Source organism: Cygnus atratus, chromosome 25 (assembly GCF_013377495.2).
Source record: "Cygnus atratus isolate AKBS03 ecotype Queensland, Australia chromosome 25, CAtr_DNAZoo_HiC_assembly, whole genome shotgun sequence".
NCBI lineage: Eukaryota > Metazoa > Chordata > Aves > Anseriformes > Anatidae > Cygnus > Cygnus atratus.
In genome coordinates this window covers 3,866,982-3,934,610 of record NC_066386.1, presented here as the reverse complement: position 1 = coordinate 3,934,610, position 67,629 = coordinate 3,866,982, and the positions used below count along the sequence as shown (strand labels likewise).

The 67,629-nt window shown below is 52.7% G+C and overlaps 5 protein-coding genes across 6 annotated transcripts; 4 read left to right on the top strand and 1 right to left on the bottom strand.

Moving 5' to 3' along the window:
- Positions 1 to 14,649: 14,649 nt before the first annotated feature.
- On the bottom strand, positions 14,650 to 14,985 carry RPRML (reprimo like). The gene has a single exon (XM_035568035.1). The coding sequence runs from the start codon at positions 14,983 to 14,985 to the stop codon at positions 14,650 to 14,652; it is 336 nt and encodes a 111-aa protein (XP_035423928.1).
- Positions 14,986 to 17,971: 2,986 nt separating this feature from the next.
- Positions 17,972 to 37,556, top strand: ITGB3 (integrin subunit beta 3). Of its 2 annotated transcripts, XM_035567992.2 has the most exons (15): positions 17,972 to 18,787; positions 22,291 to 22,376; positions 26,138 to 26,330; positions 28,294 to 28,546; positions 28,975 to 29,137; positions 29,722 to 29,883; positions 30,030 to 30,125; positions 30,338 to 30,427; positions 30,921 to 31,055; positions 31,516 to 31,945; positions 34,073 to 34,295; positions 34,462 to 34,562; positions 34,687 to 34,806; positions 35,434 to 35,600; positions 36,331 to 37,556. In XM_035567992.2, the coding sequence occupies exons 1-15, from the start codon at positions 18,730 to 18,732 to the stop codon at positions 36,397 to 36,399; spliced, it is 2,346 nt and encodes a 781-aa protein (XP_035423885.1). In that variant the 5' UTR covers positions 17,972 to 18,729; the 3' UTR covers positions 36,400 to 37,556. The 2 variants fall into 2 exon arrangements, with proteins under 2 accessions (XP_035423885.1, XP_050571445.1); XM_050715488.1 differs by lacking the exon at positions 22,291 to 22,376 and having other exon boundaries at positions 18,640 to 18,787.
- A 1,176-nt stretch (positions 37,557 to 38,732) lies between these two features.
- Positions 38,733 to 43,180, top strand: LOC118258929 (uncharacterized). Its single transcript, XM_050715438.1, has 10 exons — positions 38,733 to 38,899; positions 39,046 to 39,145; positions 39,430 to 39,629; positions 39,723 to 39,808; positions 39,987 to 40,088; positions 40,824 to 40,883; positions 41,760 to 41,861; positions 42,414 to 42,512; positions 43,057 to 43,083; positions 43,143 to 43,180. The coding sequence occupies exons 1-10, from the start codon at positions 38,844 to 38,846 to the stop codon at positions 43,178 to 43,180; spliced, it is 870 nt and encodes a 289-aa protein (XP_050571395.1). The 5' UTR covers positions 38,733 to 38,843.
- On the top strand, positions 43,140 to 50,337 carry EFCAB3 (EF-hand calcium binding domain 3). The gene is made up of 12 exons (XM_050715437.1): positions 43,140 to 43,379; positions 43,991 to 44,062; positions 44,732 to 44,824; positions 45,712 to 45,808; positions 45,917 to 45,990; positions 46,479 to 46,622; positions 47,138 to 47,209; positions 47,823 to 47,949; positions 48,268 to 48,461; positions 48,979 to 49,163; positions 49,254 to 49,382; positions 50,050 to 50,337. The coding sequence occupies exons 1-12, from the start codon at positions 43,223 to 43,225 to the stop codon at positions 50,335 to 50,337; spliced, it is 1,632 nt and encodes a 543-aa protein (XP_050571394.1). The 5' UTR covers positions 43,140 to 43,222.
- A 290-nt stretch (positions 50,338 to 50,627) lies between these two features.
- METTL2A (methyltransferase 2A, methylcytidine) lies at positions 50,628 to 65,553 on the top strand. Its single transcript, XM_035568015.1, has 9 exons — positions 50,628 to 50,762; positions 53,135 to 53,226; positions 57,137 to 57,498; positions 58,847 to 58,896; positions 59,383 to 59,443; positions 60,619 to 60,758; positions 62,558 to 62,664; positions 62,877 to 62,942; positions 64,311 to 65,553. The coding sequence occupies exons 1-9, from the start codon at positions 50,665 to 50,667 to the stop codon at positions 64,460 to 64,462; spliced, it is 1,128 nt and encodes a 375-aa protein (XP_035423908.1). The 5' UTR covers positions 50,628 to 50,664; the 3' UTR covers positions 64,463 to 65,553.
- Positions 65,554 to 67,629: the final 2,076 nt, after the last annotated feature.

The window sequence follows — 67,629 nt, the reverse complement described above, 5'->3', positions numbered from 1 at the left end:
CGAGGAAGCAAGCTGCTGGCTGAGCTCTGCGTGGGAAGGGCTGCGAGCTGTGAAGTGTGACGCCTTGGGTGGGTGAGCTCTAGGCAGCCTTTCCTAGAATAGACCAGGTAGAGGTGATGGGGAATGAATGCCACGGGGATGTGCTGGCTGTACCCGCCTGGCTGAGCTGCCAGGGGTTCGGGATGCATCATGCACACAAGTGCCTGGGCCTGGTTTCTTCCCCCACGTGCATGCTCTCTCCATCACTCCTTTTGTTTGCAGATGTTTGTGTTCATACATAAAGCTACCAAAGGTGCTTCAGCGAGTGAAGGAGCTGCTGGAGCCACACTGAACCTGGCTGCTGGCACGTTTCGTGTTGCACTGATTTCCCAGTTCTTAACCAGAATGTTTCCCTGCATGTGGAAGGGCAACAGCTCTGTGTCCTCCGGGGTGTGGTTGGACCAGGTGACTTCCAGAGGTCCCTTCCAACCTCATCCATTCTGGGATATCTCCGGGTCTGGGACTCACAAGCTGTAGTGCTTTTTCACACAATCTCATGTTGCAGACTCAGAAAATCCGAAAGGATTGTTCTGAGAAAATCCTTTACAAGCTGACGTGCCCAAATGTGTAGCAGCTAGCAACAGTTTGAATCGCAGCGTTCCTTCGTGCCCTTTGTTTCCCAGACCGCGTGGGCCGGTGTTTAATGCACAGTCTGGTTTTATCACTGGTTTATCTTAAAGCAGGAAATTTTGCTTTAAAAAAAAAAAAAAGAAGAAGATTGGGGGGAGGAGGACTCATGACTGTTGGCAGCAAATTTTAATTTGGGTTTGGCAGATGAGGGAGTTATTCATGGAAGCCTTGTCCCAAAATAACACTCTGCCAAGACAGGCATACGTGGCGGTTGTCTGTCCGTCCCAGCTGTGGGGCAGAGCAGCAGCAGGGGATGAGGACTCAGCAAGGGTTGCACCATGAGGAGCGAGGCTTGGCAGCTGCCCGTGGGCAGCGCTGCCTCCTGAAGTGTGTGAGCCACGGGACAAAAAGCAATGGGCTGGCTCTGCTTGTCCAGAGAGCAGCTGATGGGCTCTTTGGGGACGCAGCTTCAGGATCAGCACCCAGGGCTTCGTTTCTCTCCATGCTCCACCAAGAGCAACTGTCCCACAGCTGGAAATGGGTCTGTAAAAGGGAAGTCAATGAGGGACTGGGGAGGACCTCAATCCCAGTGGGATTAGGGAGGACCCTTGCAGAGCTTGGAGCTGTCCAGGTCCTTGCTGTTTCCCATTCTTTGCCTCTACCAGGTCTACTCCAAGCAGCATTTCCACAGCAGGGTCCCTGATGCACACCTGGGTGGTACTGGTGCAGCTGGGGGTGGGCATGGAGGGACCTTGCCTGGCGCAGGGGGGGAGCAGGAAGGGTGCTGATGCTGCAAATAGCAAGTTGTTTCCACGTCAGTGTTCCTGGGCCTGGGTGTGTGGGTGCAGACCGCTCCAGCTCTTCTCTGCCTCTCCCTTCCTTCTGCTTCTTCACTGCAGACTTTGCCTGGCAGTGTACCTGCCCCGCTTCCTCACCCCGTGTCTGCCCACCACCATCTCTGGCTTTATTCTCCTGAAACATCTTGAGCTGGGGCTTGAATTCCCCCTCCCAGGCTCCTGAATTTAGGGGGGCTCTTCCTCTGTCCCAGGCAGGAGAGCCATGGCTGAGCTGTTTTGGGTCCGTGTACCCATCCGCCCCTCCTTGTCTGTCTCCCTGCTGCCAAGGCAGAGGAGTGTGAGATCTCCCAGTGGAAAAACAGAGGGAGGAGGGGGAGAACTGCCAAGTGCAACAAGGCAGGAGCAGGAGGCAGATGGGTGCTGTGCCAAGCGGGGATGTCAGTCACTCCTCCTGCACCAGGCAGGCTGTGAAAGGAGCTGGCGTCCTGGCAGCCTCCTGCCGTGAGAGCAGAGACAGTGGCATGGAGCTGCCCACGTGGGACAGGGCAATACGTCCCAGTGTCGGGCCACTCCAAGGTATAGTGACCACCAGATATGTCACCAGCCTCTCTGTGCTCCCTTCTGTTGCTCAGGTGTGCTCACCTGGGGCTGCATCTCTCACCAGCCCTTTTTCTCCTTGGACACTGCCACGTTTGCACCCCAGGAAGGGAGATCGGTGGCCCCTTGCCTGGAGATGCAAAGTGAAAGGCAGGAGAGGCAGAGGCAGATCAAGGAACTTCAGAAAGTGGCTTTTTTTCAAAGCCTTGGTTAGCCTGGCATCCTCTATATGCAGTTATTGACAGGCCCATACGAAGAAAAGCCAGAAGAAAACACCAGCTGGCAGGAGGAGACCCTGGCCCCGTTTCCTGGCTCTTCAGGGCAAAAGCAAACAGACTGGGCCAGCAGGCAGGTGGTGGGGACCTGCTCGGCAGCTCTGCGAAAGCAAACACCCCACCTCGAGCACCCGGCCTCTTCCAAAGCCCGTCTTTGGCACGGATCCCTGCAGGAGAAAGCCTTGATGGAGGTCACAAAGCCGCCCCCTTGGCGCTGGTGCCAGCCGCGCGCTGGCAGCACCCCCCCGATTCCAAACACCGCCTCCAGCGCAGGAGACAGCAGAGGAGGAAACACGGAGGTGAGACAAAAAACAACGTTTGCTTTCCCGGCCATCTGTTGCGGTGTTGCAGTCGCCTTCCCAAACAGATCCCAGCTCAGCGCTGGCTGGGAAAAAACAGGGAGTTATTTTGGTTCTTCAGCATCCAGCACCCAGCGGAGGGGATGATGCGTCCCACGGAGCCAGCAGGAAGAGGATGCTCAGCATCGGGACCGCTGGCTCCACCGCTGGGACAGGACATCACACCCTGTGCACTATGGTGGGCTACAGGAGCTGCAGGGGCTTTCACCAGCACCTTGGCTGCTCTGTGTTAGGTGTCTCCAGCAAAACTGGCCAGTGCAGGACTTGATTTAGGGCTCCACACAAGGGGCTGTGCGTGCTTAGAGCCTGCTCTCAGCGTCTTGTTTGGCTTCTGGTTGCTTGCAAGCAAAGCATCGAAGTCCTCATAGCCAGTTTCAACCCCAGCACAGGTGACATTTGGGCTCCCTGCATTTGGCTTGGGTGTAGCAGCCATGCCAGAGCTGTCTGTCCTTCAGGAGATGCTTCCCTCACTTCCCCCGCTACCTTCACATTTCCCTGGTCACGAAGCAGAGTCCCCAGAGCAGACCCAGCGAAGGCTGGTGGAGATTTGACATATTTCATAAGGAGCAATAATAGCACAAAACTGGAGGCTGTTCTGCTGGAGGGCTTTGGCTCCTTCCATCTTCATTTCTCAGGCAATTTATTACCCAGATGAAATTATTTCTTGATTAAAAAGACAGGTGATTCTCTGGCATTCAGCTTGAGATTTCAGGAGGAAATAACTTGCAGGAGATTTCCCCCCCCCCCCTCTAACCCCCCCCCCAAAAAAAAAAAGTTTCGAGTTGGTTGCCCTGTGAATTATATTTAAGTGGAAGCATTTCCTTGGAGTAGCCTGGATTCACAGGGAGATCATCCCAACCGGGCAAAGGGAGCACATATGAAGGAAAAGGGAAAAAAGAACAGAATGGGTGAGGGACGAGAAGAGGAGGTTGGGCGTTTTGCCACAGACAAAGTGACAAGTGCCTGTTCTGTAATAAGCAGCTCTTTTGATGTCATGTTGCAGTAAATGGAGACTAAAAGAACAAAAAAAAAAAAAACAAAAAAACCTGAGAAATGGAAATAACATGTGGCAGCCGGACTATGGCAAAGCAAGCCAAGTTTTATCATGGGATTTTAATGTTTTGTATCTTTCTGCTTATTTCCCAAGCTTCAAAATTGCCCATCAGAGGGAAACCAGTGCCACACACCCCATCATCTCTGCAGTGGGATCCAAACTCAGAGCAGGAATAAAACTTCCCAGCTCCACTGCAGTGAATTGATCTGCACTGAGGACCTGACATTGAGTAAGGGAGCGAGACGACCCGTGTAGGTTGCTTTGGGTGATTCAGTTCTTACTGTTGCAGATGGAAGACTCAGTGGCGTGCTATAGACATGTTTCTTCATAGCAGCTGGAAGACAGAAAGAAAGGGAGAAAATACCAGAAAATGAAGGTCTTCTGCACAAGGACTGCTTGGTGGGTTGACCAAGGAGATTAGGATGTGTGTAGCCACCTCACACCAGGAGGAGAGGTGTGAGTAATGCAAGGCAAGAAGAGTTTGAATGGAGCTCCATAAAGCAGAGAAATGGAGCAGAAAGAGCCCCTGTGATGGGGTTCACTAGGAACAAATGCAAGATGTTGTAAACTTGCAAAGATCATCAAAGATCATTGCACAGACGGGATGGGTGCCAATGAGCTAGGCAGCTATGCAGAAATGCTCCTGGGGTTGTAGTGGATCCAAAGGTGAGGGAGCACCCGTATGAACAGCTAGTAGGAGAAAAAAGAGCATCCCAAGAGGCCGCATCAACAGGAAAGCTCGCTGGCAGAAAGACATGTAATGATGGTCTTTGTTTGTTTAGGCATTGAGCTGAGCTCGGTTTTGGGGGAACCATGTTTCGGGGAGGGTGGATGAAGAAGGGGAAGCATGCAGACAGTCTAAATGTGGAAAAGGCAGCCAGAAGGAGAAAGCAGCCATCCCTCTCCATGCTCACGTTGTGCCCAGGAGGAGAAGTTGTGACCTGTAAATTGCAGCGCGGGAGGTTTCATTCAGTAAGTGGTGTCCCTGTGTCTTGGGGTCCTTCTGCTGTGGAATGGTGCTCGAGTGGTGGAATGCTGATGGGGCTGGCCATGCTACCACCCACACAGCACACTGCACCGTGGCAGACCCAGGAACATGGGTAGCAGTTGTCTGGCTCAGTTAAAGGCTGGAAAGAGCAATGGGATAAGCTGCCAATGCCTAGTGCTATGCAATTTTGGAGAAGGTTAAGCCAGCAAAGAGCTGAGCAGGAAGACAATAACAGAGAACCCTTCAACCCAGAAAACAAGTAAGGAAATCTCATTGCTGGGGCTAAAGCTACAGGAGTCAGGCTGATGGAGCAGCTTCTGTAGGGAAATGGGAGATGTCGGGATCCTGGGAGCTTCACATCCACGTTGCTTGCTGCCAGATGCACAAATGGGACCAGCCCAGGAGGCACCAGTGTACATGAAAACATCCCGGACCTTAACCCAGGGCAGCCTTGCTGCCAGCCAGGCAGGAGGCCAGCCTGCCAGCACTCATCTAAAGTTTCTTTTTGGAGTAGGAAAACACCCAAAAAAGAAACATCTTTCACAATTCAGCAGACTTTTCTTCCTCTTCTCCACAGCAGGACACAACTCCTGTACATTGTGCCAGCAGTGCTGGTTTGGTGAACCAAGAATGATCTGACCAACACATAAATCTATTTTTATGGTTAGTTTATGATTATTTTTCCAGATTACCTGATCTGTTTGTGACTCCTCTATGTGTGAAGTGGGAAAGCATGAAGAGGCAGACAGGGTCTGAGGAGCTGGGGATGCTCCACACTGCAGCAGCCATAAGCTTTGCAACATGAAAGCACAGCGATGCTTCACCATAACAAAGGGGAAAGTGCTGGTGCTGAGCCTCAGCATTGCTGTTCTTCGATTTCTTCAACCCACCACCCCCTGCAGATGAGGAGGGAGCTATAAAAAGGGGCTTTGGCCCGGTGCATCCGAGCGGCCAGCTGCGTTCCTTTGTGCCTTGTTGCCAGGTGTTGTTCCCTCCTGTCTGTTAAAGGGTCACCTGGTACATGCCCCGCAGGGAATAATGGAGCTATTAGTCATCTGAAAGCCCTCTAATAAGACACCTGCAGGCAGCAGGTCTGAGCCATATAAAGTAACTGTGCATGGGGCAAATTCCTAAGCAGCCTGGGTTCCTCCCAACTTCTCCCTCCTGTCAGCCTTTGCTGGTCTTCCAGAAAACAAGGAGAAGGAGCTGAGTTGGTCATGGAGAGCTGGAGACCTCACCTCTAACACAAAGGGCTTCGTACTCAGCACCTCAAGCACAAGGGTTGGGAGTGGGCAGAGACTCTTGCACCACCAGTGTGGTCGGTGCAGAGGAATATTTTAGGACTGCTTTGCAACCCAGGGGAAAAATGAGATGTCAGGCCTTGACTTGACAGCACATAAAGCTGAAGACGGTTCTAACCCTAAAGCAAAAGAAATATACCCAGTGCTACAGCTCGGGCAGATGGAAGCATGAAAAAAAGCCGTGAACTATAGGAATGGTGCAAATGTGATTAGTCCCTCCTTTCCACAGCCCCTGCCCACCCCAGTGATTATTACATTTCTGTACAACGAGATGACAAACAGTCAGCACTGAGTGAAATGTGTGCGTAATTTCTCATCCCCCCATGCCTTTTTTCCCAAGGCGCTTTGTAAACTCCATAATGAAATGCAGCCACCTGGCACACAGCACGCTGCTCACAGAGGGAGAGAAGGGAAACTTGAGCCAAGGCTGCAGAATAAGTCCAGCATATTTCTAGGCATGATCTGTCAAGTGCTGTGATGAAGCAACGCTGCCTTTGTTCCTACCTGTCCAGCCTCTCTGAACCATCCCTGGCCACTGGGAAGATGTTGGCTGCACCAAATACCAAGTCTTTGCTCCATGCCACATTGATAGGGAGAAGGACCTGTTAGAAAAAAATGTGTCACAAGGGATTTGTTAGAAAAAAAAAATGTGTGTACCTGGACAGAGCAACCTGTTTGCTGAGGTTCCTTGGCTGGAATGATTGCTTCCCTTTGCCTGGTCACATTCATTGTGAAGGTGCTCAGCTCCCAAACCTATGGTTTCCTACCAGAAAGCTTTGGCAAGGCAGTTCTAGCAGTGTCACTGCCAGCTCCAACTGGTGCCCTAGAGGTTTCCATCAGCCCAGGGAGCTCTGGTCATGGAACAGATCTTGTGAAAACCCAGCTGAGGCAGACTGAGCAGCAGAGGCAGGGGAACCAGCACAGTTGACTCAGCACTGACAACACACAGGCCAGCCAAATGCCTGCATTGCCATGAGGGAGGCAAGTAGAGACTCAGCCTCTTGTCCTTGCCAGCTGTAACTCCCTGGGATGTTGTAGATGGATAAGGGTAGGTCCCTTCACATTAGGATTTTTGGCGTGCTCCTGCCTGGGTGTGTTGGGCGTGGTGGCCCACCAGCTCCTTGATTTGTGAAGTGGGAGGTAAAGAACCACGAGCTTTGCTGTGTACACAGGTAAATAAATGATCTTCACTGCAGCCTGGGGAGTTCAAAGGTTTTAACATCTCTGGGGATGAGGAACGAGGCCCTGGGGAGTTTCAGGCAGCCAGTGGGTAGCTGTAGCCACGTTCGGCTGCCAGGCTGCTGCTGGTGTGGGGACAGGAGTACGTGGCAGCTGGCAGAGCACACGCCAAGCTGGCTGGCTGTACTGGGAATTCATTGCAACCAATTAGTCCGATTTTCAATTATCTGAAAGAACGAACTTAGCTAATTAAAGCCTAATTACATTTTGCCTGCTTCTTCAGCTGTCTTGTCCCATTAAACCTGCATTTTGGGACTCAGGGAGGCAAGAGGGGACTGTTCACAGCTGCACAGAAACCTGTAAGATGTGAACACTTGTGGGGCCCGCCAGCAAGGATGGCTCAGGATTTAACCCCACGTGCATGGAAAGCTTGAGCCATGCCAGGGCTGAAAGCCAGCACGCAGCACCAGCCAGGCAGCTGTCATGGAAAGGAAAGGGAGCTCTGAGCTGGCTTTCATGCACACCCTGTTTTCCTGGAAGGTGCAGTGCACAACAAGCACCTGCATCCCTCCTCACACCCACACTCTGTACCAGGCTCAGACAACACCAACAGGTGATGAAACTGCCTCTGTGATGAAGAGGCAGGGCTGTGTAGCTCTGCAGCCCCAGCCCCTTTGCTAGAAAGGCCACTCCAGCTGCCTGCTGCTGTAGGGTAGATGTTTCTGCTGCCTTCTGTTGGTTATTGTCTTGATCATCTCCTCTTCCAGTGCCACATCCGCAGTGAGGATGAGAAGTTAACTCACCTCCTCGCAGTGCTGAACCATTGTGGGGGAACTGGAGCATCGCAGGAAAGATGACTCTTGTCTCCTTTCCCTTGGAGTCATCCAGACCAAAGCCAAAAGTGGTGGTGTTCAAAGGCACGTATCTGCAAGGCACAGCTGGTGCTCCATAAAACACAAACAGCCAGTGAGCCCACATGGAAAGGATGGATGTAACGAGGGATTCTGCTGCTGTCCTCTACTTTCACAGCTCCTTGCTAGGAGAGCAAATCCACCTGCAGTTATGGTGCCTTCAAAAAGCTTATCCGTGGGGACAGGAGGCCCCCATTCATCTGAGCAGCAATGTTTGGAAGGGTCTTGTTAGCTCAAAAAGAGGAAATTTGCTTGGTTTAATAGCTGCTCCCTGTCTGCACCCCAACAGAGAGCACTTTGCCGTGGCCAGGGCTCGTGTTCCTGAGCACTGTGGGTTGATGGAGAGTGCCAAAACCATTGCCTTCACCTTAAGGGGATCTTGGACCTGCAGCCAAATTGCTATGCAGACCCACCTCTCAGCTTCTCGCACTACTGTGCCATCTTTGTCATTAAAAAGACATTTTTGCTTTGTTGTTGATTAACCCGCCTTAATGATGTGAAAACGTCTTCCACGCTAATGAACTTCTGGGAAGGATGAGCACCGCAAAGGTGTCTCTGAAGCTAGACTTCTGCTATACTCACAGCCTGAAATACATGTAGATGAGCAGCATTTTTCAGATCAGAGACAGCCACTCAAATAGTTGCTCATGTCTTTGAGCATTGCCAGTGCCCCCGCTGCTTTCCAGCACTTTGACGGTGATATCTTCAGGGAAGCGCCAAACCATACTGATCGTTGGCAACACTCTGATTTTCTCTGAGCTAAATTTTCTATAACCACGTCCTCATGGAACAAACAAGTCCAAGAAATTGCCTGTCTGTAAAATCGGAGGAGTGCAAACTTGACCACGGTGCTAGGGATTCGCTTGGCTAAGCCATCTTAATGGGGGAACTGGTGGGAACTCAAAGATTTGTCCAACACCACCAAAGAGGCAGTTGTCAAGGATACTGAGGATGTTTTGTGCTTCACTGGGCTCGCTGTTTGTCCAAAGATGTATTCTCCAGGACTAAACCCTGGGGTTTACAATCCCTCATTCATACTTGAGGAAGCCAAGTTGGATTCAGAAAGCCCAAAAAAACTGCTTTAAAGATATCTACACTGGCACGCGGTCCCTGCAAACCCATCAAACCTAATGAGATGCTCGCCCTGCACAGACAGCACTGTCCGAAGCAACATCCTGGAGTGCACTGTGGTCTTTTTGCCACTGCCTACGGACTGTTCGGGTCAGAGCTGTTGTCACAGGTCTGAGCCATACCAAGAACCATTCACACAAGTCAGCAGTATCATCCATCAGCCAAGCCCCAGTGGCCAGGAATGATCTTGTTGTTCCTCTTTACCAGTACAGACAGATTGTAAGGCCCGTGTTTTGCACCGAGGGCTCTAAATGCTCTTGCAATCCCATGATAGCTCCAATTCAGCAGAGAGCAAGAGGAAGAAACCCCTTTCAATGCCTTCGCAGCTGCAATGCTCTTAAATTTTGTCATCATTTGGCCTCAGTTCTCCCTTGGGTATCAGGCTCTCATGACACTGACTTGTCTCTCTCTGTCAGAGCTAATGGACTACAGAGGCTTTCTCTGGAGGCTGATGGCTCTCACACAGCCGGTGCGAGAGAACCATGCTGAGCAGCAGCGGGGATTTATGGAGCAATGTTCCTGAGTAATTGTACGCTGTATTTCAGGCCACCTCTCTGCTAAGCGAACCCTAAATGCTCTGCCTCAGCCTCCTGAATAGGAAACAGGTTCACAGAGCTGCTGATTTATCCAGCACTAAATTAAAATTCAATATGAGCAGCGGCTGGACAAACCTGCCACACTTGGTGGAACGTCTGCTTAGAGGGGAGATGGGAGCAGTTTGTGTTTGCCCATTGCTGGGAGGCAGAATGGGGACATGGGGGATTTCCACTCTAGCTTGATGGGTGCCCCATCAGGGAGCACCGGAGCCAGAGCTCAGGGAACCTGTGCTTTCTTCTTAGGTGTGCCTTTTGGCTTTGGGAACATGGTCTGTTACCTCTTTTCCAGCCCCCAAACTGCCTGTTTTGTCGTGCATGCTAGCTTTGGGACCTTCGATGCTTGGGGTGCAGGTGCCCACAGGCAGGTGGGATCCCAGCATCCTTCCCTGGGCTTGGCTGGGACAAGGGTTTCTGCGTGGCCACTGCCTTGTGCAAATACACTCAAGAGAGATGGGTATGAAGTTCCCATGTCCCCCGTAGGGACACCCCGAAGCCACGCCAGGGGTCTGGCAGGGAGACCAGGCGGTGCTGGAGCATCCCAGGGCCACCCAGGGGAGCGGTCCAGCCCCAGCACCCCCAGCAGTACTGGGGTCAGGACCTGTGGGGATGCTCCCAGCCATTCCCCAGGCTTTTCTGGGTGATGTGCGTCTGCAACAACCTGCCTCCCTCCACCTGCCTACAGAACAAGCCCAGAACTGCCAGACGAGAGACAGGAAACTGCAACTTATCTAATTTGATTTTATTTTACTTCTTTTTTTTATTATTTTTTGGGGACTCTCTGAAATGTGTTCAAGCTGGATTGAGGTTACAACCTGGGTAATGCCTCCCTGCCTAAAAAAAAAGGCTGTTTCCATAACAACCTGACTCTGCACTTCATTACCATGGCAATTCTCAGGAATTATTAAATACTGTGTATGTTTGGTGCACGCGCTCCAGTACATCTGGTGCCAGGCTCAGGTTGGGATCCTCCCTCCCCCTTAATCTGTTTGTCTGTCTCATCTTGTTTAACTCTTTCTCTGCCCTCAGGCAAGGCTGCCGGGGCAGGGAGGAGGAGCTGGGCAAGCTTTGGGACCTGCTTTGGGTTTCTCCCTGCCGCAGGCAGGACGGCATGGCCAGGGTTGCTGGGTTTCCCAGGTGGGTCAAGGCAGCTCTTCATTTCTCTGGTTGTAAAACCAGGCAGAGGCTGGCTGTTTGCAAGCTCAGCGGGGGGAAATGCTCTCACATCTGCCTGCCTCTGCTGCTTCCCTGCTGCTTGTCTAGAAATCAAAAATTCCAGCTGGAGCAGAGCAGGGACCAGCCCACAGATGGGGACAGCTCCTGGAGGAGGACCACGAAGGTCCAGGGCAGGTTGCTCATGGTGGGGTCAAGAAGCAGTTCCCCGTTAGCAGGATTGTTTGATGGCCCATGTGCTGCCTAAAATCATGACTAATTTCAGAGAAAAGATGCAGACTAGGCAGACCTGTGGCTCAGGCCAGTGTGGCCAGTCCCACCGGTCAGCGTGGTTGTGGATTGTGTTGGTTCCTTGCCTTCCACCGCTAGGAGATGAGCTTAAATGAGACTCGAGGTCTGGTCCTCGCTCTGCCACTGATGTGCGGCTCCCCCCGAGCACATCCCTCCTCTCTGCTGTATTTTACAGCCAGCACAGTCTCTCAGCCATACTTGTACAGCTTCTGGCACCCCAGTGACGTTCTGGGAGCTAATGAACTGCAAGCAGCAATTTAAAAAATATGTATAAAAAATCAAAATAACCTTAAACTGTTCTCCTTCAAAAAAAAAAAAAAGGAAAAAACTGCTGAAAATTTTCTTGGGAACCAGTACCCACTTGCAAGCTTGAGCTAAATGAGTGGGCGGGAGATGAGATGAGAAAGCACGGATATCTGTGGGGGAAGGGCAGCAGAAGGAGCCATTATGGGATGCTTTCCTTACACCAGCCTTGGAGCAAGCAGCTCATCCTCTGGCTGCAGGGCCTGTGCCCCTTGGCAGGGCAGCTGGGTCCCCAGGGCCAGGGGTGGCAGCCTGAGGTCTGGGGAGCAAGGTTGTGCCCTCAGCATCCTCTCTCCCATCCTTCCTTCTGGTCTCACCTTGCTGTCACCATGCTGACCTCAGTCCTCCCGAGGTCTCTTTTTCCCCAAATATTCCTTCTTTCAGTGGGGCGATCATCTTTTCATTGGGAATCTAATGGGATGGAGACTTGTACGCAGGTGCTTTAAGCTCACTGCGAGCAAGACAGAAGCCCAGTCACCCCGTGGGGACACACACCATGTGGTGTGGCAAACGTGCATGGTGCCCACCCTGCAGACCCTCCTCTGCTGGCCCTCACTGCCTGGCAATGCAGACGTAGCCCTTATGGCCAAGGAAGGGACATAGCAGGACTGGAGGACGAATAAGCCAATGTAAAGTTGGGCTCTTGTCCCACAAGGCCATGTGTAAGGTCTTCCCTCCCCTAAGTGACTCCTGAACAAGCTCCTTGGGTCTCAGTGGGTGTTCAGCTCAGCTTTCTGGGGCACTGCGTTGCTCCCTCTACCTCTTGTGTACATGACCCTACGGCAGCCGACTTTTCGCCTTTCCTTCGGAAGACTCCAGAGCAGAAAAGGGATGAAGGCCTCCACATCCCCCTCCTGGAGGTGGCCTCTAAGGACCCTCAGGACGAGCTGGTGGCTATGTCACATCACAGAGCCACCCTTCCCCACAGGGCAGCAAGAGCCCCGTCCTGCATGGAGGTTGCTGCTTTGCGTAGGCTCCTGGCCTGACATGACCCCCTCAGGGTCAGATTCAGAGGCTGGGGGAGCTTCCAGCGGGGCTAACCAGCTCTGGTGGCTGATCCATAGAAGAAAGGGGCTTCTTCAGAGCATTTGCCAGGCTCCTGCCAAGCCCTCTTTTCCTCCCCTGCCCACAGAGGAAGACAACGGTGACCACCCTATGAGTCCCCCCTGGCCCCAACTCCAGCTCTCACAGCCCCGGCCAGCCCGAGGTCAGAGTTAAGGGGATTTTGATGCTTTCTTTGGATTTTCCTGTGCCTTGCTTGCATTGCTAACGCTGGAAGGTTTCTTCCATCACCTCTGGGGCTGAAGCTGGTGGACGGGTTGGGAAACGGGACCGAATGGCAGCGTCAGGCAGAAGGTGGCTGGGAGTTTGGTGACCACATCTGGGCTGTCCTGACAGCACGGCCACCTGGAGACGCAGGGATGCATTTAGGTTTTACACACGAGTACATGCTGAAGAGTTGCAGAGGAGGGTGTTTGCACCACTGGGACAATCCAAAGCTTTGGCTCCCAAATCGTGGTCCTGCTGCTGCTTTGTCTTTGTGCTCCTAAGGTTAACGGGAGCAGTCAGTGACAGGACTACACGAATCTCACTCTGCGTCAGGGCTAGTCCACCAATATCCTGTGGGATCCCTGAAGATGGTGCTCAGCAAGCACTGATTAATCACAAGCCATGCTCTAATCCCACTCCTGCATCTGGGAATGGCAGAGAGCTGCTCAGGATTTGCATCTCCATACATCAGAGCAGCAGCTCCTCCGGGATCCAGGATCGCTTTCGCACCACAGCAGCGGACCCAGCAGGAATATTGTTGGGGCAACAAAACTCAAATCATTTCCATCTCACACCCACAGACAGAACTGCAATTCCATCACAGAACAAAGGTCAGGAGTCCTCCTCCTCTCACATAATTTAGTTTTGACAGCTCATCAGGATCAGAGGAGATGGAGATTTCAACTCAGGGTCTGAAATCTTGCTTTGCAAGACGTGTTTGGTGCATCTCTGTGAACCTCTGTGTTTTGGTACTGTGCAAGTATTTAACGCCAGCCCAAAATACGTAGTTCCTGACAAATGTATTTGTTAGTGGAAGCAGATACTTCCCTGTGAAAACAATATACGGTAGTTTCTGCTTTAAATAACTGTCTTTATTTAGAGTTCAACTGGAAGGTGAGATGACTATATTTAAACTCTGGAACTGGGATTGAAATACCTGAGCTCTGCACACACGGGAAAAGAAAATGAAGACAACACCAAATTCTTTTGAAACAGGTTCCTTTTTTTCTTTTTCCTGAATGTTCACCAGTTTTCAAAAAAAAAAGAAAAAAAACTACAAAAACCTCAAGGACTGTAACAATATAGCACTTGAAAAAAAAAAAAAAAAGGTTGTTATGTACAAAAACAAGCATGCTTTTGTTTTGGGTTTGGGGTGGGTTTTTTGTATTTATCTGGGTTTCTTTTCTTCTTTCAGTGTTGTGAAAAAAGACAGTACCAGTTTATTTAACAGGACAGTTCAAAAAAATAAGGAAAAACATGCTCTCCTCGTTACAAAACTGCCAGACGGTGCATGCTCGATGTCCGAAACACAAACAGACCGACGCATTTTGTAGCATGCAGACTTTGTTGTATGACCCACCCAGCCCTTCCCTGCCCCTGCCCCATGGCCAATGTGGTCCGTGCTACATATTTCACTTCCCCATTACTTCGCTTTCTTTTTGTAGTGAGTAGTTTGCTTTTTACACTTTTTTTTTTTTTTAGCCCTAAATCCCAAGTAGCGGTATCCAAGGTAACAGCAGAAAAAGAGTCCAAATCTGCACATTATCACTGTTTCTGCAAGTTTCATGCAAAACTTAAGCCATTTCTGCATGCAACGCGAGGCTGGTCAATTATTGTGCTTGATACAGCGCCGGGGAGATCGCCCCCTTCACCACAACAGTTCCTTCACCGGGAAGAAGAGATTTGCTTCCCCATGGACACAAACACATTAAAAGCCATCATCCCCCTTCCCGCTCCCCCCAGCTGCCCCAAACACACGGGAATCTGCGTCTCAGCACCAGGTCCAGTCAGTTCACTTGCCTACAGGTGCCTGGTGGCTTCAGTAAAGCCCCATGATCGCAGCTCCCACGTCCTTGGAAGGTCTCCGGTCCTTCACCAGAAAGTTAATCATGCTCTCTGACTTGATGAGCAAGTTGCAGCCCAAAAAGAAGATGCCAAACACCACAGTCAAGGAGAGGACGCAGAGGACGGCGATCTGCACCACCCGCGTGATGTACAGGCTCCTCTCATCCGGCGCGAGGACCAAGGAGCCGCCGTCAGTCGCCAGCACTGAGCCAGTCCCATTGCAGCAGGCCAGGAGCATCCCCAAGCCCTGGGTCCTGTTGGGGTAAGCTCCTTGCTCGAGGAGAGTCTGGTTGAAGAAGGATCCATTCATGGTCTGTGCGCGGTCCCAAATCTCCGAGGGAGGCAGGAGGGAAGCGTGCCGTCCCCCTGCCCACCCTCACATCCCGGCGGGCTCCGTGCCCCCTCCTGTCTTCCTCCTCCCGACGCCTGAGGTGGACGGGAAGCCAATTTGTGCAGCTCACCACCAGCTCCCTCCTGGCACGAGCAGCTCAGCACAAGTCCCCGAGCAAGCAGAGCGAGGGGCAGAGGAAAGGCAAAGGGCACGCGGGGGAGAGGAAGGCAGCCGAAGGTGGCCACATGCCCCCCGCCCTCGCTGCCACCCCAAGGGGCAGGCACCAGGGACCTCCCAGCAGGAGCAGGGGGCCGACGCCTGCCGGCTGGGAGCTCCACGGATGCAAGTTCCCAGCTAAAAGTCTTCCCGGTGCTCAAAGACAAACCAGCAACTCCACCCCCTTGCAGCCTCCCCCCAGGACCGCCTTCCCCCCCCCTCCACGCTCACCCAGGCTGCCCACCCCTTCCCCACGTGGGTGCAGCCCCTCGCCCCGCTCTGGGTGCCCGCACCCACCCCAGTGCCACCCCTGGGTGGGGGATGACCCCTAGGGTCCTGCCCCTAACGCATCCTCGCCCCCAGCCCCTCCACCTGCTCCCCACCCCACCAGGTGCCGGCCCCAGGTGGGTGGCAGGTCCCTTGTCTCCCCCCCCTCGCACCCTCCCCGCAGCCTCGGATCCCTGCTGCTCTCTCCGCTCCCCGCTCGCTGCTCTGTGCCACCCACTCCTTCCTTAGGAGCAGCGCTGGCCCAATCCTGCCCGGTCCACCCCCAGCTCTGCTCAGCACTGCCTGTCCTATGGCAGGGCTGCATCCGTCCCTCTCTCAGCATCCTCTGGCTGGGGGCTTGTCCCTAGGGCATGTTTTTCTCCCTCTCCTCTTGCTCCTTCATCCTCTTCAAAGGGGAGCACAGGGGTTCTGCACCCCGATCCCTGTCCCCAGCTCAGGATCCTACACCCACGGGCCAGCCAGCACTGTGCATGGGTCCAGATGCATCTGGGTGGTGCAGAACAAGAGCTTGCCGTGATGTGGGGACCTTGTTCTGATTTATCTGTGTACGTCTTGGCTCGCTTTCCCTGTGCAGCCCCCAGAGGGGATTTTAATAAACCCAAATGAGAATTGACAAATTGCAGCTAAAGGCAGGAGCGGGAGGCCAGCTGGCTGCGGGTGAAGGGTGGCTCGGTGGGAAGCGTGTCAACTGATTTTTCTTTTACGCAGCCGGGAGCTGAGTGCCTCTTTTGCTTTTGTGACATTTAAGGGCCCAAAAGCAGCTAGGTTTGGGTTTTACTTGTTGCTTTTTCCTCCTTGTTTCACACATAGTATTGCTGTCCCAGCCGGGCAGCCTGCAGCACTGGGGGGAGCAGAAAGCCCATCGGGACAGCGACCCATCGGGACAGCGACCCATCGCGCTTAACCCCAGGCCCAGGAAAAATCCCCAGTGGAGACCAGAGCATCCCGGTGGCAGCTCTTCTCCCCGCTGCCTCCAGACCAGAGGAGTTTCTACTCCCTCTGCTGGCTCCAGCTCCAGCTCCAGCCTCTCCTCTGTGCCAGACCCGGCTGCTGCAGCCGTGGCACCGGGGTCACAGCCACCAGCTGTGGTGCCAGAGAAGCCGGGGATATGGGGTCACTCGGCTCTTGGACACTCCCTTGGCTGCTCCTTGCCTTAATCCAACGATGGGCTTCATGACACAGAGCCTCCACGATTTATTCCCCCAGGGCCAGATTTTGTGCAGCTCTCCAGGGGTGAGAGCCCAAACTCCGCTCGGTGCACCCTGCCCTATATGCGCCCCACGTCACCATCACAGTGATGCTTGCAGGACAAGCAGCACCTTCCTGCGGCCAGCCAGGAAAGTGGGTCCATCCTCATCCTCGGGCAGGGTGAGAGCCCAGGAGGGCACAGGAAGTCAAACGTTTCATTTTGTGGCTTTTCCCTTCTTTTTCAAAGTTGTTTTTTTTTGGCATCATGCTGGCAGCAAGGGCTGGAGTATCCACCCCTGCTGTGAGCTCTGGGGTTGCTGACACGTGGGGCTGTGTCCCTTCGGAGCTGGCAGCACTTGCAGGTTCAAGCAACCAGCTGCTTGGCTGGATGAGGCCCCAGTGAGGAGGACTTGTGGGACCAACAATTCACTCAGTCAAATCTTTGAGACAAACCCATCCATGAAGCTTCAAACCTGTTCATGGGGTGGTCCAGTGCAATGCACGGGGACAGGCTGGCCAGAAAGCCACACACAAGGGGGAAAAGACACACCAGTGGCATTCAGGGACAGGAGGACATATGCAGGGAAAGCAGGAATTTGGGTGCCCCAAAGCTGGCTTATGGGGTCAGCAGGCTGAGATGGCTGCGGGAGCTGGAGCAGGGCAAGATCGAGAGCCCTCAGAAAGCAGCTTTGAGGTGTTATTTATTTATTTTTCCAGCCAAGAAGCAGTACTTTTTCAACACTGCGTGAGGGTCGATGGGCTTCTCTTTACCAAATCCACATTGAAAAGTCAGGGGGGAGAAGCCGGGAGGAAAATGACCCCCCCCGAGCAGAGCCCAGGCAGCCGCAGGAGGGCAGCAGCGCCCTCAGGGAAGGTGGCAGCGAGTGGAAGAAGCAAAAACGCATCGAAACTTCTTTCACAGCCGAGAAAAATCCCCGGCTCCCGAAGCAGAGCCCTCAGCCCCATCTCACCTCGTCTCTGAGGGTCCGGGCAGATACAGTGATCCCCATTTCTCCCCGCACAGCACCCTGTACTCCGCACAAGCTCCTTTTCTGCTGCCCTGAGTTTCTGCCCCCGGGATTACCCCGACCCCGGCTTTTGCCATCGCTGGCCCCAGCCCCCGTCTCCCGGCGGGGGGAGCAGCCCTTCCCTCCCTTTGGCACCCCAGCCTGTATTTGCGTGCCTCAGTTTCCCCATTCCCTGAGTCTGACCCTGGGGAACGAGAGGTTTTTAAAACCTCTTTGGGAGGCATTTCTTTGGGTATTTCAGCAGGGAAGATTCCTGCGCAAATCTGACTCCTTGCTTGGTGCAGCAGCAATTTATGAGGGTGTGGGTGAGAAAAACAGCACGAGAGAGAAGAAAATCGGGTCCAAATCATCCAACCCCAATCTGAATTTCCCTCCCTTTGTGATGTCTGGGTTTGTACCCAAGCTCCTGCTGGTCCTGCTGGGTCCAAGTCTTTGCTCCTTGTGGGTCTCCCCCCTGTTCCAGCAGGGATGTCCCCACCTGCAATGCCCTGGGGAGGGTCCCTGAGAGCCCCCACTTTCATTTCACTATGCATTTGCTCTATTTCCCCTTAAATCCTTGAGCTCTGAGGCAGCTCAGCCTCGGCAGGTTTAAAAGCCAGGCTGCCTTTCATGCAAGAGTTAATAAAACGAGGGTGTGAGCACGATTTTGCAAGGAATTAAACCCCGGCAAAAGAGCCTATGGGAAAGAGCCTGTTCGTGTGGGTCTCCGGTGCCCTGTACTTTCTTCCCGGGTTCATCGGGTCCTTGTGTGAGCTGCGAAAGGGAAAAAGGGTGAGGAGCTCCGGGCAGGATGGGGGGGGCCACTCCCTGACTCAAATTTGAGTGACGAGCCAGCGCAGTTTCCTCCGGCCGGCCCCGCTCCGCATGTGTGTCACACACCCAGGCTCATGATTCATCTTCTGGACGGCTCATAACGCGGAGGTTTTGCCCCAGAGCCACTCTCCATCACTCACGGCGGGGCTGGTCCCGACACCCCCCGGCACCCCGGGGCTCGGAGGAGAAGATGGGGAAGCTCCACGTCGCCCTTGGCATCCTCGTGCTCTGCGCTGCTGGCAGCTGGGGTAGGTTTTTACAGCCCCTAAAGCCGTGTTTGTCCTAATATTGCACTTAGCGCTTAGGTTGCCTGCTATTTCCCCAAACCCCTGAGCTTTCTGCATTCACACTGTCCTGGAAATACTGCTGGAAGGGGAAGCTGGCAGAGCACTGCCTCGGTTCCCAAACACAAAGCGTCGCTCGAGCTGGCTGTGCCGGGGCTGGGTCGGGGCCAAGAGGGTTTCTCCGAGATGCCACGGGGTCAAGGCGCTGCAGCTCCGTGCCTTATTCTCACCCCGGTAACTTTATCTCCACCACCTACCCACCGTTGGGCTGCGGTACTGGTTTGTAATGGGAGCACTGGGGTGGGACTTGGACTCTGTCCTCTGTAAACAGGCAGTAAGGGGAGTTTATGGGGCAGGCATCGCCATACCCATCTCATTTTAAGGGCATGGGGTGTGTTTAAGTCAGCGTTAGTACCTTGTGTCATTTTTTTCTCCTATTATTTTGGTGCTTTTCTTTAAAAGCCCCAATTTCTGGCGTCAGGTGAGTTCAGGCCAAAAGTGGCTCACTTTTTAAAAAACTTTTCAGTGCCTTGTGGAAGAGCAGCGCAGCGAAGGGACTCTTCTCCCCAGGTGTGGTTTCCGGGGCTCAAAGCTAGCAGAAAATGAACCCTGCAGCCACAAAACGGTGCAGTGTTTTTCAGCTGCTGATTTATAAATCGGTCCCATTGTTTTGGAGGCCTGACCCGAGGGGGTTTGGGGCAACATTGTTCTGGCTAAAGAATGCCAGATTTCTGTGCATTCCCACGAACAGCCTGAGCAGGAACGCAGAGTAACCCCTGAAAGAGTTTTGGGTTTGTAAGGTTGCTCTTTGGGGCTGCGTAGATGATTTCTCTGGTAATCAGCTCAGGGCATCCCCTCCCCAGGAAGATGCTGGTAGATAGGGATGGGTTCAGAGAAAAGACGCAGCCCCAGGATGGCGTGGGCAGGACATCAGACAAAAATAAGCCCAAATCCATATTGCTTAGACAAGCAGAAAGCTCAGAGAAGATGCAAAAATGGTTTGTATCTTTATCAAGTTTGTTAAAGTCTCCCTATAAAGTTTTCTGCCTGCGTGTATTAGCAGAAAAAAAAAAAAGGCAAGACCCACCAAGGCATGTGGCTGGCTCACGCACTGCATGGAGGTGACTTGGAGTGCGGGCTGAGCACTGAGTAATTTTCCCCAGACCAGGGAAGGATGATGCTCAGCCACAGCCGTCTGGGGCATTTTGGGTTCAGCACGCGATGTGCATCACCTCCAGCGCCTGGCTGCAGCGCTGCCACCCCAAACGGGGCTCCCTGTGCCACCCAGGTTAGCTCCTGGTATTTCACGTGCTGGGATTTCTTCTTATTTCAAAGCCTCAGTCATTAGGATCAGATTGTTGAATGAGACCAGCTGGTTTTGTAGTAAAAAATAATAAATGCAGCTTTTGTACTTTGGTTTATTAGTTTTTATGGCTGGAAAAAAAATACACAGATAAAATACATGGAGTTTATTAGTTTAGTCTGTGCTGGAATCCTGTTAACCAGCTCGCAGCCAGGCAGCATCCTGCGCACCAAGGGCCAGAACCAGAGCATCTGAGCTTCAGCATCCTCTGCTCTCCTTGTCCTGTGGTTTTGTGCCCACGTCACCACAGCGTCCCCCTCCCCACCTGCCCCCAGCAAAGCCCCCGGCACCTCACCCTGCATCCAGCCGTGCAAACGGTGCCGGAGATGCCAAAAAAGAGGCATTCGCAGGGTGAGGGGGTGAGGCTGGCCACCACCAGCTGCGTGTTTGCATGGCGATAACAGCCCTGCCTTAATCACAGCTGGCGCCCGGGGGATTTCAGCTCCTTCCCATGGGATGGAGAGCCCTGCTCCATCCAGCCGTGAGTTAAACACAGCCAAGAACAGCTCTGTATGGTGCTACGGGATGGGGAAAGGTCCCACATCCCCGGACACGCATCTTGGTCATGTGGCAGTGGGGCAGGATGGCCCCATTCATGGTCCTAAGTGCCAAGATCAGCCAGAAAATTGGCTCATCAGGGCTCCCCTGGGGCCTGCAGTTCTGGAAGCTGTTCCCGTCTTTGGGCACATGGCCCTGAGAGTTTAATCCCAAGCGCCTGGAGCTGCCAGGCTGGTGCCTGCCAAGCCATCGGCACGGGGCTGAGCCTCCTGCACCAGAGATCAACCTGTCGCTCTTTTAGGGCCATGCTAAATTTAAAGTCTCCCATCCTTTTATGCTGCAGCCAGGTATTTTGGTGTAGGGAGAGAGCTCTGGGAGTGGACGCAACCCCAAAGCTGAACAAGCACGAAATGCTGCATGCCCACGTGCCTGAGCCTTGTGGCATTTGCTGTGTCCCAGCATCGGTCCCATGCCCGGATGCGCCGGTGCCACCACCCCATACAGGTGCCCACCTCCACGAGCCCCAGCACGCTGCGTGCCAGCAGGCACAGCCACACCGAGCTGCAGCTGTGGCTCTGCCCAAGGACCCGATGCCATCGTTTCGCTGTTTCCTCTTTCTGTTCTGTGTTGCATTTCCTCCTGCTGCTGCAGCAAACACCTCTTTTTTTCCGCCTGCGGCTGCAAAAGGGAACCCCGGGCAGGGAAGGTGGGGACAGAGGAGCCCCCAATTGCTCCGTGCTGGCACCCCCAGTTCCCAGGGCTGTGGCTGGGGGACACAGAGCACCCCCAGAGACCGGTTGCCTGCAGATGTTGAAGCTCTGACAAGGTGCTACAGGAGGGAGGAACAGCCCAGGGCAATGCCACCACAGCCATGTCCCAGCCGCTCACCACAGCAGCCGTTGGGACCGCAGAGCTGCACACTTCCTACCTCTGCCCTTCCTGCCCCAGCAGACATTTCTGCTGCCCCAAAGCCCCTGAGGGTTTTTTTGGGGGCCCTTTGATAGGACACGCTGGCTGGTCTCTAACCAAGGCGCACACCTCCCGAAATCCTCACTGCCACTTCCACTGGTGGAGCTCCAGTTTCCCTCCAGGGCATCATCACAGTTGGCTGCCAGCATGTTCTGGGACATGTGCCACTTCCCTCCCCTCCTTTCCCCATGTTTTAACCCAAGCTGAGACCAGCGGCTGATTCAACATCTGCAAAAAAAGGCACCGACCGCTCGGCCTAGGGGTGGGAAGAGGCACTGAGTTGGGGGGGCTCACCCCTTCCCCTCCCAGCTGCCCCAAAATGCCCACAGAGAGGCACGAGGGGCGATGTCCCCCGGGGCTGCAGGGACAGGGGACACTTTAAGGAGCTGGCATCAGGCTGGCAGGTGGGAAATGTCAGCAGTGGCAGCAGGATGGAGCCCAGCTGGTGCCGGCCTGGGGGAGGCGGCTATAAAAGAGGCATGGAGGCAGCAGCTGGGTTTGGGGGCTGCAGAAAGGGTTAGGGCAGAGTCTAGGCAGGACGGAGGTGAGGCTCTGCCTGCTGGTGAGCTGGCTGAGCACCCGGGGGGGCTGTTTGGTGGCCCCGCAGGTGGTGACAGCTTTCTGTTCCCTGTTCCAGGGGGTAACATCTGCACCACTCGAGGGGTGAACTCCTGCAAGCAGTGCCTGGCCGTGAGCCCCCTCTGCGCCTGGTGCTCCGCGAAGGTGAGTGCTGGGGGCCCAGCAGGGCTGGAGAACGGGAGGGGGCTTCGGGCTGTGGGATGGGTGCTGTGTCTCTGTCTGGTCCCACTGTGTCGGAACACATTCCTCGGTGGCATCTGACAGTGACCGCAGCGCTGGCAGTGACCACAGCCATGTGCATCACGGTCCTTGGTCTGGATTCCTGCCTCGCTTTCAAAACCTGCCCCTTATCTGGGTGCCTCAGTGGGAAACATGTCGAGTGGGCTTGGAAATGCTGAAGTTTTCCCTGCAAGTTCCCTTTGTCTCTCAAAAGCTATACGTTTGGAAACCTGGTTTCCTTTTGGTTTGCTTCTCAAAAACCTATTGTGAAGCTCAAATTCTAAAAAGAATCTAATCCCTGGAAGGGCTGGGAAGGGAAGGGGGGGGTCTGGAGATAGGAAGCAAATGCTGATTAGAAGCTAGGGTTTGGGGTTTTATCATTGGAAAAGGGTGAGTGGGTGTGGGAAGGCAAGGTGACTGGGTTTGGTTACAGAGCTAAAGAGGATGTCAGCGCTGAGCTGTGGCTCTGAAATTCCCCTATCTGGGTGGGTGAGATGCTGGAAGGTCTGCCACGATACCCTCCAAAAATGCTGTCCTTAGGGTTGGCCCATCGGGGATGTAAGGGGGAAAGTTCCCAACACTGATGGGATCTGGTGAGCTGCAGCCCCAGGGCAGGGAGAGATGGGGAGAGGTGATTAAAAACTCCAGGGCTTGGGTAAGCCATTGCCTTAACAATGTGCTTCTGTGGCTTGCAAGGAGTTCCCCTTCCCTAGAAAATACTAAGAAAAGGCTTTTCTTGCCTTCTGCTACTGTGAAATTCTCCTCCACAAGTGGTAGCAGTGCCCACAGGGATGGAGAAAAGACCTAGCAAAACTGATCCAGGCTGGGAGCACTGTCGGATGGTGCTCTATGCCGGGCACCCGCTGTGTACCCCGACCACCTGCAGGTCCCATCAGCTCCCAGGGGATCTCGCAGCATCATCCCATGCAGGATGCATAAAGATCTTGTGTGGATGAGCCCTGACTTATCTCCTGCAAGAAGCAGCCGAACTTTGCAGCGCGATAAGGACTTGACCATCCGTCCGCTCCTTCCCAGCCCGGGCTGGTGTCTTGACGCAGCAGGGGCTGCGAGCTTGGGTGTTTTTTTTTCCCCAGATCAGCAAAAGTTTCCAAAAAAGGAAATATTTCTAGCACTGCTCAGGGCTGTGCTCATGGACAGACGTGACAAGCAGCAAGGGAGCCGTCCCACTGCCAGCAGCCAGCCGCCGGAGAGCTGCGCTGCGCAAACTACTCAGCAACTCTGCCTCCAACATCTGGACCACATTGTCTTAATTTAGCAAATGAGGGTTTTTTTTTCTGTGGGTTTGTTTAATATCCCCGGGGCGGGGGAGGTCTCTGATCTTACCCTCCTCCTTCGTTAAAGGGACAGGGCTGCCCTTATCTGTGCTCCTTTCCCACCCATGCTGGCTCCCAGAGGAGTCTGGGGTTATCAGTTGCTGCTGCTCCTTCCCGGCTTTGAGCAAGAAAGAAATTTTATTGCTCTTTCTTGTGACCACTGACTCCACTGAGCACTGAAGCAGAGGAGAGTTGAGTTACCTTTATTTTTCAGAAACCCTGACCACCGTTACCAGCTAATAGATGTGCCTGTCCACTTTTTTTTCCTTTTTGGGAAAAGCCAGCTGAGATGTAGCTCTAAAATCACCCTGAAGAGCATCATGGCAGAGTTTTTCAGGGTCTCACCCACCCCAGATGTCACCTGCTCCACTTCCCAGAGAGGAAAAAAGAGGCAAGGCTGGACCAGGGCTTAGTTTAGAGAAGCTCTGGAGGGTTTTAGCTTAATGTGCAGAGGCATCTGTGCCTTGGGTCCTCCCATGAGCTCTCCTGCAGAGAAGCTGTTGCTGTGTGTGGTTGCCTGTGAGATGAAAATGGAGATGCCCTGGGGATCCCGCAGCCTCCCAGCCACAGCAGTGTTGGAGATGTGGGATGGAGCTGGCTCTGACAGCACCCTGCCCAATCCTTACCCCTGTCCCAAGGATCTTGAGCAGATACCTCCTATAGCAGGCTCACAGAACTGCAGAAAATGAGAGAACTTGAGAGGTTGGAAGGCACCTCTGGAAGCCAGATGGGCCAGCCCCTGCGCAGGCAGGACCACCTGGTGTGGGCTGCCAGGAGGGGAGATGGGGCTGGGGAGCATCCTTCAGGGCTGCAGGAGGGGTCGTGGCAGAGGAGGTGTGACCACGTGCCCCCACCAGCAAGCCTGGGCTGCTTCTGAGTCGGTTTTACAAGTCCTGAGTCAATCATGTTGAGGCTTTCAAGGAAGGAGGAAGGATGTGGCCCAGAGGTGAAATAGCTTCTCCGTGGGAGTCTCTCAGTAGAAATGATGCTGCTGATTGTGCAAGGAGCTGCGTGCCCTTTGGGAGCCCACCAGCACCTCAGGGTATTGCCCAAGAGCCCAGTGTCATGGTTGAAAGCCTTTCTGCCCAGCCCTGCCACTCACCCTCATTCTTCCAGTGCTTTCACTGCCAAGGACAGGAACGGGTGTGTAATTACTGATGGGCTTGGGAATGATCCAGGCACCTCGCCCAGCTATGGGGGGCTGCAGGGGGAGGTTCAGTGGCCTCAAGGGCTTGGTGATCTGTGGTGGGGAGCCCCACAGGATGAGGTGGCAAGCTGGGTGGGTGCACGGAGCTCGTGTAGACGTGAAACATGTCCTCTTCACCAGCAGCGTGCTGCCTGGGCAGGAGTGGGAGGCCACAGGGGAGGAACACGCCTGCTGATGTGTTTTCTGGCTATTGCTTGGACTGAGGGAGGAGAAAAACACAGATAAAGGCCACTGCTGCCGGGGGGGGCCTCCTGATGCTGTTTGCACTTTTCCACTTGTTTGCTTAAAACACACAAATTAGCTCCTGGGTTCAACCCGCCTGGACCTGGGGGAGCTGACAGCCTGGGCAGGAGCATCGGTGATGCGGGGAGGGCGAGGATCTCACTTCTCCCCTTCCGGGGCTTTGAATGGAGAAAGATTTGGGCTGGGGAGGGAGCAGGAGGGAGGAACGCCATGGAGGGGGGGCAGCAGCTGCCCTGCCGGGAACATGCAGCGGCAAATTGCAGCAGCGTTGGGCCAGGAGAGGAATTCTTCCCATATTTGTCCCGATAGGAAACTCCCCCCCCAGGAGTGCCAGGAGCCCCTCTGAACATGCCAAGATAAGGGCAGGCAGCTGGGAACTTTCTAGGAAATCAGGGAGGGGGCCGGAGCCCCCAGTGTGACTTCACACTTCTGGCTTCCTGCTTCTGATGGATTCTTGATGGCCTCTCCTGCAGCCCGGTCGCCTTTTTGCTCTTTCTTTTCCTTTTTTGGTTCCTCTTCCCCAGCTGGGCTCCAGCTGGCAGGATGCTGGGAGCTGCAGATAAGCTCGAGTGGCTCTCGGAGAGGAGCCATGCACTGGGCTTGCCTGCTGCTCCTGGAGGGATTTCTAAGGGTGTATGTCCAGAAAACTGGGGAAAAGGTGGCTCTATTGCCAAAGCTTAGAAAAACAAACAAAAAAATCTCATATTTTGCCCATTGCTCACAGCCTGCCAAGCTTGTGTCCTGCTTCACTCTCTTCTGGCACGCAGCCACCCCATGTAGAGGGGCTTTTCTTTTAGCTGTGCCAAGATACAAACTTGTGGCTCCAGCTCCTAGATGTCAGAAGGGGTTTGGGCTTGGGCAAGCCATCCATCATCACTCCTGACTTTGTCCCTGTCCCACAGACCATGGCACAGTCGTCCCCACGCTGCGACCTGCATGCCAACCTCCTGCAGAATGGCTGCAGGCAGGACTTAATCGAGTTCCCCACCAGCAGCGTCACCGTCCTGGAGGACCGACCGCTCAGTGACAAGGGCTCAGGGGGCTCCACCACCACCCAGATGAGACCCCAGAGAATAGAGCTGAAGCTGCGGCCGGGTAAGAGTCTGCAAAATGCTGTGGGAAAAGGAGATGTGGTGGGGACAGCTTGGAGAGTTCGAGTGATGAATGAGCCATCACCTTTTGGCCAAGGTTGTCCTAGACCCACTGGGGACAAGGCAGGGCTGGGGCTACACCAACCCCACCAGCAGTGTCCCCAGTCGGGCTGTCTGCAGGCTGATTCCTGTTGTTCAGTCTACTGGCTCAGTCCTGCAGGATGGGATGCAATTTCAACATCTGTGGGATTATTTTATGAAGCCACTTAAACCTTAACCACTGCTGCCTCAGTGCCACGAGGCTGACCCTTAGCTTTCCCAAGGCTTATATTAAGGGGCTTTGCTAATATATATTTATTCACATTGTACTTCCCCTCTTTGATTTCCCCTTTTGATGTCACTCACCTGAGGTCACAAAAAGGGGTTGGGGAAACTGGAGCAAAATGGTGGCAAAATGGTGACATTGCCATGTCCGCACTTTCTCCACACACAGCCCAGCCCTGCCCTTGTTATCATCAGTCTGCTCACAGATGTTTCAACAGGAACAAATTTTGGTTGCTTGTGTTCATTCTGGCCTCAGGGACAGATGTCAGAGGCTGGTAGCACGTCCCTAGGCTGGGCAAAGAGCAGTTCTGATGTGAGTGACAGCAGTCAGACGTGTCCCCTTCCCCATGATAAAGGGACGTATAGCTGCGGGGTGGCTATTGCTGTCTTTAAGTCCAAAAGCACTCATCAAGAGACAGGTATGTGTGCTGCTCCGGAGAGGATTGGTGGAGGCATGTGGTGCTCTTAGGACTTTGGAAGCGGTAGAAGAAAGCCCTGGCTTGATATCACCTCTGCTGGAACAAGAGGGCTTAGCAAGAGTTGTCTTCCCCAGCTCATGAGGGAAGGCCAAATGCTGAAGGATGTAACCAAGGTATGTCCCACAAGCTCCAAGTTCTTGTGGTGTAGCTCAACAAGGAGGAAGAGAGGTCCTCATGTCCCGCAAGCTCTGAGTCCTTGTGGTTTAGCTCAATGAGGAGGAACAGATGTCCTCTGAGGAAAAAGCTGGGACTCCTGACTGCACACTGCTACCTGGCCATGCAGACAGTGGGGCATGGAGCTCTTCGGGCTCTCCCGGATTTGGAAGATACTTTATCCATCCTGAAAATCTAAATCTCAGATGTACAGATTTAGAAGGAAATAGGAAAACAATGATTAAATGAAAGTTGATTAAAGCTTTTTTCTTGATGTTTGAGGTGTTCTGAGAAGGCTGCAGCTGTGCCCGAGTTATATATCAAAGAAGTAGTTTCAAAGAACAACAAGAAAGAACCTTTGTCCCTTCTAGAAAGTTGAAAGAAAAGGTCAACCCTAAGTGTTTTCAGCATTAATTTTTTTCGAAGTGCAAAAGTCATTAAAACTGGCCTGTTCCCCAGAAGGTTCTAAGGAGGTTTGTGTTTCAATGGAAAATGTTTCATCAAAAAGTTTCCCAGCAGGGGCTGGGAGGAGCCAAGAAGAGCAGGAAAGAACAGGGATGGGGAGGCCCAAGGAGATGTTTGGAGGCATCAGGAGTTCAGAAGCAGCCTGAAGCAGCTGTGCAGTCCCCTGGCTGTTCCCATAAGACCTGCTGCCCATGTGTACAGAGTTTTACTCGCTACATCCACCATGTGTTGGCCACACTGTCAGCATAGGACAACTCTGAGCAGGAGTTCATGTCCTAGTAATGAGATGCTTGGAGAACAGGAGCTGTGGGACATTTGCCATCCTCAAGGGGTGCACAGCATACTTCACATGCAAGCACCCTGCTCTTAGTGGTTTGCTCCTTGGTGTGTCTGGCTGTGATTTCTCCTCCCAGCAGCTTTAGGCCGTCTCCTTGGGTTCCTGTTGACCCTGTTGGGTCCCACTGACTTTCTCCCCAGTCCTGCGATGAGCCCCCTTTGTTTCTCCCAGGGGATGATCTCTCACTCCTCTGCCCTGCCGTATTACAGATGACTCCCAGATCTTCCAAGTCCAAGTGCGTCAAGTGGAAGACTATCCTGTGGACATCTACTACCTGATGGACCTGTCCAACTCCATGAAGGACGATCTGAGGAACATCCAGAATCTGGGCACCACGCTGGCCAGCGAGATGCGCAAGCTCACCAGCAATCTGCGCATCGGTTTTGGGGCCTTTGTGGACAAGCCCATTTCCCCCTACATGTATATCTCTCCTCCAGAAGCCATCACAAACCCTTGCTATGAGTAAGTCCCAGGCTGAGGGAGGTCTGTAAGGGTTGGAAGCTAACGGGACATCACCAGACTGTGGCTGGAAATCCATGGAAATGGATTTCAGCAAGGATTTGAGTGTCTGATTTGGGGCAGGGTTTAAGCTGTGCTACACTGCATGTCCTGTTGGTACGGGGAGGAGGAGCATGTCTAAGCTTTGAAAAGCTCTTACGGGAAGAAACAATTTTCCACCATTTTTGTTCAGGGACTAAAAATCCCAGCATCACTATAATGTGATTGACTTTTTAAAAGATCCTTCACCAGCCTCATGCTCGGGGCTATCGGGGTGGTTGGGTCCTTCCAGCATGCCCAGAAGAAGACCAGAGGGTGTGAAATGGCTGCAGGGTGAAGACAGGAGCTGGGACACCCAGGAGACTCATGCTCTGACCACTCTCTTCCCGCAGGACTGAGGAAACGTGCTTACCCATGTTTGGCTACAAGCACGTCCTGTCACTCACAGACGAGGTGATGCGCTTCAACGAGGAGGTGCGCAAGCAGAGCGTCTCACGGAACCGTGACGCACCTGAGGGTGGCTTCGATGCCATCATCCAGGCCACCGTGTGCGATGTAAGGGGCAAGAAGGCCGGGCTGGGGCTGGGAAAGGGTCGCCAGGCCAGGCCTGGTGGGTTGGCAGAGAGCACCCACCCCACCAGGACAGGGCCTGAGGCCTCCTGCAGTGGAGCTGCAGCAGGGCTGAGATCTGGGCAGGGCGCATGTTCAACAAGGGCATTTCTGGGCCTCAGCCAAGGAGAGGGAAGAGCAGGGCCCTTACGCGGTCCTGGGAGGAGAGAGGAGCAGAGCAGATGCTTTGGGGACGGATGTGGTGATCCCATGTCAGTCCAGAAGGGACACCTTTTCCTCTGCCAGCACCTTGATTTTGCTGGAGATGGGAAGGTTCGTGTCCCTCAGTCATTAGCCACCTTGATTAACACTCTAGCAAATTAAAGCCTGTCTTTCACCTTCCCAAGCAGTCCATGCTCACCTGCCAGGCTCCCCAGCACTTCTCTGGGAGAGGGGCTGCCCGTAATTCCCCCGGTAGTGACAGACTGGTCCCTACGGCCAACCCATGACCCATGGTGGCAGCACAGTGCTAGTACAGGGCTGCCCTCGGTGCACGCTGCCACCATGCTGGGAGCTGCCTTTGGCCACAGGAGAAGATCGGCTGGAGGAACGACGCTTCCCACCTGCTCGTCTTCACCACGGATGCCAAGACCCACATTGCCCTGGACGGGAGGCTGGCTGGCATTGTGCAGCCCAACGACGCCCAGTGCCACATTGACAAGGACAACTTCTACTCAGCCTCCACCACGCTGGTAAATCCAAGCCCGTGTGTGGGGTCAGGGAGCCCACAGCTCCTGCTGGGGATGGGAAAGGTGGTCCGGCTGTTCTTGGAGGGCATGGTGGGTACCAGGGTGGTTGGGACTATGTGATTCAGGGTACAGCCTTTCCCCTTCCCCAGGACTATCCCTCTCTGGGCCTGATGACTGAGAAACTCTCGCAGAAGAACATCAACTTGATCTTCGCTGTGACGGACACAGTTGTTGGACTGTACCAGGTAATGGCTGCTGTGCAAAGTCACCTTCATGGAGGGCTGTGGCATCCTGAGGGCACCCTTTGTGGGTGTCCATGGGTGGCTGGATGGAATCTGGTGGCACCCATCCTCACAAGGCTGCTCAGGAAGCTCCCGTGTGCCTGGGAATGGCCTGACCCAGCTGTGATGCCTTCACCTGTCATGAGCAGACCATGTTTACAGTGGTATTTCCCCAGAACTACAGTGAGCTGATCCCAGGAACCACTGTGGGCACCTTGTCGGGAGACTCCAGCAATGTCCTGCAGCTCATAGTGGACTCCTATGGGGTGAGTGTGCAAGGCCACCACATCCTGTCCCCATGGGCAGCTCAGAGGGAGCAGCAAAGTGCAGGAGGGCTTTCTCCTCATCTTGGAAGAGCAGTCACCCTCACAGCACACAGACCTCACCCAGGGTTGCCCAAAGGAGAGCTGTGCACTGTGATGGCCCCACAGCAGCACTCTCCCTCCCCAAATAACCACTACGAGCAGCCCACATGCACTTGGCAGCTCCCCCAGCCTCCAGCAGCCTCCCTGGACCAGCTGTGAGCATCTGCCTCCACCCACACGTGCGGGGACCCCAGGGATGGGAGCTCACCTCTGCCCTTTCCCATCCTCAAAGGTGTTCCCTGTGGGGAATGACGTGGCCAAGCTCTAGAAAGCCTCGAGGCGCTTGGCTGCTTTCCCGTGTGTGTGGGGGCATCGCTGGGGTGTGGTGGCTGCTCGGGGTGGACCCCTGTGCAACCTGGCTGGATTTTTCCATCTTGCTTCTCTCCTCCCCCAGAAAATCCGCTCCAAGGTGGAGCTGGAGGTGCGTGACCTCCCCGAAGAGCTGTCCCTGTCCTTCAATGCTACCTGCCTCAACAACGAGGTCATCCCTGGGCTCAAGTCCTGCATGGGGCTCAAGATCGGGGACACGGTGAGGCTCCTGTCCATGGGCTCAGCTTTTCTCCTCCTCTACATAGCAGTGTTGCCAGCTCATCCAATGGTCTGCACCAGCACTGCTTGCTTCCCCCTACCTCCTGGGGGACACAGGCTCTTATAGGGACGTTGTGATGTGGATGGTGGAGAGGGGGCTGGCTGGCTGGGTGCAAGGGGAAAAATGCTTCCTTGAGTCTGCTGGATGCAGAGTCTGTGGTCTACCAGTCACAGTGCATGGGCTTTTGGGCTGATTTTGCCTGGATACTGTCATGGGCAGGTGCACTGTCCTGTGCTAGGACAGCTTGGGAAATCCCTAAGAGACCTTGTCGGTCCCAATTTTGGGCTGCCTAAGCTTGGGCATGGAGCAGGTGCTGAGGTCAGGCTGGAACAGGTACCCCAAGGCTGCAGGGAGGGGTGCCAGCACCCAGATGCACCCTTCTGCCCCCCCCCCCCCCCAGGTGAGCTTCAGCATCGAGGCCAAGGTACGAGGGTGCCCCCAAGAGCGCCAGAAATCTTTCACCATCAAACCCGTGGGCTTCAAGGACAGCCTGGTGGTGGTGGTGAACTTCAACTGCAGCTGCTCCTGCGAGAGCCAGGCTGAGACCAACAGCTCCTTCTGCAGCGGAGGCAACGGCAGCCTCGAGTGCGGCGTCTGCCGCTGCAACCCCGGGCGCCTGGGCTCGCTCTGTGAGTGCTCAGAGGAGGAGTACAACCCCTCACAGCAGGACAACTGCAGCCCCCGGCCGGGCCAGCCCCACTGCAGCCAGCGTGGCGAGTGCATCTGCGGGCAGTGCGTCTGCCACAGCAGCGATTTCGGCAAGGTGACGGGCAAGTACTGCGAGTGCGATGACTTCTCCTGCGTCCGCTTCAAGGGCCAGATGTGCTCGGGTGAGTGGTGCGCCCGGGGGTGGTTGTTGCATGGAGTAAAGCGTCTTGGAGTATGCTAGAGAGGTATTTTTGCTGCCCAGCATCGTGGTCGAGGGAGATGCTAGCCATCTGGGGGCTCGTTGCATGCATTGTGTCATGCTTAGCCATGGATTAGTTCTGGGTGTGATGCAATGACTCCCTCTTTGGCAGCCTGTGCCCAAAAGCCTTGGCAGGGGATGGACTCAGAGGGTTAAAGGCAGACCTTGATCCTTCCTTAGGCTTGGGAGGCCCTGCTGAGGTGGCTGGGAGCCTCCGAGGGAAGTGGCTCTGGGGTACGCAGGGCAGGAGCTGGCCAGGTTCTGCTTGACTCCCACCAGCCCAGCTGCATCAGAGGAATTGCTCCACAGGAGGAAACCCCAGGGTGGGGGGAGAGGGGTGGGGAGAGGCACTGGGAATTCCGAGGAGAGGATGCGCTAATTTTATCCTCCACCCTGTTCTTGAAGACTCCCTTTTGGCAAAAAGCGGTGGGGAAGAAAATCCTTCCCCCTTGCTGGTCTTACGGCGAATATTCATCTCCTGAATATTCACCTCCTCCCTGTGCTGCCAGGCTCCCAGTCCTGGCTGCTGCATTTCTCAATTTGGGGAATCTCACTTCTCCCATGCCAGGGACCAGGGAGCCCCTCTCTGTTAAAAATAAATTCTAGCAGCAGTCATCTCATGTGCCCCATGTGTCAGAGCCCCTTCCTCATCCAGAAGCCCCATCTCCAGTAAGCCCTGGAGGTCTGAGTGTGCCAGAGGAGCAAACCCCAATGCTCTTCCCCATCTCCTGGTTTCCCAGGAGATACGAGAGGGGTGGCAGCACACAGAGCCCCCAGCTGCCTCCACACCACTGGGGTTGATAATTCACTTTAACATCAGACAGGGGGGAGGTGGGATTTTTTCCCCCCCAGGCAGTGAATTCCCGTGGGAGCCGGGTGCTTGTCCTTGATGCTGCCACCCAAGGCTGTTCCCGTGGCACTGTCTGTTTGCACAGCATCCCCCATGTCAGGCAGAGTGAGGGCAAAGGTGCTGGTGGCACTGCTGCCCCCGAGCCAGGCGGGCTGTTAATTAACCCCATCCGTTGGTTCCCAGCTCCGTGCCCGAGTCCTTTGCCCAGCGGGGCCAGCCCTGGCTGCGTGCCCAAGGCTGAGGAGGAAATGAGATGGGGAAAGGTTGCCAAGCCCTTCCCAGGGGGCCACCACCCACGAAAGCCAGACTTGGCAGAAGCCCTGCCCTGTCTCTTTGCCAGTGCCCTGTCTGACCCCACTGGCATCCGTCACGTCCCGTTTAGCCACGCTCCCCCAGCCTCCCCCTCTATTTCCATACCTCGTCGTGCGGCGCTGTTTTCCTGTGACTCAGCTCCAGTTCCTCATTAACAGGGTTACACATTTATTTCTCACACCGGTGCCCCCGAGGCCATGGGGGCAGGGGGGGACGCGGTGCCCCAGCGCTCCCCAGCCGGGAGCAGAGCTCCCACGTGCTCGGTGTTTGGGACGGGTCGGCGCGTGCCAGCACCGCGGCGTTTCCGCTGCTCGCTGTGTCTGGTGGCTGAGTCAAAAACCCAGCCGTGATCCAAATAGCTGCGGGCTCTGGCAGGATCTGAGCACGTCGGGCTGTCTGACCAAGCCAGGGGAGTGTGTGGAGTTGGCTGGGCTCTTCCCAGCAGCCAGCTTTCCCGTGTGTGGTGCTGGGCTGGGAAATGACAGCAGGGGTTGACCAGATGGCCTAACCAGATCTGAAACTAAAGGCAAGAGCCAGAGCTTGGGCAGCTCAGATGGAGCTGATTGAGCATCTCCAGCTGCTGCCAGAGCCGAGGCAGCTCAGCCTGAAATTTGGCTATTTTTAGCTTGCTTGCATGGGATAAGAGAAGCACAGGGGGCATAGCAGGCAGGGAGGTGATGGATGGGGTTTGCTGGGAGCAGCAGCGCCCCCACCCCAAGGACAGAGGACCAAAAATATCCCGGGTGGCTGCTCCGCCTCGCCGTGCCATGCGGAGATGGAGCTGTGGCTCTGGGTGCACAAGCATCCCATGTGGGTGATCCCCAGAGGGGATCTGTGGGGATCCACGGGGGCACCCAAGGGTCCTGATGCCCTCCTGGACATCCCCAGGCCACGGGAAGTGCAGCTGCGGGGACTGCCTGTGCGACTCGGACTGGACCGGCGACTACTGCAACTGCACGACGCGCACGGACACCTGCATGTCCAGCAACGGGCTGGTGTGCAGCGGCCACGGCTCCTGCGTCTGCGGCAAGTGCGACTGCACCCAGCCCGGCTCCTACGGGGACACCTGTGAGAAGTGCCCCACGTGCCCGGATGCCTGCACCATCAAAAAGTGAGTCGGGGGGGGGAGCTCAGATGGTCCCCATCAGGGTTGGTGCCCGCAGGTATGGTCACCGTCCCCAAATCCATTGGGTTGGGATCATGGAGAGAAAAAAGGGTGGGAGGATGCCTTGGGGATGGTGCAGAGCAGTTCATGGCAGCTCCCTCCTCTCCCTCAGGGACTGCGTGGAGTGCAAGAAGTTCGAGCGGGGCGAGCTGGTGAAGCAGCAGTCCTGCAGCCGTCTGTGCCGCGATGAGATCGAGACAGTGCAGGAGCTGGGTAAGAGAGGTGATGGGGCGCATGGCACAGATTTCTGCCCTAAAACAAGGAAACCTGGGGCTGCGTACACCCTCCATGCACATGTCCCCAGCACGAGGGCTCTGACAGCCTCTCAATTCTGCAGGGGACAGGGGCAAGGATGCTGTAAACTGCACCTACAAGGACGAGAACGACTGCGTGGTGCGCTTCCAGTACTTTGAGGACTCCAGCGGCAAGTCCATCCTCTATGTTATAGAGGAGCCAGGTAGGACGCAGCTGGGGGTGCTGATTGTGCTGCTCCTGGGGGTCTGCACTAACCGTGGGGTTGGAACCCCCTTTGTATCTCCTGGCCAGGATCCAGGGGCTGGCAGGGGTCACAGAGCTGCTTTGTTCCCTGCTCTGCGCACCTGAGCTGTGATTTCCTGCCTGTGTCTCACATTTCCCTACGCTGCTGGGTTGTTTCACCCCCCTGCTGAGCTGCCGAGGAGGAGCTCGGTCTTCCCACCCCATTTCTGGCTCCAGGGGTCTCATTTTCTTGATACACCATTAAGATCCAGCTCCTGTTGGCCACGCAGGAGCGATGCTGCCCCTGCACGGAGCAGTCCAGGGCCTCCAGCATCCTTGGGGACTGCTATCAAGCTGGGCAGGGGGCCATATGGCTGCAGAATCTTCAAAACCAGGGTCATTAAAAGAGCCATCAGCTCTAATTACAGCCACCCATCACCTCCCCAGTCCCTGCACAGGCAGCCCTGGGGGGCAGGACAGATGCTCAAAGGTGGAGGCTCTCTAACAGGGGAGGATAAAGTCCTCTGGAGAGCAGAGGAGCCCCGTACCTGTAGTGAGGCACCCCAGGGTGCCAAGCCCACCCAACTGTTCTCTCCTACCCCCTCAGACTGCCCAAAGGGGCCGGACATCCTGGTGGTGCTGCTCTCGGTGACAGGCGCCATCCTGCTCATTGGCCTGGCCGCCCTGCTCATCTGGAAGCTGCTCATCACCATCCACGACCGCCGGGAGTTCGCCCGCTTCGAGGAGGAGAAGGCCAGGGCCAAGTGGGACACGGTAAGGGCCGTGATGGGCAGGAGACCCCGAATTCTGCCTCCACTGGGCTAAGTGGATCCAGATCCCAGTGTTCCCAGTACAAGAGCCCAGTCCCCGTTTAGGACCCACAGGGCGCTGCCCTTATGGACCGGCTCATCCATCCCATCGCTGTCTGAAGCACAGCGTGGGGTCGCAGCAGGATTTGGGATGGCACCACTGACCTGGGCACCCCTTCTCCCAGCCTGCTGAAGCCCCAGGGGCTGTGCACAGGCCAGAGCAGTTGTCCCAGGCTCTTTTCCCACCTCCAGAGTATCCTGAGCACTTCCCTCCAGCGTGATCCTCTTACTCACCTCCCGCACAAGTGTTTCCACCCCGTGAGCTGGAGGAAGGTCCCTGCTGCCACGGGGTGCTGGAAGGGCTGAGGCACCCGGAGCACGAGGGAAGGGGCCAGGATGGCACCGGTGCCTGTCCCCCACTTCCTGCCTCCCGGAGTGAAGGGGTGGGTGAGCTGGGGTGGCTCTTTCTGGAGGCCTCTCTGTTCCTGTGCTCTCCTCCACAACAGCTTTTCCCTGCTCTTCCCTATAAAAGCCTCACGGGGAGCTGTTAAAGTGCACATCACGTTGTAGATCCGAAGCCCTGAGCAGAGCCATGGATCCCCCACCCACTGGTGCCTCAGTTTCCCCAGTTGTAAAGTGGGGTGAGTGCTGGTGCCGATCACGAAGCGGTGATGCTCTTCGACTTCTTTTCCCAGGGCAACAACCCGTTATACAAAGAGGCTACATCGACGTTCACCAACATCACGTACCGCGGGAACATGTAAGGATGCAGCATCCAGAGCAGCCTGTGGGATCAGCTGGAGATCGTGGGGTCTCCTGGAGTCCAGTTTACAGACGAGTTTGTGTGTGTGTCCGTGTGTAATTTAACAACCCCGCGGCTGCCTCCGGCCCCGTTCTCCATCACCCCACTGCACTGCAGGGACACGCTTCCACAGCAAACCTCTCGTCCATACCTCGGTGGGCCGCCCCCCAGGAGACGGTGGCCACTCCATACACTGAACAGGGAGAAATGGGACTTCCTCTGCCTGGTGAACCTGTGAACTCTTCGGTGCTCCTTGGGCCAAGCGGATTTTGGCTGGAACCCAAGGCCAAGCTGTGCTCTGCCTGCTCGGGGATGCCCTTGTGAGCTGGCCATGTGAAGGCCTAGCAGCCAGCGTGTTGCTTTGTGGGCTGAGGACACCACTCAAAACCCAGCAGTTCACACGTTTCTAGTGTTGCTGTGGTCCAGGACACTGTAAAGCAGCCCCCAGGGTGCTTGTGGCCTTCCTCCTCCCCTCCACGTGCACCTGCTCTGCACCGCCGGCCACCTCCGTGTAGCATCAGCTGTGCTGGTCCCAGCTGCAGCCCTGGGATGGAGCTGAGCTCCCCGTGTCCCTGACTACTGTCCCCATGTCCCAAAGCACGTGGACTGCATTGCCTGTATTCCGTAAGCCTAGCCCAGGCTCTCTGGGGAACAAACTCTCCCTTCCCTGTGCCTTTTGGGCTGGGTCATGGTACCACACATGGTTATCTGTGCGGCTCAGGGTCCAAATGAGCAGGCAGCCTTCAGGCCCCATCCTGCTGCCTGTGGCTGTGTATCACCCACCCATGGTTTGTCTCCTGTGGAAAAAATATCCTAGGTGCAGAGTGTGGTCAGGTGCTCTGGATGCTGCCCTACCCAGATCCTGGTAGCTCAGTTCCCATCAGTTCCACCAGAAAGCAGCACCCACCTCCTGCCCTGTGTCCACCCCAAGTCCCTAGGGCTGATTCTGCTGGGGGTTGTGTCCCCTGCTCCCTGCCTGGCCTGTCCCCAGTGGTGGACATCAGGGATGGTGCTGGGGGGCAGCTGGGGCTGAGCCATGGACCAGGCACTGGGTGGGCAGAGATGTGTTCCACGTGGGGGTGCTTCCCAGGGCACCAAATAAAAACCTCAAACCATGAATTGTGTCGGCACTCCTGCATGACCCAGCCTTGGGGGAGCCTGTCTGGGCCAGGGTGGGCGGGTGGGGGAACCAGCCCAGGTGGGGCTGTGGGATCTGCAGGGGATTTTCTCTGCTCTGTTACTGCTTTTTCCTGGAGTGGGTAACGCACCTGGGGGCGCAGCATGGCCCTGAGCCCGCTGCAGGCTTGGCTTCTCTTGGCAGCCCCCTCTGTTCATTGCAAAGGAGCAAACCCCAGCAGCCCCCTATTTCTGCAAGACTCCAAAAATCCTTCAGTGTGCACGAAAAGCCCCCAGAGGAGGGCAGCTGGGCTGAGACCACTGCAGGACCATCCTGGGGACGGCTGGGCTGGGGGCAAAGGTGCTAAACCTGGGAGCTGGGTGTTGCCTGAGCACCCAGCCTGGGCACCTGCTCAGCGCTGCGTCATGCAGGGCTGCAGGGACACCTGGTGGGCACCTTCCAAAGCAGCATTTTGGGACCGCAGAAAGTGCTGGGAAAACTCTTTGGAAGGGTGCAAGCCTGGCCTTGGAGTGAGGATGCTGGGGCCAAGGCCTGTAGGGTCACCCCTAAGGGGTACATGGGGGGATCCTGCTCCCGCTCAGGGCTATGGGCATGGCGCAGGGCCCAGCGAGCAGCTGGAGGGGTGGAGGTGCTGCTGTACTCGGAGCCTGGGTGTCATCCCCATCCTTGTGTCACCCTTAGGGATCTCATCGGTCCCCATCGTAGCACGGTGCTTATTGGCACGTGGAAGCTGAGCCAGTGAATGCCCCAGGCACTCTGTGACATCAGGCGGAACGGTGGCACCGGGCAACATCGGGCAGAGCGGTGACAACAGGCAGCGAGCCTGGGGACTGCCCCGCGCTGCCTGGGTGCACCCGAGGCCACCAGGGCGATTGTCCAGGGGGTGAGTCTGCTGCGGGGTGCCCAGAGAGGGGCGATGGGACAGGGGGTCTGCACTGCAGACCCTTAACGCCCATTCCTCCGGGGTCACATCCCGTCCCTGCAGACACAGAGCCCGGGGTCACACCATCCCGGCTGTGTCCCTGCTGGGTGCAAGGACCTGGGAGTCAGCACGGCCCCGCAGGGCCCCGTTCTCACCAGGGCTGGCCAAGGAGAGGATGAAGCCCCATAAGCCACCGAAGTCCCGCAGCCCCGTGGCCTCTGAGCAGCATCAGCCACCGCAACGTGGGTCAGCAGAGAGCTGGGAAGCGTCTGCCCCCTCCTCAGCTGCAACTGCCCCCAGGAAGCTCTCCACGTCCTGCAGGACCTCCACATCCAGCAGGACCTCCATGTCCAGCAGAACCTCCACGTCCAGCAGAACCTCCACGTCCAGCAGAGCCTCCACGTAAGTGAGGGGATGCCTCCTCTTTGGCTGGACGAAGCTTGTCCCCGTTCATGTCTTAGGGCTCTGTTATGTTCCCTGCCCACCCTCGAGGTAGAAATACAGCCAGGTGGGGTGCAGGGGGTGACAGGACGGTGCCTGCCTTGCAGGGGGTCTGCCCCATGCTGCACGATCCTGATGGCCGAGGTGTACCCGCCCAGGCAGGCGGTATGCAGGACGGGCGTGTCAAAGCTGGACAAAGCAATACAGGTGAGGGTGGGCAGCGTGGCCCTGTGCACATCCTGCTGGGAGCACACCCAGCCCCTCAAAAGCACGTACCCATCACCCAGACGTGTAACCCGCAGCCCCAGGGATGCAGCTGGGTCGGGGAGCTGTGCTGGGGATGGCTTTGGCCACTGCTGAGCACCCCGGTGTGGCCCAGCATGGGCCCAGCTGGGGAGCATCCCCGGGATGGTGGCCACCAGGTCCCTTTGGTTGTCATCCCCGGGCTCAGCCCACATGGTGTTTGACAACGTGGGTGCTCTCGGCCCCAGACGTCCCCGTCCTTGGACGCGTTACTGAAGCAACGGCACCCACGGCACGAGGAGAAGGGAGAAACCAAGGACGTGAGCAACGGCCAGGATCAGCCTCAGCGGCGGGCCTCAGCGACCAGCAGTGCCCCGGGGGGCTCCCCCCAGGCAGCGGGGCGCAGAGCCCCCAGCCCCCCCGAGGGCGCTCCCGCAGCCCAGGGCAGGTAACAGGGATGTTAGCGGGGATCATCCCCCGGGCTGATCCAGGTCCCCAAAGCAGGAGGACGGGTGCTCAGTGTGGGAATGTCCCTCGGTAGGAGGAGCAGCCTCTCGCCCGACCTGTGCCCGAGTCCCAGCGACGCAGAGCAGGCAGACCAGGGTCAGGCTGTGCTGGGGACAGAAGGTAACCCTAACCCCTGGCTCTCCCCACCCCGTTCGACCGCGTTTGCTCCAAGCATACTCCTCTGAAATCCTCTGTCCCACCTTGGTGAATCCGGCGTTCTGGAGAAACCAGACTCAGGGACCATTTAATGTGCTGGTGTCCAAAACTTCCCCCTTCCTCTCTCCTTCTCCCACCACAGGGGACAAGGCTGATGTCCCGGACACCGTGGCGGTGGGCAGCCTGGGGACCTGCCCGGCAGGGGAGGGGAGGCAGGAGGGGCAGAAACAAGCTCAGGCTCATGGTAAGCACGGAACTGTCCTGGAGGCACGTGTACACCAGCCTTGGCCCCCCTCCGTGCATATTTTATGGGTCCCCCGATAGCAAACCTGGGCCGGAGCTGGATCGCACAGCCACCGGCTGCAGACGCAGCTGGCAGGAGAAGAGGTGCTGCTGAGAGCACAGAAATGAGCACACCGGCCATGCCGAGCCTGGGCGAATCCTAATTAATCCAAAAATTAATCCAAAATTAATCCAAATTAATCCAAAAATCTTGGCCCAAAACCAAGAGCAAAGCCTCAGAGCTGGTGGCAGTCGGCCTGTGGCACCTCCCGGAGGTGAAACTCTGAGCGTCGCAGCTTCCAGGCCACCCGCAGGCTGTCCTACTCCCATCTCAAACACATTTTCATGATCTTCAGCTTTACTTTTCCAGTAGGATAAAAATGAGATCTTTTTATTTTTAATGGAATTTGAGGTCCTGCTTTTTACCACGTGCCTCCAGGAGCTGGAGCAGGAGGTGAGCAGTGTGACTCCCGGTGGCTGACTTGGCACAGGGTCTGGCTGCTGCCCTGCAGCCACAAGGAGAAGGTGAACGCCTTGTCCCAGGGGCCACAGCCACCTCCACCCACTTCTCCCTCAGTCCCTGGCTGGGGCAGGTGTGGGACAGTCCCTGCAGCTGCCTGTCCCTCCGCATGGGCGGCTGCGTTGGATCACCTGCCTTGGTGCATCCTCCAACCCCAAACTCCTTTTTCCTTTCCAGAAAGCAGGGAGGCAAACGTGAGCCAGTTTCTGGAGGCTGATGGAAACTGTCACGAGGAAGGTAAGCAGCAGAGTCCGTCCGTGACCATCCCACACCTGGGTACTCTGAACAAAGTCCCTGTAACACAGAAAAATCTCCATTTCCCATTGAGCCATGGGGTGGGGCGAGACCCCTGCTTAGCCCTTAATGCCAGTGAGTGTGGCTGATCAGGCTCAGGACCATAGGAACCAACTGCTGGGACCCCGGAGTGGCTTTTCCCCAAAAAATCAGGGCCATGTGGCTGCACCGGCCGCTGTAAATGAGCCACGAGCAGCCAGGGGCACCTCCTGGAGCAGGAGCAGGAGGTGGAGGCTGCTCGCAGCTCCCCAGGAGAAGCCATTTGCAAGTGCTGACAAAATAACTCCAGCCCTGCCGAACCTGCAAATGCTGGGCTGTGCTGAGGCTGTTGGCGTCAGGGACCGCTAGATGGTGATGTCTGCACGCTCCCGGCCGCTTTCCACCTTTCTGTGCTGCTTTCCGATCATCTCTCCCGTGCAGGCAGGGATCCTGAAGGATTCTCCCTCGTGGAGGTTTCCAGGTTGTGGAGCCTCTACAGCCAGCCCATCCCGCAGGCACAGCTCTTGCAGCAGCACTGCGGGCTGGGGCTCTCTTTAATGCTGCTTTTATTCCGCTGGCTCCTTCCCAATCTCCTTCCTGAGCCTCAGAAGACAAACTCCACAGAGGGCACTGTGCTAAAGCTGCCTTCGGATTTCAGGTGCTTGCTGCAATGACGAGCGATAAAAGGTCTGATGTATTTTAATAAATCCAAAAAACGAGCAAAGCTCTTCCTGATGCCGCTAGTTTACGGTGCATTCTGCCCGTTCACAACCCAGAACTGAGTTTTCCAAGTCTCCAGGAAACTTTCTGAAACAAAACGCATTTCCCTGTTGATTTTAGGGAAGCAGGTCTACGTCGAAGAGCTGAAGTCTCACCTCGCCCCAGCAGAAACCCACTCAGACCAGCATCACCAGGAGGCAATGGAGGATGTGGCTGTGGATGGTGAGTGTGTTCAGGTCCTGGAGCACCTGCAGGGCAGGAAGCTTAAGGATTGGGGATGAAAAGGAGAAAGAGCTGGGATTAAAATAAATCAATAAATGAAAGCCAAAGTACTGACATTTCCCAGGGCACAAAATCATAGAATTCAGGCTGGAAAGGACTTCAGGACACCTCTAGTCCCACCTCCTGCTCAAAGCTGGGTCAGCTGTGAGATCAGACTGAGTTGCTCTGGGATTTATCCATTATAGGATCTCAGGGAGTCAGGGATAACTTGAGATGAGAACGCTGTGCTCTAGGAAAGCCTGGACCTCCAGCCTGGATGGCTAGCTGGCCAAAAAGGCCCTGGGTTTGTGAAGCACTTTTGTGGTGAAATTCTCCAAAATCACCAAATCCTTTGTGGATATGAGAGTTCTCGGTGTTGTAAACTCCCTTTTTGGCGAGACATTTAAAGCTGCAGCCAAGAGCCTCCCTGCAAGCTCTTGTCTGTCTGTTGGGCTCTCCTTCCTCAAACATCTTCCCCCCCCCGACCACACTTCATCTTCCCCCGTTCCCCAGGGGACACAGTCGACAGCCAGGACACAGGCTCCAGCGCGGGCACCGTGGAGATCTCCTTAGCCAGCGAGGAGCTGCAGGAGGTCCCGGGACACACCATGGGTGGGGATTGATATTTCTCTCCTCGGTTTCTGCTCCTGCACAGCCGCTGCAGCCAAAAACCCAGAAAGATGAGCTCAGAGAGGTCTCTGGAGCTTGGCCACGGCCTGGGATACGCCTTGCACTCAGCAGAGGTTAAATCCTCTCCGCTTCTCCCTTACCTTTAATCTCATGTTCAATTTTTTGCTTTGCATTATTTGGCACAAGTTGCTCCGTGTGTCCTGGCAAGATATAAATGCCATCCTTCAGCATATAAAAGTAAAAGGGGGTTGTGCCTAGAGAGTGCTAGACAGTGTGTGGAGGGAAGCAAGGGTTGATGAATGGCCGTGGAAAGGAAATTTAATCTTTCTTGGCCTCAACATCCCACCCTGCCTGGGGGGGAGGGAGTTTCATTGCATTATTGTGGCTACAGTCCTTTAGATCCTGAGATGGAAAGGGTAGGTGAAAGGCAAAGGTGTCTCCATTATTATTATTAATAACCTTTTCCCAGTCTCTCTCCGCTGGCTACCAGCACGGAGAGGAGGTTTCTAACGCTTTCTTGTTGCAGAGGATGCAGACACTGCAGATAATTTTGGTTCTGACCTGGCCACGGTGGAGATCCCCCTGGGGGAGATCCCCCCGAACCCAGAGAAGCTGCAGGAGGTGCTGGGTCCCGCTGCTGTGGACGGTGAGGGTCTCTGCCTGCCCTTCCACTGTCATTGCCAAGGCCAGGAATGTCCCCAGCGAGCCCCTTCCTGCTCCGTTCAAATATTGCCTGGGCTCTAGGGGATGAGGGCGGCACCCAGGACCTGGTCTCCACCCCAGACACCACAGCCAGAGAGGTCCACGTGGGCAGCCAGGAGATGCAGGAAGCCTCGGGACACATGGAAGGTAGGGGTAGGCTTTTGAGATCTATTCCCTTGGAGGAAGCCTAAACGTCTCTGGTAACCAACAGCTGAGTTAAAAGCCTTCTGCGTGCCCGTACTGGTGCTTGTCCAGTGATGAGGATGTGATGTTAACACAAGAAGCTACACGAAGCTATTGATCCCCTTAAAATAATGTTGTGGGTTCCCACTCACATGGGGCAGACGTGGAGGAAAGTCTCTGTGGGCGAGGGATGTGACTGCTCCTCCAGCAGTACAGTCCCCCTGCCCCGTCTCAGCCGTGCCTGGTACCCCATCAGAGCCCTCACGCTGTGATGGGGATTAGTGTCCGATGCAGTCACTCTGGACTCCTGCCTGTAAAAAGCCAGCCCCGGCACTTTTGCTTTCAGTTTTCCCCTTTTCCAATGCCTAACCCTCCCCGAAGACTCCATCCTGCCTCCGTTAGGAAGGAACCAAGCTCTAACGAACATCTGGGGCAAGCCCCTGGCTTGTATAGCAGCTGCCCCTGGGTCCAGCACCAGCACCTCATCCTCTCCATGCTCTGCTGTCTGTCATTCCCACCAATTTATCATTTTTATAACTGTTATTTCCCCTGAATGCTCTGCTCTCCCCCTGCAGCTGATGGGAAGGCGAGTTTGAGCGAATCCATGAAGGTGGTGAGGGTGGTCCAGCAACCACCCCTGGAGGAAGGTGAGTGAGATGTCCACCGTGCAAGCTGCTGCAAGTTAACAGCAAACAGGATTAGATTTTCTCCCTTCAGAAGAAAATTCTGTGGCCGTGTATTTTAATGAATTGCAAATCTGCTGGTAATGAAGCTGCGGGGGGAGAAGCAGAGGAACACCAGCAGCTGCAGTACGTTTCCAGTGGAAGCTGCTGGAGAAATCAAGGCACGGTGCTGCTCTCAACACACTCCGTGCTCCGCGTCGTAACTCCTGAGCCACCAGGGCAGGAAAGCACAGCCGTAGAATGGGCTGCAAAGATTTACTTGGCACCCTCTGGCTTCTGTTCCCCTTCTTGCTGCAACTCTCCTGCACAGCACAGACCTGATTTGTCTGCGAGCCACCTCGTCTCGCTCGGCTTCCCCCTCGTAGCAGCGATGTCAGGGCTTTTCTCCTCCCTGTGTGCAGGCAAGATTAATTTCACTAATGTGCTGAAAAGATTTTAAACCCTCTGGAGGACAGAGCTGGAGAAAGGCAAAGGATGTTAATAACACGGCTCTTACTTTTATTTAACCAATCTCCCTCCACCTCCTGGCTGTGTGTAGAAGGCAGTAACGTCTTGCTGTGTTGAGGATGGTTAAGAGAATCATGCTTAGAAGGAAAATAGTGCTCAAAAGATTTTATTTTGTTGCTTTCATAGAGACCAAAGTTGATGTCAGTGGTGAGGGCTCCATCCTGGCCACCCCAAGCATCCACTCAGCCCCAGAGAAGCTGAAAGAGGCACAAGTGGATGGTGAGTGAATCATAGAAATGTTGGTGGGAAGGAGACTCCTAACCCATAGAAAGGGTGGGAAGGAGACTCCAAACCAGCCTTCCGCTTGCTGCCAAGTTATTGCCAGCACTGGATGAGGTTGGTTGAGGTTTTACCCAGCCAAGCTCTGGGCATCTCTGGGACTTGAATGCCTGGACATGGCCCAAAGTGCCTTACCCGGTTTCTCCTGGATTTTCTGGGGGTGACAAGCAGGAACTGAGCCTGGGTCTTCAGCTACCTGCGCTGTGACGCCTTCATTCTGGGTCACAGTGTGACAGGCTGGCTGTGCTGCAATGGCAATTGTGTGGCCTCTCGTCCATCAGCCAAGCCAGGTTCTGGATAAGCAGGCAGAGGAAAATATCTGCAAGAAAAAGCTTGGCATGCTGTTAATTCCCCTCTGTGATTAGTCAGCCTTTGGGTACCATGAGCCACCGTGATCATGAGGAAGAGAAAGGAAAAACAGCTTGTCCATGAAATGCTGCCTCTGTGGGCATCAGGTTGTCCCAGGTGCTGGCTGCTCTGAAGGGAAGGAAGAAGAGATATAAGGATACAAGAAAGAAGGGATATAAGCTGCCCTCCATGTCCGCTGCAGGTGGGATGGGAAATCAGAGGCTTAAGTGACAAGAAGAAGGGATTTGAAAGTATCCACAGGGAAGAGCAGAGGACAGGGGATGCTGGGAGGCACAAGATTTCTCTTGCTCGATATCCTGCTGCTCATGGACAGGAGGGCACAGAGAGCTAATGCTGCTGCAGCACAAAACAGGGAAAGGTGCCATCGTAGGGTCCTTCCAGCTCTCCTCCTTGGGATGTCTGAGGCTGTGGGTGCTGGCGAGAGGGAAGCCCATGAGGTTTTGTCTTTCCATGTCCAGAAAAAGTTGCTCCTGGCCGTGCTCCCAAAACCCGGGTAAAACTGAAGCTCCTGCCAAAGAAGAGGGTTCGAAAACCCCTCACAAGGGAGACAAGCAGGTAAGCATCAAGGTGGAGACAGGGCTTGTAGGAACGCCGAGGCCTGTTGTGTGATCACGTCTCAGCTGTCAGCCTGTCCATCTCTCCTCCTCATTGTGTGTGTGGCAGTGAACTCCCACAGATCCCTCAGATGAGAAATGAGTGTGAAGCAGTGAGGAACATGACAAAGAAGCAATGGAAAGGTAACGGTACCTTGCTACGTGCTCCTCCCCGTTGACATGTTGCCAGCACGGACAGGAGTGGTTCGATCTTTAGCTTGGTCCTGCAGCACTGCGTGACCCTCCTGAGACAATAACCTCACCTTGGGGTACACAAAGGAAGGGACAATTCCGTGTCCCAAGGATGTGGGGACCCAGAGACTGAAGGAGGCGTCTCTGCCCTTTTTGGCAGAGAGACAGCTGAAAATCAGGAGAGCAGAGCTAGAACTAAACCAACCAAGCACCTCACATCAAATATGTGCTTACCCTTCTTCTCCCCAGACTCCTCGACTGCCCTGCACTGTCAGTAGCTATTTAAAGATAGATGCTTTGCCACTGGCAGGAAGGAACAGCCCACCCCAGTCCTCAATCCCTACTGGTTACAGTTCATTGCTTCCAAAAGAACGTAAGACAGGTAGCTCTGTTCCCCCACACCCCATTTAAACCACTGTCTTCTTCCTGCCTGCCTGCAGCATTCTCCGATGCTTTCAACTTCTTCCCCAAAGACACGGATGGCAATATTAACCTCTACAGCCTGGAGGTGACTGCTCAGCAGCTGGGGATTAGCTTGGCCGGCCAGGAGGCATACAACAAGCTGGTGTGTGCAGAAGCTGATGGTGAGTGCCTCATGGAATCATAGCGTGGGTTGGGTTGGAAGGGACCTTAAAGATCACCTAATTCCAACCCCCTGCCATGGGCAGGGACACCTCCCACTAGACCGGGTCACTCAAAGCCCCGTCCGACCTGGCCTTGAACACTTCCAGGGATTGGGCTCGATGCATGGATTGTTCTGGGTGTGTAAAGTGATCCTTCTCCATGTGCCTTCCCAGCCATGGGCAGTGCTGTACTGAGATGTTTTATGAGCAAGGGACCATGCTTGAGCTGCTGTGTTTGAGCACTCACCAGTGGCTCTATCCTTCACAAATACATGCCGTGCTTTTTGGACCCCTTTACACATGCTGAAGCACTAAGTGCCACTGTCCAGTTACGTGTGAAAGCTTTAACAGCTTTTTCTCCTGCCCTTAGGTTTTAGCAAGCAAATCTTTCTGCAGTGCCAGCTCTGAGCTGCTCACCCCAGCATTTCGTTACAGCAAAAATCTGCCTTGCTAACAGAGATGCCACTTGCTTGCAGGAGACAAGGCGATGAATTTCTCAGACTTTCTGACCACCATTACTGACAAGAACTGCTTTATCCAGACAGTATGTAAGTAAGAGACACCCTACCCATGCAAGTGTTGTGCTCCCCTCCAGCAAAACTGTCAGTTACCCAGAGATATCTGAACTATCTGATTCCCAGTCTAATTGGTACGGAGCAAGAAATCAGCATTGGGACCCAAAGAAACAAAGGCTCAGACAAGACCGTGATAGCTCACGGGGTTGTGACAGTGCAGCTGAGGGTTAGCTCTGTCCCCAGACCGAGCAGCAGAGAAGAGTGGTGGGGAAGGACCATCGTAGTGCTGGCCAGTCTCAGCGAGGGGAACACAAGGACAGTGGCACGAATCCAGCATCCAGTCCAAGTGTTCCTGGCTACCAGAGCAGAGGCCAAACTCAGCTCTCAAGCAGAGAAGCAGTAGTAGTAGAAGACATTATCCTGAACAGAGAAGCCGTTAGTAGAAGACATTATCCTTCTTTGGCTAATGAATGGCTGCAGGGACTCGTCCTCCCTGCTAGATGTCTAACCAGCACTCAGCAGAAAATGGGGATAGATCCCTATTGTCCAGATCTTTCTGGGGGCTGCGGGTGTCTCTGCTCCCTCTGAGCTCTGTGAAGGTAAGACAAGGCTCAGTCATGGCTCTGACTGCTCTCCTTCTCTCCAGTCCCTGAGAAAAGTGATTCAGGCAGCTTTGATTATGTCGATGCCAGAGGAATCCTCCTCTGCAAAGTCCTGCTGAAGCTGGTGGAGTTGGCAGCTCTGCCCCGGAAAACTCTTCTTCAGATTGCCAGGTGAGCTGCCTTAGCATTGCAAGACAGAGAAGGAAGCTCTCCACTTTACTGGGACATATGTGGATTATCTAACTTAGTATGTGGATATCAGGGCCCAAGACTATATTTCCTGAAATGTTTCATACCTAGATGGACGTCCAAAAGCACCTGCATAGCTCCAGTATTTTCTTTACAAAGGTGTTGTTGTAAAGGCCACCACATGTCTACCTCACACCATTTAAATATGGGCTTTCGAGATATGTCAGTGTACAGCAGCCAGTGCTGAGCAGGCCTTGGGCTCTGTTTTGCTGGACAACTACGCCCTCTTTTGTCTTCTAGTTACTACCAGCAGAAGCTTAGGGACTACACTGGCCACAAAGCCTGGCTGGATGCTGATTTCCTCACGAGTTACAGAAAGAACAACAAGAAAACTAGGAAAGATCTGGTTTATCCTATGACTTCCTTTGTAAGCGCTGCCCGCATCCCAATGATGAAGGAAAAAGAGGCAGCAGCTTATATGGAACGACTCAAAGGTAAGGCTCGCACGCTGTCATTCCCACTCTATTATTCCCACTCTGTCCAAAAGGGAGTTCACCAGAGTTACAAGGGTGAAATACTGACTGGGGCTTTTGCCACAGCTTCCTCCATTACTTCATGGCACATGGCCTCCTCCAAAGGTGGAGAATCGGTGCTTTGGTACTTTATTCAGCAAGTCCCAGCACCAGCCTCGCATTAGCAAACCCTTCCCCAGGCAGTAATAGCCAAGAGGAGCACAGAAAACAGAGCTGGAGCCAACCTTGGGAGTTCTTCCAGCCCATAACCCTCCTAGGGCAAGATGCGGAATCAAACAGTTGGAGTGGGTTGTGCTCCAGAGACTTCTACGGACAAAGGAATCACCTTCCTGAGGTGTCTCTGGTGGCTGAGTAGCTTTGTGTTTCAAAAGAGTGAGAAATCTGGGACCTACAAGCCCTTCTCTGGTCAGAGGAAAAAGAGCAAGAGTCACTTGGCTGTAGCTGTACAGTGACCCTTGTTCTATCTTCCCCTTGCCAGGATCCGTGCCCCGTACAAGCAGCCCGTATGCTCAGGTACCCATCTTCCCACTGATTTTGAATGAAGACACAAAGACACTCGTGAAGCCGAAAAAAAACATGCAGAAGCTGGTGAGGCAGAGAAAGAAAGAGCCAGTAGCTTCAACACAGAGCTGCTCCATCCATAAGAGAAACTACGTGCAGGAGGTAAGAGACAAGCATGATGCTTCCGATACATGGAACAGTACCAAGGGAGGCCTGGGGACAAGCCTGAAAACCTGCTTTTTGTTTAATCAGGCCGCTACCCTGAAGCCTCCTGCTCGCAGCAGAAAGCAGAAACACTCCCCCACCATCAGCTCAGCGCAGCCAAACAGACAGCGTCACCCCAAAACAGGCAACCAGGGCAAGACACAAGCACACACGAGCGTGAGATCCAGCCCCATGTCCCACCTGCCCTCCAGGAGCCGCCCGCACAGGACTCCTCACTCGGTCAGGCACTTGCTTCACGTTTTCTCCCCCTTTTCTGCTGCAGCATTCAGTCACGGGCTCAGTTACAACTTGTTGTTGTTTTTTTTTCCCTGGTAGCCATTACTCTGATGAGAAGACACAAAGCTAGAAGCAATATATAATGATAGTTGGCAACCCCACTTATATACCATGGCAAGGAGACACAGGCTGCAGATACTGTACAGCTTAGAGCACAGACGTTAGGGTTGCGGTGTGGGGACTGCAATTCAGCCAGCACCGAAGGGTGACTGGTCACTCGTGCAACCTATAAATTAACTGTCTGGCGAATGCTTTAACTAGACGTGGGTATTACACGGCAATTTTCTCCTAAGCGCAAGGAAAAACGAAACCAGAGGTATAATAATAGCTTAGTTGTTTATTACTGTTAATTGTCAGCATGAATTAGTTATAACCTGCCATCACCGCATCCTAGCGTGCCGCTGAGGTGTATTTTTAGCCTTGTACGCACATCTGCGGCACGTGCTCCCACCGGGGCCGAGCTGCGGGGCTTCCCCCCATGGGGCTCTGCCTCCTCCTGAGCATGGCCCCCTTCTCCTTTCTTCTCCCTTCTCCCCTTCGCTCCCAGGAGGCGCGGGTGGCCCAGCAGTACCAGCACAGCCTGGCCCTCCGCCAGCGCGCCAGCCTGCTCAAGCTGTGGCGGAAGATCGGCGGGGCCGAGATCGGCCGCCAGACGGGCAGCAAGCGCTTCCACCACATCTTCTCCACCTACTCCTGGTCGTGGAACGCGTGCCAGGAGCTGGTGACCGCCGACGAGCTGCAGGCGCTGGACCGCCTGAACCGCCGCCATCGCCGGGCCACCAGGCAGGCGACCACCACCAAATGGACGTCCCTGGCCCCCACCAGAACCCGCTGAAACGCCGGACGGTGCCGGTTAGGGCCGGGCTTCGCTCCCACCCTGCCCTCCGGGGTAATAAAACGCGAAATAAGAGCCGAGACAAGCGTTTTCATCGTTTTTATTCCACCGCACGCGGCCGCAGCCGCGGGACGCCGCTCCCCTGAGGCGGCGCTGAGGTACCGGCCGCCCCCTCCTTCCCCCCCCACCCCCACCGCCGCCTTCGCGCGCGCTTCCCGCCGCCGCCGCCCCACGTGACCGCGGCCGCCCGCCTAGTCCTCTCTCGGGTCGGGCCCCCCCTCCCTCCCCGGGGCGGCGCTTCCGGTTCCGGTGCCGCGCGGCCCCGTCATGGCGGCGCCCAGCGAGGAGGCGCTGCCGCAGCCCCGGCGGCCGTTCGGGAGGCGGCTCCTTACCGACCCCGCCCGCCTCTTCCAGCACAACGCCTGGTGAGGGCGGCCGCCGCCTCCCCGACCCCTCGGCGGGCCCGCTGAACCCCGCTCCCCCGCCTTTCCCTGCCCGCTCCCCCTAGGCCGAGGCCCGCGGAGCCGCCGGCTCGGGTGCCCGTGTGTCCCACCGGGGGTGTCCGTGTCCCGGGGAGCCCCAGCCTCGGGGTGTCCCTTCCTGAGGGAGCCCCCGCCCCGGGGGTGCCAAAGTTCCGGGGATCCCGTGCCCCGGGGAGCCTCAGCCCCCGGGGTGCCTCTGCCCCCGGGGAGCCCGTGTCCCTGGGGTGCCCAAATCGCGGGGATCCCGTGCCCAGGGGAGCCTCAAGCCCGGGGGTGCCCGTGCCCCGGGGAGCCTGTGCCCCCAGGAAGCCCCTTCCCGAGCGTTCCCCTATCCCCAGGGTACCCCTTTCTCCTGGGGTGCCGGTGCCCGTGCCCCAGGGAGCCCTTTCCGTGGGGTGTCCCTGTCCCCAGGGAGCACCTGTTGCAGAGAGCCCCGTGCCCGAGAGCCTGTGCCCCGGGGGTGCCCCTTCCTGAGGGTGCCCATGCGCCAGGCAATCCCTTCCCTGGGGTGCCCAAGTCGCGGGGTGCCCCTGCCCCCAGGGAGCCCCTGTCACGGAGAGCCCGTGCCCCAGCGAGCCCCTGCCCCAGGGGTGCCTCTCCACACCCGTTGCGGCGGTGCAGGTGGCCAGAGAGCTTCATCCCCAGCCTGTCGCTGTGGCAGGGTGAGGCTCCCCATAACGGAGCTCTCAGGGCTCGGGTCAGCCCTGAGCATCGCCCCCCGCCATTTCTGCTTCGCAGGAGCCCAGCCACAGACAATTGAACAATTTCATGCCCCCTCCCAGCGTGCTGGCCCGCTGCCCAGGCTCCCCTCTGTAGCGCCCGCTGGGGCGCAGAGCAGGCAGGGGGGCGGCTTGGCCTAGGGCTGTGAGGGGGCACAGGCCTGCGCACCGGGGCCTGGGGGGCTGCTGGGGCTACCCTGAGAGCTTGGAGGTGCGGAGGAGCCCAGCCCTGATCGTCTGGTGCTCGGGAGCACCCGTTCCCCGTGGTCCTGAGCCTTCCTTGGGTCGGAAGCAGTCAGGATTCGCAGCCCGCCCCCTATTTCAGGAGCACGTGCTGCTTTGCTTCGTGGCCATCGATTCATTGCTATAGTTAACACGGTATCTGCTCTCAGACACTTACAACTTTCCCACCCGTACGCACGAGCAGCTGACGTGTAAATCGAAGGGAGATAACTTCACCCGTCTCCTGCCACGCGATGCCGTAAGAGTGTGGGATCACGCCAGGTGTTAGCTTGGAGCAGGAGGGCTTTGGTTGCAGAAAGCTGTTGTTTTAGAGATGTTCAGTGCCCAAATGCTTGAATTTGACGGGAACTGAAGGTATTTTGCATTTCTGAAGTAAATATATCCACTTTAGGGCTCTGGCTGCTATGCTCTGCCCTGTTGAAAATGGGCTATGTTTAATCTGTAATAAAGTAATGAGTGCATGTATCAGCTTGTCATCTATTTTGGGACTATTCTATATCAAAGGTGTGTTACCAAAGCATATCCTCAATAGTATTTCCCTGCAGAAACTCCCTAGTAATCTAGTTTTTCAGAGACAGTAGTTAAGGCTTTGTTTTGTTGCTTAATATCAAAAGGTTAATTTTTCCTGAGGCCAGAATTGGTCTTCTTGATCCTTGTATTTTGCTTTTCCTTCATTTGTTTTAATGAAAAAAGGTCAGGTGAATGACTTTAATGACTATACAACTTTGTATGCACATTTGAGTTATTAATAGGTTCTTAATGCTTTTAAGATTCCTGCATATTTTTGTCATAATTGGGTTTAATATTAATGTAACACTTTACCTTCCAAATAACCCTAGCTGCCCTCTTTCTTTTAACTTGAGAAATAAAACGTAATTTTCTAAGACAGCTAAATCAAACGGACCGTGCTGACAACCTGCTCGAGCGAAAGTATGCGAGTGCCAACCTGGCAGTCACCTGTATAGGAACCATTACTTGTTTTCACCGGGGGGGAATGGCAGCTCCTCTCCAAGGAGGCCTGTTTGTGCTGAGTGCCCTGGTGGTTTTATAGGAAGGGTTTAATTCCTCTCAGCTTGGCTGAACGTCAAATAGGGGAAAGGATTAGGGGACAGATTTGGTGTCTCTTGGGATCCCTTCCAGTGATGCCTTTTGTAATGCTCCCAGTACGGCTCGTTCAGAACCGGCAACCATCCCTACGTGCTGATAGCTGGTACGTTGCTGCTGAGCTAGACTTGGAGATGTGGAAAAGCTCCACAACCGTCGGCGGGGAGAGCTGTTCAGACCTTTCTCTGTTTGTCTTTGTCTTTGCCTCACGATTCTCAGCTGAGTAGCTCACCTTCATTTTCACAACAGGGATAACGTGGAATGGTCGGAAGAGCAGGAAGCCAGTGCCAGGAGTAAAGTTCAAGAGAACAGCTCGCAGCTATTGCCACAAGATAAACAAGGTACCTTTAGATATTATTGTAACGCATCAGTCTTGACTGTGTGTACAGCAGCAGAACAGTCTGAGCTGCGTGGTCATCTCCATGTATTCCTCCCTTCCCCCTCTCTCCTGAATTATTCAAAATACATTACCAAGATCGTGATAGTGAAAATGGCGGAGGAGGAGTCTTTCTGTTCTAAATTTACCTCTCTGTGACTTTTCCACCTTCTGCCAAGGCTCATTCTGGGGAAAAGAAATGACCTTGGTTGGGAGGAGTCATCTTGGCTTGAGATTCTTTCTTCGTGTTGTGTACGTTTAAATAGTTGGTAGTGTTTCCTGTCAACAGGCTTCTTTCAGCGTAGAGCAACAGTCTCATACGTGTTTTGCTCTCTAAAGCTTAACTTCTAACAGTTAATCTTCTGTTTGCTTGCATGCTGCAAGATTTTTTTTCCCTCTTAAGAGGCTCGAATAAAGTAGTGTCCATACCCATCCCTACCGAGTTAACAAACAGCACGGTCATGGTTAAACCTGAAGTCAGGAGAAATGATTCTATCCTGATGGGAGTGTTTATCGTCAGAGAGGCAGAAAAGGGTTTCCAAATTTATTTCCTCAATCTCAGCTTAAAGGATGTTGATACATCTAAAATGAGAGCTTACCTGAACGGGAATCGAGCTAGAGGTGCACAGCTCTATGGTCAAGTTACGTGGTTGAAGCTGTTCCGGAGTTGGTTAGCGCTGCATCTTCACACCTCTTAGGTACCATCCAGTCCCTCAGGTGACGGTGCTCTCAGATTTCCTCTTCTTTGGTATGATAAGAGACTCGTTTGATGATGATCTTGTTATATCCCGCTGAGCTCTAGGATGTATCCGCTCCTTTTGTTCAAAGTAAATTGTGTGTGTCATCTGTAAGGCAGCGCTGAGCACTACTGCAGCTATTCAGACACTTCCCATATAGCTTCCAGTTGTGTTCACAATAGCAAATTTAATTACACCAAAGAGCAACCCTCCTAATTTCTTGGATTCCCAGAAGCATCCAGCAGTTTCTATTGTGATACCCATTGTGTTGAGTTCATTTTAAAATCTGGTTAACATTAAAGGCTGCTGTCTGTCATGCTTTGAGAACCTATATGCAACTATGAAATTGCGGAGAAATTTGCTGTTGGAGCAGTTTGTCAGGTCTTCGTGATGTATTTCCCAGACCGAACAATGTGGGACAGTCAAATTTTGATGGCTGCTATTCAATAGGAAGCATGTGGAGACAATGGGATGGCTGAAACATAGGGAGGTCAGCCCAGCCAAATGTGCCTGAAGGGTCCAGTATTTTGAGAATCAGAAACGTCCAGGCAGGAGAACAAAGACAGGCTATTGGTCATTATGGCTGTATCATTCTCTGGACTTCTTGGGCTGTCAGAATTTATCCTGAAGAAGGAGGGAAGTTCTGTGTGCTGTGCAGAAGGTGTATCTGCTGCCTGGAATCAGAGAAAGAACTGAAGGGGTTTCTTGGTTTTCTTTAGAGAAAGCCCCCATGCGACTCAAAGGATCTCTGGTTCTCTTCCTGTCTTTTACGAACAGTTATGTTTGTTTGCACTTCTTCTGCAATGTGAAAGGGTGAGTAGGGGCTTGACTTTGGGTGTGTCCTACCAAAGATGAGCAAAAAGGTCAGGAGTCCTCGTCAAGAAAGTCTCTGGAGGAATCCGGCTCGCATGCCGATGTCCTTGTGAGCTAATACCACAAAAAGGATCTTGAAGCAAGTATTATGAGAACTTCTCTGACGGAAGTTGTGCGGGAAGTCAGACTGAAAAATTAGCATGGTCAGTTTTAGCTTTAACCCTGTTTCTTGCATGATCTCTATCAGCTGGCCCTCAGCTTCTTGTGTTTATATTGCTAGCGATCCTTTATTCTAGTGCTTTTAAAATGAACTCTAAATAAAGCTTCCGCACGTCTGGGTTGGAGCGCAGCAGCTGTTCAATAGCATCCAACAGAATTTCACAATAATTTAGGAAGAGCAAAAACGTTGGTGATCCAAAATGGCTGGCTTGGAATATCGCCACAGCTCCTGACAGGAACATCCTGTTACGGTCAGAGGCTGCCGTGGCTCCTTTAGGGATGGGCAGGAATCGGGCTTTTATATTTTTGTTAGCTGAAAGAGCGTTTTCAGCCCCAGCAGCCTTGTGTTTCCCTACTAGTGCGTGGCAGAAGTGACAGCTCAGGAGTGAGTGCACCAGGGACTGAATCCATAACTCTTCTTCCTCTGACATTAGCAGTCATTGAGTGTCTCCTGTGCAAGTAGTAAACTCTCTTGACTGCTTGCGTTGAGGTGTGGTGAGATCACGGCACAAACTTACTGCTCTCTCTAGTCTAATATCAGACTAAAATTTCTTTCAGCGTGGTGTTTAAGGGCAAGGCTTCTTAAAAGGAGAATGTGCTTGTAATTGAGGTAGAGAGATTACTTTTATATATCGTTCTTGTGCTTCAGGGATAGATCCTACTAAAAATACATGATTGACTTCTGATTCTTTTGTTAAAGCTATTTTTGTCTATGTTTGGGTGAGGCTACTTATTTTTCCAGGTGGTCTTGGTTCCTTCTTAGTATCTCTCTTCAGATGTCTTCTAACCATTTTGATGCTCTTCAGAAAGACTAGTAAATAAACTGCAGTTCAGATAACTATAATCCCCAATTTTAGGATGCCTGCTTTTTCTCTAAACCCTACTGTTAGTGGACGTTGTAGAGAGGCTACCCGTTCTCACGTACAGTTGGCATCTTTAATGGTTGGAAATTTTCTGTGCATTCAGTAACGAACTTGTTGCCGTGCAAAGATGTCTAAGGAGTTGCACCTTATTGAGATGCAGTTGGGGTCTCTGGCCAAGGCTGTTAATACCTCTAGTTGATTACAAGCGCAGAAGGCTATAATTAGCTCTTATTTGCCAGGACAGAAAGCTTACTGCGTTGATGAGAATTCAGGAAACCAATTGGATTCTTCATTTCCCATGGAAAAATAACTCATCGAAATATACCTGATCTGAAATACGCGAAGCTGTGGAAATAATTCTGTGGATAGCTCTGATTTCATTAGGTTATAGCTTCCTAAGAGTTCTTCCAGCTCTCTGTAATAATCATCTTGCTACTGGAATGTATCTACTTGGTGTGAAAATAGCATTGCTTGATGCTAAAGTTAATTCTTGCAACTTCAGTCCATCCACCTTAGCTCTACGCTCTTACTTCACTTGTAGTGGTCACTTCTTTCGGTTCCTCTCTTTTGTTTTAATTTCATGCCTGTGATGTTCCAACCTGCACAGAACCGTGGAAAACAAAGTGCCAAAGACTGAACTCCAGGAATGTTTGTGTAAAACGTGCTGTCCTGTAGTCCTGGAGTATTGTGTAAACGCTAATTGAGCTTTAGGCCAGGCCTGTGGAGTTGACTAATTTTGCTGTTTCTCAGTCTGAAAAAAGGGGTGGTGTGTCAGACGGGAGCTCTTCAGCTCCAGGCACTTGTCATAGAATTCCTTAGAAGTTTAAGTGCTTGACACTTAAAGTCATGAGGCTCCAAATGAATTGCTCCTGTGAACTGAATAAGTTAGCGTTAGGGATGGAAGTAAAACCTGGATTTCTTCATTCCAGCCTCCTTCAAAGAGGCCTTTTCTGTTGCCAACTTCCTTTAAATCCTACCAGGAGACAGGCAGTTTCCTCTTTCTATTTTCTTCTATTCCTTCTTCTCTTTTCCCTTTATTATTCCTAACAAAGTGACAGTAAGGAGGCAGACTGAGTGTTCTTGTGGGATGATACAATTTAAATCGAGGTGATTTTCAATCAATAACCTTACTTATTATAAGGGATTACTGAGTAGATATCTGCAGCGGTCCCTAACTGACTGAACTGATTAAACTGAGACCTTCTGATTTGACTGCTGGTGATGTTTTTGTTTGTGTTTGCAGAGGAATACGAGGTGAATGCTAAGAGGTACTGGGATGACTTTTATAAAATCCATGAAAACGGCTTCTTCAAGGACAGGCACTGGCTGTTCACTGAATTTCCTGAGCTGGCACCAAATAGGAACCCAAGTCAAAATGAGGACTCTGTGCGTGAACATAGTTACAAAGAAGAATCCAACAACGAAGGGCTGGGAAGCTGTGAAAATGGACATTGCTCATTAGAAACCAGGGCAGAGAATCAGTTAAACCTGATAAAAAGCCCGCCTACATTCTGCACGGAGGAGCTGGCTCCACAGAAGTGTAGTGAGGTGAACCAAAGTTACGGAGATTACCCGGGGTCCTCTGCATCTTACCGCATATTAGAGGTAATGGCTATAGAACAAAGAATCACACTTTGAACAGTCTCGTCTCTTATATCAATATCTTATATTGGAGTGACTGGATGTAAAAACATGTCACGGCAAACAGCAAGTGAATGGCGTGATTGACTTAAGTCAGTAAAATGCAAAAAAGAGAGAGGGCAGCTTAGAACTTGGGGTTCTTTTGGTTCAGACAGTGTCCTGGCAGAGCACATGGACCATAAGAAGTTTTCCACGCTTGAAATACTAACTATCTCATGTTGAAACAAGCCTTTAAGGCATCTTCTGTGTAAGAAGTTGATTGTTTTATTTGTCTGTGTTATCTTTTGTGTTTTGTGGTTTTGTGCTAGTTCTTGTTTGCCTTGGGAGATGGATAATGAAACAATGAAACCAAGAATGTAAAGATCCTGTTTGTTTGGGTCCTCCTGATCCACCTGATAGCAGTGGGAATCTCGGATTAATATAGAGTATCACGCTTGTCCTGGGCAAGCTTGTAGGACTTACAAATACTAGACTCCTAACAGCTCGTAATGACCTTTTGCTCTGGTCGTTTGTTTAGTGTGGATATCACTATTTCTGTTGAATGCTCATGTGCTGTGGAAGCTCTGCCCTCCCAGGGAGAGTCAACATAAGCTGCCCTTTAGATTTGTGTATAATCTGAACCCTGGGGACTTCCTCAGACTAATGTTCTTGGTTCGTGGTGGCTTTCCTTTCTCACCTGAGTATTCTCGGTGCTGTCTGTCACTGGGAGCCCTTGGTGGTATTTTCTGCGCAGTCTTTCAATTTTACTGATTGTTTAAGCAGAGACAAATTCCCCAAACCCAGTTGTGTGAGTCCTCTTCAAACGGGAACAAGTAGAAGGAATAGTGGGACAGAATCATTGTAGGCCTAGCTGTAACTTGAGGAAGAGCCATCTAGTGAGGGGAACTCTGAAACAGCAGGATGTAATTATAGCAAATCAAACTTCTTTCTCCATTGCTCTGAATTTCTATGGAAGTTAATGTAACTAATTCCCGGCCTTTGCCAGTGCCTCAGTGACTCATACTGGTTGTTATGCTTGGGATTCCACAAAAAACAGTTTTCAGAGAAGTAACAATATGGCTTGTTAGTAAGATTTCTGGAAGAACTGCCTAACTTAGTGGTTTCCCACAAATGCTCATATGTAGGCCTGTTTCTCAGAGCTGAACTTACTCAGAACTTACAGTGATATTTGCAAATGGTCATTGCTGTGCTCATGTGTTACTTGTGAGTTGCTCTTTGTTTCATGGCTGTAGAGAGATGATTTGAAACTAGCTGTGTGGGACATGCTGAAGAAACAATTTTCACTATGTACGTGTCTGTTTTGCTTGTGCAGGTTGGCTGTGGTGCTGGAAATACGGTCTTCCCAATCCTACAAACCAACAAGTAAGTAGTTCTCAGCAGGTTTTTGCCTGCATGATAAACCAGCCTCTGAAAAACAATTGGAAAAGTGCTGCATATGGTTTTAGTTTTGACAATTTCATAGAGAAAGGCCGTATGTAAATGACAGATGTGCCATACAAGTCTTCAAATAATTGTATTTTGAGCCTGGAAATCTTTGGCTTTTTTAGTGCAACCTACAAAGCATGATGCGTGTTTGCATGTCTCATTCATACTCATTCAAGCATTTTCATACAGGCCTTAGTGTCTCTCCTTCTCCTGAAGAAAAAGTAAGCAGTCTGTTCTATGTGAGAATAACTGGAACATAAATGAACAAAGTGCTCCACTCAATTTTGCACGACTGATGAGAGAGAGACGTTAAAGCCCAGCATTTCTGCCCCCTATTTTTGTGTTCTGTGAGTTTGAGACACTTTTTTAATTCCTGTGGAGCACCTTTATATAAATTATGATAGTTTCTTTTATTTATTCCAGTGACCCAGGCCTTTTTGTTTATTGCTGTGATTTTTCTACAACGGCTGTGGATCTTGTCCAGGTAAACTCAACGGTGACTTATGAAGGTAGGATGTACAAGGTGCCAATTGCACATTAACCCAAGTATATCATGGCTTCCACCAGCTGTCTAGCTATGTTGGAAGCTTTCTGGTTTTAGCTAGCCCTGATGCTGACCCTCGTACTGGTAAATCAGGAAAATGAGCCATCAAAGACTGGAGAAATGAGGGAAGCAGGAGTTCTGAGAATGTCACATTGGCAGCAGACAAGCCAGCCAGATTTCCTTTCCCCTTTGGTTGGCAGCACTCTTCTAAGTGCAGCGCTCTTTTAGTTGAGTAACTGCTGAACCTTGAAAACATTCAGGCTATTTTTTAACAGCAGCTGAAGTTGGTTTTGATTTGTGTGTGCATTACTGTCACTGCAGTTCTGGGAATGTGGTCTGACTGCTTCTGCACAGACAGCTGTGGAGGGGTACTGCTGTCTGTGGAGCAGGAGGCTGGGATTCAGTCAGAAGATAAATACTGCTAACAAATTTCAGGTCAGAACAGAACTGGGAATGCTGTGAGGTATCAAATATAATCAGTCACTTTATGAGGTGAGATGGGAGCGCAGCAGCAGATCCAGCATGCCATTTCGTTCTCTAAGCTGACACAAGCACTGCTTATAGAAGCTACTACAATACCTAACAGCAGCTTTAGAAAATTAAACAACTTATGGAAGTCTGCATGAGATTTTATGAGCATAACTTTAGGGAGCCAGGTTTGATGGTTGGGGTATTGAGAGTAGCTTGCTTGTAGTTGAAATGAATATTGATTTCAGTGATGCAGGTGCCCTAACACACCCACTTTCATAAAGATTTCCTACTTAACAGAGTAAATTTCTCACTTCTTTCTACTATTAGTGGGAAATCCAACCTTAAAATTGCAATTATCCCTCAATCCAGTTTTGCATTTTTTTGGCAGTGCTCATTGCCTAAATGTAACAAGTCCAAAGCTCTCTGTAAATCTCCTACGTGTACTTATTTTTCCCTATCTGACCAGGGAGCCCATCAACCCTATCTAGAACTGTCTCTCCTGTTTAGTTCAGTGAAGCTGAAACAGGTCTCTGGACACACCACGTCATTATGTGAAAGTCGAAGTGCTCCCATGTCCAGATAATACGGAGATCAGGGGCTGCTGATGTGTGCTAATTCTCTAATATCTCTCCCCTTAAATACAGAGCAATGCAGAATATGATTCTTCTCGCTGCTTTGCGTTTGTCCATGATCTGTGCAATGACCAAAGTCCTTTCCCAATGCCGGATGAGAGTCTTGACGTTGTCATTCTTATCTTTGTCCTCTCAGCAATTCTCCCAGAGAAGTAAGTTTTAATAATTCCTTCTGGTTCCAAAGAAAATGCACATAGAACTGGAGTTCTTTACTAGGGAAACTTTAAAACAGTACAGAGAAAGTAAAAACTTCAATGGTTGAAGTCTGGCTGGTGACCAGCGGGAAGTACTTGCCATGTTGTTATACCTTCTTCCATTTCATTCAGTTTAGATAAGGCTTCTTATTAATCTGTTCAAGTTATGCCGTCATAACTTATATCACAGACTTAAAATTCCCTGGCTGTATCTCTGTAATCTCAATGTATCTCGTCTTCTTCATCTCTGCAACTTCACTACCTCATCTCTACAGTTTTATGGACTTCACATTGAAGTCAAGGACTAAAACAGCCTGCAGTACTGATGTATTTTGAAAGTTGCACCACTTTTGGTTGCACAAAGTAGTGATATTGGGAATATCAAGAAGAGTTTTCTATTGCAGTCACCTGTTGCCAAGAGATCTTGTACCAAAAATGCCAAAGAAAGTTATCAGACTGGCTAATAACAAAGCTCACTGTACTCCATGGTGTTGCTGCATGGGATCTCCCTGGACCGTTAAGTTGAGGAGGAGACTGGTAGCTTTCTACGTAATGAATTATTTAGCTTCAGCACTTGCTAGATAGTAAAATGATCTGTGTGCCATCCGTATCTTTATGGAGTTTAATTAACTAACAGTTGAATAGGGAAACATTACACGGTTTGACCACCTGTGTTATAAGCATGATGCAGAAAGGCTGTTAGCAGTTAAATAGCTAAACTGTTATTTGCATGAACTCTGCAAGAGCAGGAAAGAGAATCTTGTTAAATGAAACGTCCATCTGGAGCAGAATACATAAGAGATGTTCGATGGGTAGTAATGGGCAAGAACTAATGGGAAAATGCTCCTTTGAATACTTCTAGATGAGGCTGCTGGAGCTGAGCCTGCACTTCAGTATGTGGAGATGAAACTCGCAGAGCCAGTGTAAAAGTTGTAAAAATGGCTTGGTGGTTGGGTGTCAGGGCTTTGCTAGGTACGTGTAAAGCTCCAGAGTAGGTCTCCTCATATCAAGGAAAATTAAAGTTTGTTCTGTGACTGGTCCAGTTTTTTGCTAAACCTCTGGAAGTGGAACTTGCAGGTACTTTGTTCTAGCAAATTCTGGTACGGGATAGGTGTAATTTTGAAGTGCTGAATGGCTGTGGTTGAACTCTTGCTGTGGTCATGGTTGCTTGCCTGTTCTGAACACCAGCCGCACTGAGCACTCAGCACCAGTTTGTGGGAGGTATGCTGCTGTATTTTTAGGCTCCAATACTAAATGAATTTCTCTTCAGCAGGTGGGAAGAAGGGAGGGGGCAGGTTCAGAAAACAGTTTAGAAACGTACTGTGCTTAGCATGATGATGTGCTATGACCTATGAAATGCAAATAAATGACTTAAATATTCCTGTTCTCTCTTTAGTATTCCCTTTGGTTTTATTTCACAGCATTTTTCTTCAAGTTCACTTTCTGCTTGTTTTACAAAAACCAGTAGAGATATTTTTGTAATTAGTAAGAGAGAGCAATTAACCCCTGCTGTGGTAGGCTAAGTTACCCATGTAGAAAAAAAAAAAACAGAATTGGGGAGTGTCAGAAAAAAGGTGGCCAAATAAAATCAACCCACCTAAGCCTGCGAGAGCTCAGAAAAGTGCCAATTTTTGGTAGCTTTTTGTACGAAGTTGAAACAGAAATGAAGCCTTATACCTTCTTTTTGGGAAAGTAGGCTAAGTAAACGGGTGTGATTTTGCAGACTGTTGAGTACAGCTTTTTTGTTCTTTCCTTAGGATGCAGTGCATCGTTAACAGACTGAGTCGCCTTCTGAAACCAGGAGGAATGATTTTGTTACGAGATTATGGCCGCTACGACTTGGCCCAGCTTCGGTTTAAGAAAGGTATTTTCATTTCCCTTGGGGAGCCTTACCAGCTCACTAACGGATGATGCTTCTCTGGAGCAGTGTCTGCCCTGTTTGGGAGGCAGCTCATTAATTCTCCTCAAGCACAGCATGTGCTGGGAGAAGTGCCTCTTGTCGTTATATGCAGTTGGATGGCAGTTGTTGATTTTTAAATGATAGCTGGTAACTGTTTAAATCCTTCTTGCCCTTAGGTCAATGTCTGTCTGATAACTTCTATGTGAGAGGTGATGGCACCAGAGTCTACTTCTTCACCCAAGGTAGGAGGCTAGAAAACATCCCTCTGGCTCTGCTCACCTCTTTTTGTCCTTGTGCCCTGTTTTGTCAGCAGATCTTTCCAGCCTGTTTTTTTCTTGGAGCAGCGTGAAATATTAAGTGTCTCCCAATTGCACGGGGACCTGGGCCTGACACTTACTGATGTGAATGTGGCACAGTGAATTCTTAAGCAGAAGATCCTTTTTAGTTTAAAACTGGTGTATTTGCTACACTGGGAGGAATGGGAGTGGAAGAGCTCTCCTTGAATCTTGTTGCCTGAGAAGGATGCAGTGAGATGGACACAACTGGAAGATCTTCTCTTAACTTTACTGACACAAGGGAGTAAGAGGAGTGTGGTTCAGCACAAAGCTGAGGCAGCCTCCTCAGTTTTGTTGCTGCTTTGTGTTCAGCAGGGCTTGTATTTCTCTCTCCTTATCACCAGTCGCACCTCCAGTCATTTCCACTGAGGGCACATCTGCAGAGTCTGTTTTAGAGCAGTGGCACAACTGCAACAAACCATTCCGTTCCCTACTGCACAAGTCTTGTTTGTCACAACAGAATTAATGTTTAATGCGTGTTTGGCAAACGCTTCGCTATGGCAAGCATCTGATAAAAGAGCACAAGCTGAGACCTGTTAGCCCTTTTCTACAGAAACTCCGTACAAATCACGTGCTCCCAGGCTGCAGTTGAACGAGCTGTCTGCTGCTCAGCAGGACTCTCTCTGGCTTTGCCCAGGGCCACTGTGCTGGGGCACTGTGATACTATTTGCTTGGTCAGGAATACCTAACAGTGTAAGTGTTGCAGCCTTGAGGGCTCTTGGTGCTTTGATTGGGCCCCAGCTGGGTGTGGTTTTTTACAGATTTTTTTTTTCCAGACTTAACCTTAATGAATCCAGTTCCCCTCCAGCCTATACAGCAAAGATCTTATTGCCACCCTTTTGAAAGTGCAGGCCTGATTCATCTGATCCCGTTCTTTGCTCTTGCAGACTCTGAAATCCCTATGGAGGGAGGGAGAGGGGGAGGGAATGGATCTGTCCCTGCTCGCCAGAAGATGTTCCCTTAATTGTTTACTAGAGGCAATACCCAAGTCTGGAATTGCAGTTGTTTTCTCCCTGTCAAGTCTCTGTAACTCTAGTTGTCCTCACAATACTTCTTTCCTTCCTTAGTAGGAGGTAAATTCAAAGGAAACTGGTGAGACTGTGATCTTAATCCCCCCATACCACAGCAATTAAGTCCAGTCTGATCTTCACATTTCCCTGCCAGAGACCATGAGTTTCCTCTGGCCCATCTTTCAACTCTGTTTAGCCCTCAGCGTGAGCAGGTATCAGTTAAATGAAAGCTGTAGCATCCTTATCTCCTTCTCTCTGCTTACAGATGAATTAGACGATCTCTTCACAAGAGCTGGGCTGGAGAAAATCCAGAATCTGGTGGATCGGCGACTGCAAGTGAACCGTGGGAAGCAAATGACAATGTATCGAGTGTGGATCCAGTGCAAATACCAGAAGCCTGCTGCCCATCAGCCATGAGGAAACAGGGCATGCTTTTTAGATTCAATCTTCTTTATGGCCATGTGCAGGCTCCTCCTGGTGAGAACTGTTAGGGAGGCCAGCATGCACAGAACCTCAGTGCCTTTTACAGTGCCTAGCATCACTTTGAGTGAATTTTGTTAAGGACAAATGCTCTAGGAGGAGACCAAGCAGTATTTTAAATGTCTTGCCACTGGGCTGAATTTTTAAACTTGCTAATGGTTTTAACAATGTAAGAAATGGCCATGCTGTCTAAGAGCAGCTGAGCAGGCTGAATAGCAACTGACTTTCACTCTGGATTTCTACATGAAGCAGAAGGAGATCTTCAACCTTACCTCTGTGTTGTGTACTCTTGTCTTAGGGAAAAAAAAAAATCGGTAAGTCTGCCTTTCTTCATGGCTGGTCACTAGGCATGATATGGATCCCTTGCCCTAACTATCTCATGCAGCTCTCTTACAATTGTTCAGGTTTGTGCAAATCCACAAGATAAAATACGTTGATCGAGGTCATGACCTAAGAGCATTCTAGTTTCTCTGTGCCACCTTCCCCATGGATGCCTCCTGGTGAGCAGGTAACCTGTGGAGAGAGCAGATTATGCTGCCTTGCCCCTTACTGTTCACAAGGATGTTTGTCTAGGGAGCAAGCACACTGTACCTCAGGGGCTGTAAATTCACATCAGGCAGGGTTCAGGCTTTCAAACACCTGGGCTGATGCCAGTTTTAGGGCACCTCCAAAGTGCAGAGAATCAAAAGCAGATTGTGGGACCAGAGTTTATGCAGAATCCATTTCCTGCTTTTTCTGCTCGAGCAGTCGGAACTGTTCTTGCTGGCTGCAGTCAGGTGACGAGCTGCGCTGCCCTGTGATGGTGATGTGCTAAACCAAAGTAGACAAGACACCTGTCTTTGATAAGAAATCTGAAGAATGTCTACCACTTTTCTTTAATTTCTCAGAGGAAGCCAACCTTGTGGCTTTCTGACGGTATTTCCCCACCTTTGACAGCTAACATCTTTTATCTCAACTTGTTTTCTTTTGTGATTTTTAGGGTGTGGTACAACAGGTATTAGAATAAATTTTGTGGTAACGCTTTTCAATGCTGGTTTGATTAATACAAATCAGGCTTCCACAGAAACTCACGTGCTTCTGGAGGATTTCAGACACTGTTAAGTAGCTGCTGTTTTTTTTCCTCTTTGATTATCTTGGCTCTCACTATTGCCTTCTCACACCTCTCAAGGAAAGAAAGCCTTGCTGGTATCTCTTAGCTTGTTTTAGCTCATGAAGTAACAGTGCCTACTGAGCGCAGCACTGGCTGAAGAGCAGTTTGTGTACTAGTACTTGTAGCTTACAGTTGCCTAAGAATAACTGTCAACTATAAGGACACATAGGTGATGAAATAACTGCTGTCTTCAAATGGGTGAGAAAGGGTAAGAAGATGAGGAAGTGTCATTGCTAGATTTGGAGAGTCTGCAGGAGTCTTCATGGAGCATACTGGTTTGTGAAGTGCTGGAAGGGGCATGCTCTTTGCCGGACATGAGGTAGCACAATCAATTCGCAGCTTCCACATCACTGTGTCTCCCCACAGGTATTAGTATGTCTTCTAATGAAGGCCTCTGAGCCAGGACATTTCAGCCATTCCTGTGGAATGGTGACCCAGCAAATCCATTCACGGTCCAAAGGCAGGCTGCAGTGCTGGGGCAGGCATGGAAGTGCATCACTGTTTTTATATTTTTATTTTTATTTTTTAAGTAATATTGTAAATTGTATGAGAATTGAATTCTCATTCAGTTTGTTATACTACTATGGTTTGTAGTATGGGAAGAATTGTCTTCCCAGCTATTTTTTCTAAAAGAATAGGAGGCTTGACAGTGCCTCCAAATGACACGGGAGAAGATAAGGCTTGAAGCAGCTCTTTTTGGAAAGACAAAAAGTGAACAGAGACGGTTTTATTTCACGGATCCTTTACTGCCTTTTTTGTTTGTTTCTCCACTTCCTGTCCTTTTTCGTCAAGGCAGCTCAAAAGCCATACCCTGCTACTGACCTGCCCTTGATGCATCTTCACTAGGGTGCAGGGGGCAAAACACGGATGCACCAGCACTTGGAGGAACACGTGTTCCTTGGCTCCAAATCCTGCCGGTCAGCCTGTGGGCTTGAAATGCTGAGAGAAACTGTAATGCTGAAGGCAGGGGAAGAAAGAGAAAATGTTCACGAGGGTCTTACGTTCTCCTTCCATCTCTCCCGCTTGCTCCTAATATATTTAGCTCTGCTGGGCACAGGCCTGACCCAACCCAGAAGGTGCATAGCCCCTTGTGTTTCCATGCCAGGCCTGCAAAGTCTGCCCCCCTGCGAGGTTGGTACCTCTGCTCAAGGCCCCCAGGAACTGAGCAACCTCCTCTTATCCAGCAAAGAGTCAGGCTTAGCAAAAGCAGTCCTGTGAGCGTTGAACACGACGTGACTCATGTAACCAGCTCTGTAGCTTTCTGTGAAAGACCTCCCGTATGTTGCTGATGCCTTAGGCAGTTCTCTGGGGTCTTTTCCCTCCTGGTCCCTGAAGGGAGACCTCCTCCTGGGATAGCTTTATCTCCGTGGAAGGAGAACTATTGACTGGGGTAAGCAAGCAGCGTAATTAGTGTGAATTAAAGTAATTCGAAAAATGCCTTATTAATCATCCAAGGGCTTGTAAGCAGCACAGGAAAATGTGTTTTTAATTATAAACATGATTTATTTAAAGTTGATGGACTCTTCTTTAAGTTCAAACTCCCGAATGGGAGAAAATGAAGACTAGTAATTTATTTGTTTCTACTTTGAAGGCTCCGTCCCAGTTGTCTGCCTGGTTTTGACTTGGGCTTCATGCAAAAACTTGCAGCCCTGCGAGCCTGCAGCCATCACAGTGGCTCTGTGCCTTTCTCAGTGCTCCTCGTTCTGCTGCAGTTCTGAAGCAGTCGCTGGACGTGAACCACGCTGAGGAGACGTGTTTTTGTTTTCCAGTCCTGTTGGTGGTGCTCAGAGAGCAACAAGTTAATGGCCTTGGACCGAGCCAGGCCTCCTACAGACAGATACTGCCTGAGCTCCCTTCGTTAATCTCTGTCAGCTCCCGCTCTCTCTGAAGCTGCTGCGCTCCTGCAACTGCGGGCCTTGCCTCCCACACAGCTCTGCTCAGGTACCTGGGCCCT

Coding starts and splice junctions, on each gene's coding strand:
- RPRML (XM_035568035.1), bottom strand. CDS start 14,985: ATGAATGGATCCTTCTTCAACCAGACTCTCCTCGAGCAAGGAGCTTAC.
- ITGB3 (XM_035567992.2), top strand. CDS start 18,730: ATGGGGAAGCTCCACGTCGCCCTTGGCATCCTCGTGCTCTGCGCTGCT. Junction 22,377..26,137: donor GCGCCTGGTGCTCCGCGAAG/GTGAGTGCTGGG, acceptor CCTGTCCCACAG/ACCATGGCACAGTCGTCCCC. Junction 31,056..31,515: donor GGCTCAAGATCGGGGACACG/GTGAGGCTCCTG, acceptor CCCCCCCCCCAG/GTGAGCTTCAGCATCGAGGC.
- LOC118258929 (XM_050715438.1), top strand. CDS start 38,844: ATGTCCAGCAGAACCTCCACGTCCAGCAGAACCTCCACGTCCAGCAGA. Junction 39,146..39,429: donor AGCTGGACAAAGCAATACAG/GTGAGGGTGGGC, acceptor TCTCGGCCCCAG/ACGTCCCCGTCCTTGGACGC. Junction 40,089..40,823: donor GAAACAAGCTCAGGCTCATG/GTAAGCACGGAA, acceptor TTTCCTTTCCAG/AAAGCAGGGAGGCAAACGTG.
- EFCAB3 (XM_050715437.1), top strand. CDS start 43,223: ATGTCCCCAGCGAGCCCCTTCCTGCTCCGTTCAAATATTGCCTGGGCT. Junction 48,462..48,978: donor TTATATGGAACGACTCAAAG/GTAAGGCTCGCA, acceptor TCCCCTTGCCAG/GATCCGTGCCCCGTACAAGC. Junction 49,383..50,049: donor AGACACAAGCACACACGAGC/GTGAGATCCAGC, acceptor CTTCGCTCCCAG/GAGGCGCGGGTGGCCCAGCA.
- METTL2A (XM_035568015.1), top strand. CDS start 50,665: ATGGCGGCGCCCAGCGAGGAGGCGCTGCCGCAGCCCCGGCGGCCGTTC. Junction 50,763..53,134: donor CTCTTCCAGCACAACGCCTG/GTGAGGGCGGCC, acceptor TTTTCACAACAG/GGATAACGTGGAATGGTCGG. Junction 62,943..64,310: donor AGTCTACTTCTTCACCCAAG/GTAGGAGGCTAG, acceptor CTCTGCTTACAG/ATGAATTAGACGATCTCTTC.